General features: G+C 37.9%; 1 protein-coding gene across 1 annotated transcript; it reads left to right on the top strand.

Annotated features, from left to right (window-relative positions):
- Nucleotides 1-27525: 27525 nt before the first annotated feature.
- Nucleotides 27526-59386, top strand: GNAI1 (G protein subunit alpha i1). The gene is made up of 8 exons (XM_050323756.1): nucleotides 27526-27927; nucleotides 45748-45790; nucleotides 45870-46011; nucleotides 50491-50648; nucleotides 52168-52296; nucleotides 54993-55122; nucleotides 56135-56288; nucleotides 57240-59386. The coding sequence occupies exons 1-8, from the start codon at nucleotides 27810-27812 to the stop codon at nucleotides 57428-57430; spliced, it is 1065 nt and encodes a 354-aa protein (XP_050179713.1). The 5' UTR covers nucleotides 27526-27809; the 3' UTR covers nucleotides 57431-59386.
- The last annotated feature ends 12703 nt before the right edge of the window (nucleotides 59387-72089 follow it).

Below are 72089 nucleotides of genomic sequence, written 5' to 3'. Positions count from 1 at the left end.
TGTCTGAGATCTGATATTATTAAAGTCAGGTGTGACTTGCATTTTATTTATAAAAGCAATTCTTTAATTTCTGGAAGAGATGAGAGAGAAGAAAAGCTTAACAATAAATATTTACAAGGTTCATGTTTGTCAGCATGAGTTAAAAGAGTTTTCTGAGGATTTTTTAATCTTTCATTTCTAACTTATTGAAGAAGTCTCTAAAATTAGGTGTAGCTTGTGCCAACTCACAGTCCAGTTCCGAATTATGTCTTCTTGCCCTCTGAATTTTGTCCTATCCCTTTGGAGAAAGCTTTGCCACTTCAGCTGGATTTTATGGGAATTGATGATCAGTCATTTGCTTTCACTTTGAAACCGTAGTCAATCTGTCTGTAAAGAAATACACACAATGATGCCATGACGTGAATGAAAAGCCACGCAATCAAATATGTGGACTGAATACTTGTGTGCAGTTAGATGGTCCTTGCTCACCAGATGGCTCTGACACACCCAAGTTCCCCTTTGCTAAGAGTGCCTTCAACCCCTCCCCAGCTGCACATAGGCTGAGACTGTCACTGCTACAACCTTTACACAGTATTTTCTGATTTCTCATCAGTTCATACAGTGGTGCCACTGACTGAAAAAAACTAGAAACAGGCCATTTTTTGAGAAGAAGTGTACATAATTTCCTAAACATTTTAGATCCTGAAGGGTTTTCCTTTCTACATGACTCTTCTTTTTTATTTTTTTTTCAGCCAACACCATACTGTTCTGGTGAAAGTGTATTTCACCAGCAATACTGAGCTGGCCCTCTCCAGTAAGACAAGAGCCACTACAGTAAAAGAAAAGGTCACTGGAGTTTTGGCATATAGTTCAGAGGTTTAAATGAAAAAAATATTTGGCAAAACACTCAGGAAGCGTAATCTTTCCCTACAACCCCACAAGCAGAAAACATCAAAATCAAACCACATGGACTAAAATAATGCACCATAATACACCTTCAGTTTATTTCTCTTTTTCGTTCTGTGGCTTATGAACAAACACAGCTGCTTCTGAGATGCTAAACAAAAGACAGCTTTGTTATAACTAAATATATCCCAGATGGGAGTGTCTCCTTGCAGTAAATCACACACTTAGTGCATGGTTTGGAAAGACTTCTTTTAGAGATTCTATTATTTCAGAAGGGTTTATCACTGGGTTGTACAGCATCAACCTGCCTCCTTCAAAATACCAGTGCACCCACAGCCTTGTTCCTGCAGCTCAACAAGTCTCAGAATGTTGTGTGTGGTAAGGAATGCTGCTCAGCTGTATTACAGAGTGAAGCCCTCTATTTACTCCAAAAATCTTAGCAGAGGAAAACTTTGGAAGTTTCCATTTAATAAAAACCCTCAACAGAATTAAAATAATAATTATTTTGATCTTCACAATACAAATCTGGAACATTAAGATAATTCACAAACCAGGTAATGCTTAAAATAAAGGAGCTGGCTAGTTCCCCCAAACAAACTTTCGTGTTCCCCAGAACATGTAGCTTCTTTTCCGGAAAATTACTGTGTGCCTTCTCGGAAGAATTGTCTGCCTGAACAACATACATCCCACACGCACAGTAAGAAGATGCAAAGTGGGAAGCAAAAACATATCTAAAACATAAAGGGAGAAACCACCACTAGGTGGCAAAATGGTGTTTTCAGTGTAAGAACACTGGGATCCAGGTTCACTGAAGCTGTTTTTAGAAACCTTGTTTGCCCAGACAGAGGTGGTTAGATATAAATAGTGCACTGCAATCTTGCAGTGTGTTTCAGTTTGCAGGAAAACAACGGTAGGTTTGTAGCCTGATTTCACACTGCTGCTGCTAGGATTTCTCTCACTAAGTAGCTAGTCCTTGGCAGAAGCCAGTAGCCAATATGTGCTCATTTGCAAGCATCTTATTTCCATCTGACATACCAGTTTTGATGAGACAGCTAATCACTCACAGCATAGCCTTGCACACTTCAGAACTTTCCTACATTTTGTCTTGTCATGCACAGTATAAAGTAGGAGCCACTCTGACCTTGTTAGAATTACACAAGTATGAAATAGGTGAGATGGAGAGAAGAGTCTGGTTATGTTCAGCATAGATAGCATTTTAAGGGTGCTGTGAAACAAAATATAAAAAGTTTTGGTACTACCAGACAGATAACACAGATTTCCTCTGCAAACTGGGGTGGGATGTGGTGCTGTGAGCTGCTGACATCACCTCCACATGCTCCAAGCATCCATCACTCCATAGAAACAGCCCTGTAACTTGCAAACAGTGCAAACATAGCACTGCAGGAAAGGGATAAAGCAACCGCAGTTAATATCTAATCCAAAATGCAAGTGAAAATAGGCATTGTGGGATGTCCTTGAATACACATCCCTGTGTAAGGCCACAGGACTTACCATTGCTTCTTCCTCTTTTCTCTTGGCTTTTAGTTGCTGTGGTGATGGAATAACTCTTTTTCTGCAGCCTGTTGTCCAGCCAACACTAAATCTGTTCCCACCTCATCCTTTACAGAGTGCCCTGTTCACTTCACACTTGTCTGTTTTATTCTTCTCATTCTCTATTTGTCTTGAATCACTCCTTTTTCTGTTCTGAAAACTAAATTTGCCCTTATACCTCTTGTTCTGGGCACCTGGCTTCCCAAAGAAGTTCAGGATTTAACAAACCCACAGACTGCAGAATAACTGCAAAGGAAAAAGTGTACTACAACTGTTGCAAATCAAACAGAGGCCAACACAGCTTGTTTTGCCTCTGAACCGTTTTTCATTCCTCAAGAAGTTAATATTTAAAGCAAACAGCATGATTTGAGTGTGTTCCAGTATGGGATGTTCCCTGGCTGTTGGTAAGCCAGCAGCAAGAAGGAGCTGAGACCAACCTGGCCCAGTCTCAAAGGCAACTTCAGTCTCAGACAGTAAAAACTCTTCAACATCTTGACTGAATGATTTCCATCCTGCTGTACCCTGTCAAATCAACACAGTGTGCTCAAAGAAGGAAATAAAATTAAGAGTATGTTTTAAATATGCTGTGGTCCCAATGGGCATGCCATAAAAACACCCTCAGCTCTTCACTGCAACCTTCCCAGGGACTGCTGGTCAGCCCTGTGTACACACATCTGGGGTCACATCACACCCAGGGTCACATCCCATGTGTACTTCATGAAGTCATAAAATTAGGTTATTAATGGATGGACACACGTAAATGCTAAAAATCAGAAATATTAAATTTACATGAACTGGCTGGAAAATGGGAAAAAATCAAACCTGTAAATACTTCTTGTATGCCTACACATTCAAACTTGCTATTGGAAGATCATAATTTTTGAAATTGTCACCAAGATATCATAATTATATGTTGCCTGACATCTTAGCCTTTGATTTATACTATGAATCCCTTACAACACACTTTTCAATTAATATTTGATGCTAGTCTTCAGGGAAAAATTCACTTTCTATTTACAATAGAAAGCAGTTACTGTTTGGGAGTAGGGACTATGTTGGGCTGAGGCTGTATGTTGTGTTACTGATCAGCAGGTATGATACACTGTCCCTATTTTAATCTGAGGTAAAAATCATAGACCATTTTCATAGAATTATAGAATCATAGAATGTTTGGACTGGAAGGGAACTTAAAAATCATCTAGTTCCAAGCCTGCTGCCATTGGGAGGGACACCTTCCACTACAACAAGCTGCTCAAAGCCCCATCCAATCTGGCCTTGAATACTTCCAGGGATGGGCCATCCACAGCTTTTCTGGGCAAAACATTTTCAACAAAATATTAATTAATCGAAAGGTAACACTCAACAAGTTTTTTTCCTCGTTTTTTTCTTCTTCTTTTTCCTTATATTTTCATATTTAAATCCAAATCTTAAATATACACTTATACAGAGAGAAACAAGACCTATGTTTGGTCTTTTCATGAAGAAAAGTCACAGGACCGGACACAGATGAGTAACACTCAGTTTCTGGTTTGACAAATGCACATCATTTCAGCAGAAATACAATCAATGTTATAGAGGTAAGGGTTCAGCTTCAATATACATCCAAAACCCTTTCCAAGAAGATGAAAGTAGTTTACATAACTGTGTCATGGTGGGTAAATTATTTTCAGTAGATCGACCATACTTGCCAGCATGTTTTGACCACTGTGTTTCTGAGAAACAAACTGGAAAACAACCCAAATATTGTTAAACTTAAACAGCCCCAAGCAGGCTGTGTTCCAGGAATAGAGGGGGAGTATTCATATTAAAGAAGTATTCACATTAAAGATTATTCACATTAAAGAAACTCAAAGGAATGAGAGTACAGTAAAGACTGCACTGGCAGATGCAGAGCTAAATCAGTCAATATTATTGCACATAATTCAGCTAAAAAGTCACATTTGTCATCTAGTAGAAAACCTTTCTAATTAGGACATGCTAATGGTGAGTTTGCTCTCCCTTGAGTGGGCATGCTGAATAAAAACTGTTTTCTAAAAATGTCTGGAATATAAATATTTGAATGAAATAAAACATTAACCTTCCTAAAAATAATACTCTCTACCTTACAACTCTGCCTGATATTTTTCTAATTCTTGTAGTACCAATCAGGCCATATCTTTACAAAGGCTGAAAATGCAGGTTTCATTCATCTGGCCTGACATCAGCTGAACTCTCGGCACCCACAGAACACACATGCATTACGCTGAAATTATGTTAAAAACAAAATACAGTGGCTGTGATGCACTCTGGGCACTTCACTGACATAATGCACCTTGATTATCACTAGGTGATTTTAAAATCAGTTCTCTGAGTTTTAGCCCTCAGTCAGAGCAGGTCTACAAGACTCAGGTCTGCTTTATCTGTTACTGATCACCAGACCTTTGGAGGTGACAAGGTTCCAAGTCTTGCTGCCAAAACTGGAACTGTCAGGCTGACAGCAACCAGAGGCAGATTTGAGCAAAACCAATTAGTACAAAGCTGGTCAAAGAGTAAGAAAGAATCCTGAAGTCACAAATCCAGTACGCGGTGGAGCTGAGACCAGGAACAACTGGTTAATAGCAGCTTAAAAGCTTCCCCTTAGGCTGTGCTGCATTTTGTTTGTGCCACAGCCTGTCACACTTCTGCACAGTAGTGGGCAACTTGGGTGCCCTTCAAATACCATATCAGCCAGTACAGACTTCCAATGCATCTGAAAGTGACTCATAGTCTGAATTATCACAACAAATCATTTTAATAGATATACTCGTGTTTATAACTAAATGCATATAGCTAATGTAACATCGCATGTGATGAAAAATATTACTCCTCAGTGTTTTATTAAACAGTTGAATGCTTTCAAAAATTGAAATGTCAGACTGTGTGATATTGCACAATTTCATAGCTATTTTGGAGTGAGCACTCCAAGAGGAGTTAGTATTTTTTCATTTAAAATAGGTCTAATTTATACTTAGGCGTATCATAGGGTCAGCATTTCTTACAAAACTGATGGAAAACACAAGCTCTGGCAGCTGTTGATTTTTCCAGAACACCAAGATCTGTTGCTGATCCCGTCAGTTTACTGTAAATCCAACACACCTTGTCCACATGGTTTTGTGATGGTGTTTGGGCTGCAGCCTATTACAACGTGACGTTTCAATTCCTGCTCCCTGTTGCTGAAGAGGACCATTACCAAAAGAGTACATGTTAATTCAGACACTCGAGATGAAAACTATCAGAATAATTTGGTCTATTCACATACTTCTGTACTAATTAGAATTGCTTTGAGTAATTTTTTTTTTTTAAATAAAGCTTGACAAACGTGACAAATTTGACCAAAACATTTTACTTTTATAGACAAAGTCAGTGACCTATAAGTATAATGCACAAGAAAGGAAAGTCTAGGAGTCCCCATTTTCCCATTCTACTGTCAGTAGCATTTCAGATTAGGTGCCTCAAATTTTTGGTACAAACATACAAATAGGATACAAATTTTAAAGCACCCACAGCCTGATACATCAGGCATCTTGAATTTATTCAATTTCCATAGTTTCATTGTGGAGTTGATGCTCCCTGAACTCACAGGCCTATGTGGTTCACATGCATTCACTCAAAACCCCTGATCCCTACTCTCCCTGCAGCTGCAGTCTGTACATTTCCAGAGCTCTGCTGCAGACCTAGATGGCTCACACAGCCTTGTCTGGGAAGTCTCAGGATTCGGGTCATTCCTACTGCTTTCAGCCCTGGCAGCTAATGCCATTCTTAGAGATGAAAATGTGGGACTGAGTCAGCCACTCCAGCTGTATTAGCTAGTTTTCATGCTATTTCAGATGAGCAGTGAGGTTCAACCATTCTCATTTTTCTGAGAACTCCTTGTCCTTCCTGTAGTGCCACAAGCTTGAACAATGCACCCACAATGAAATGAATAATTCCTAATTTAAAAAAACTTATCTATATAAGTTAGTGCACTTAGTTCACAGAAGAAACTCAATATTTTCTAGACTGTAAAGATGAAACATTTCTTTGGGCATGCTGTCAAGATCATCTGTTTGAACTAGTGTCAGCCACTATTCAAAGCTACACAATATGCCAGTTGTTTACTGAGTGCTATAAATAAGAATGCACAGAAGAAGAAAAGATGCAACTGTGTTTCATCTTGGACAGTTAAATGGAGTGATTATTTCTGTTTTAAGAATTCTCTTTGCACTTTTTAAATTATGAAATTTTTTTTCCAAAGCTTTCAGTCAAAATACATAGTTTCAAAATCACAGTTGGCATAAATCAATACTGCTGTACTTAGTGGGATTTTGTTTATTTGTAAAGTTGACAATTTGCTCACAGAGTTATTGTGCCTAGACATTGACATCCATAGCTCAACGTCATTAAAATATTGTAGAACATTACCAGTTCATATAAAAAAATACAAAATACTGTACTTTGAGGATTTTTTTCCAGTGGAAACACAAGAATTTTAACATACCAGGTAATGTCTCCACTTTGGGGGTGTAGTATGGCATTTTGTAACAAAGTTCATTGCCCTATAAACTCATTTACAGTACTTTTCTACAATGGTAGGTGGATCTATTGTTTGAATACTTATACTGTTTTTCTTGTTATCTTCTATGCAGCCCTATATTTCATCTTCCTTCACTGAAGTACTTTTTCAACCAATTTCCCTGTCACTCATGTTAGGTGGGATTCCTGTGTCCAAGCTTCTATCTGAAAAGTGGCGTAATCCAGGCTAACCATGGAGGTTTCCTTTCAAATCACTGTAAAGGGACTGATAAATCTTAGGGGTGACTCATCTAATCCCCAAATGCTTGAACATAATAGGAGACAAATTGTCTTTCAGAAGTGTCTCTTTCACATCGTTTATATGGGGGTAACACTAACTAGATAAATTGCTCAGAATAGATACCTGATTTCTAGACAGCTAAAATGAGAAGGAAAAAATATTTGTGAAGGGAGCACAGTTTGGTGAGACCTTTAACCACTATGGCAGCACAGATGCCAGCATGCATTGTAAACCCACTATAGATAAAGACAGGGTTAACACAGTGCTCTCCCTGGACTCCTACAGGTACCAAGAACAGGTCAAGTAAAAAGCCCTGTGCTGCTGCAGTATCTAGAGTGCCACCCAAGCAATAGAGATGAAAGAGATGAAAAGTGGGGGCTGAGATAAACAGCTGGTAGTCAGAGAACAGTGGTAGTGCTACTGCACACCAGGGTTCAGTGAACTGTGCACATCTAGCTTTTATTGTCCTGGAAAAATGTGAGGATTCTTTATATTTCTCTATATACAGAATTGTACAATGCATGTTCACATCTGCCACAAGCCAATACACTGTAAAAGAAACTTTAAGTAATTCAGCTTTTCTTGATACTTTTTGTGTTAAAATGAAGATGCATTAGCAGTATGAGTCCCGACTCCCTCCTGTTTCCTGCCAATAACCTCGCACACCCAGTTCCTCACTTCCACCAATTATGACTGCAATTAAAGTGGATAGTTCACTAGTTTCCCTGGTAAGTAGTATTTATTGGATCTATTCATGTCACTGCCCTCAGAAGTCACTATACTTTCTTTCCAGTAGGTTATTGCATCTGCAATAGGAGAAGCAAAAGTCATTGTATATTGGTTTCTCCACTGCTACAGTTCACTGCCACTCCATACCTGGAGTGTTGTGTCTAGTTCTGGGCCCCTCAGCTCAGGAAGGATATTGAGGTGCTGGAGCAGGTCCAGAGAAGAGCAACCAGACTGGGGAAGGGACTTGAGCACAAGTCCTGTGAGGAGAGGCTGAGGGAGCCGGGGTTGTTTAGCCTGGAGAAGAGGAGGCTCAGGGGTGACCTCATCACTCTCTACAACTACCTGAGAGGAGGTTGTAGCCAGGTGGGGGTTGGTCTCTTCTCCCAGGCAGCTTTCAGTAAGACAAGAGGGCATGGTCTTAAGCTCTGTCAGGGGAGGTTTAGGTTGGATATTAGGAAGAAATTCTTTACAGAGAGGATAATCAGCCATTGGAATGGGCTGCCCAGGGAGGTGGTGGATTCTCTGTCCCTGCAGGTGTTTAAGAAGAAACTGGGTGTGGCACTGAGTGCCATGGTCTAGTAACTGTGGTGGTAGAGGATCGAAGGTTGGACTTGATGATCTCAGAGGTCCTTTCCAACCCATCTGATTCTATGATTCTGTGATTCTGTGGTCATTAGAAGGATACTGGGTGACACCAGGAAGAAAAACGAGCTGAATAGCATTTTCTAAACATAGTTCTGTCAGCTGTATTTGCAAATTATGAAAAGATTTGCATTATTTTACCACAGAATAATGAAGAACTCAAATGAACTTGTAGAACTCAGGGCTTTGTGCTAATAAAAAGGACAAAGCTAATCTCTTGCAAATCACACCAAAAATTAAGAAGGTTGACGTGCTGATTAGTTACAGTTTAGGCAAATAACTGGGACAGAAGAGATGTGAAAAATTTGAGGCTCTAATAAAAAAACTCAACAACCTTCAGCCCTTCCATCCTCCTCTCCACCCATACCAAAAAGACCGTTCTCCTTTCCTGGGACATGAGATTTGGACAGTGAAAGAACCAGAATCAGGTCGTGAATTTGAGGAAAGGCAATAAAAACTGCACAAGTTAATGATTAAAAAACATCTTAAAGGGGGAAAGTCACTGAAGGAAAACTATTTATGATCTGGCTCTTCCATGAAAGTTGTAAAGCCAGGCCAGGTGTCCCAGAAAGTCAACTGCAAGGTAACAATTGTAGTCAGTTTTCCTTTCCTACCATTAAAATATTTCTGTTGATCAGCAGTAAATAATATACTGTGGGCAGGAGCTCTATACAAAGCAGAGATAGAGAAACAAAAAGCAGATTACACTTTTGTTATATTTAATTCTAATTGACAGAAGAACAATTACAGGCATTTCTCCAGCATTTCATGAATTGTTGAGAAGCACAACTAATGAGGTTGGCTGGAATCAATAGTGGCAGTCAACAGCATCCGCTTTTGGGCATGTTTTTCACACTAACCATGGTAACAGCATTAAGTGTTTCCATTAACGTAATTCCATGTCACCTGCAATACTATGCATTATTTAATGGCCTTTCTCAGACATACAATTGCTTTATAAAATCAGCAGGTGGTTTGTAAGATTCTTTGATTGTATTCGTTGGAGTCAGCTCGTCATACCAGACCAGATTTTTGCTGGGTTTAAGAGCACAGGAATAAATGAACTGGCTAAATAGAGAGGTAAAGTGTTCAGACAATGCCCAGACTGAAAACCCAGAGGGATTTCATAGCAATCTTATGCTCAGAAAATGTAATGATATAAAATACCTGTTCAAAGCCATGGGAGCACCTGTAGAGTTTAGCAAAAGATCCTATGATTCTCTGTTAGCTTCTCATTTTGAATACTAGATCATTCCCTGGTGTTTTTCCCTCATTGATTCAATGACTTTGTCAGTTTTTAGTGACAATATTTGATTTCGACCTCCTTTTCAAAGTTTCAGTATAAAATCAGAAGCTTTTTGTCAGACTTGATTGCCATCCTTAGTTCCTTCTTTTCTGCTGTGACTGTTTATTTATTGAATTTATTCCACCTACCCTCCAGCTATTAGCTATATATTGTCTCCATAGCAATCCCTCTTTTCTCCTCAGCACAGAAGCAAAAGAAGAGGCTTAGTAATTGTGATTTGAGATGCAAGGTGTTATTTGAATGCTTTCAGCAGTGCAAACAGCAGGGGATATGGCACTTCTGACACTTTTGGACAGCACTCACTGTGTGCATTATTTTTTCCATATTCATGTTTCATCAACCATTTGCAAATTTTCATTTGACTTGACTGATTTTAACACTGGCTTTGCTCACATTTTAAAATAAATATGAGTTTAATGACATCATGTTCTTCTCATCAAACTGCTTCCTTCATTCAATTTTATATTTGCACTTAAGAGGCCTTTAAAAATTTTCCTTTACCTAATGTGGGGGAAACCACTTAGCTAAACTCTCAAGTTAACAGGTCAATAGGATTCTTTCTCTGACAAACCTTTGCCATAACTTTTCTATTCTTTTGGTGCTTTTTACAACAAACAAGTATTGTTAATATCAAGAAATTTTGCTTTCTCTCCACAGCTGAAAACAGTTAGTATACATCTATTTCCTTGAATCGTTCACAACTAATCCCATATTTATGAGAAAGAATTCGTTTTCATGCATGTACGTTAAGAACATCATCAAAGGGATCGGATGTTCTGCTCCTGCTTCCTTAGCAAAGGTCTGCTTCCATGTTCAGTCTTTGTTACTAATAACAATGGCACCTTATATTTAGAGTTTAGTACAAAGAACGAAGCTGAATAATGTACACATTTGTAAGGGATTGCACTGTTGCTAGATAGCAGCTGGAGCATAGGCATTATATCTCTGTCACTATGAAGAGTTTTGTATCTTGCATTACTATAAATAAGTGTGGATGGTTCTTTAGAACACAGTGGGCTCTAGGCTCTGCCTTAGTTTGCTGTCTACCATGAGCCTTCAGTAAACTTTATGTAGCAACACGACAGTAGGGGTGGGCAGGTTTATATGTAATAATAAAATGGGGCAACTAACTCAAAGACAGTCGACAGACAGAAAATTGGTAGAAAAAAGAACTTACATTTAATATGGAAAAAGCAAGCTGTGTCCCCGAAAAGGTTAGTGAAGTATAACATTTTCAATGTGAAGAACCACAGGGGAGATTTAGATGGAGGCTAATGGTCCACAGTGAGTTCAGCCAGTCTGCTTTTGGAAAACACAGAAAAGGGTACTGTGTTATTAAACACTATACATATTTATCAATGTCTATATAGGTTCATTCACCCAAACTAAATGAAAAAGATTAAATACTTGTAAGCCTGCACTTTTGCTTTTACTTGAAGTAGAAAAAGGCCATTATCAAATACTCTGCGCAGCAAGAACATTATCAGAAGTTCACTGCAATTCTCTAAATATTAATTATAAATTCAGTGGGATCAAGATAGGGGTCTAAATAAGATCTTCATATCCTTTCTGTTGTAAAATACTACAATTCCCTTAATCTTGTTTCCACATCCTCTGTAAAAAGTGCCTTTTCAGCTTTCTTGTAGCCCCTTTAGGTACTGAAAGACCTTCTCTTCTCCAACCTGTACAGCCCCAATTCTCTCAGCCTGTTTCCATAAGAGAGGTGCTCCAGTCCTCTGATGATCTTTGTGACCTCCTCCGGACTCACTCCAGCAGGTCCATGTCCTTTTGCCTTTGGAGACCCCAGAGCTGGATGCACAGCAGCCAAAGGTGTTGAGTCTTTGTGTCATGTTGAGCATGTCATGACCTCACCAACACCCTCCTGTCCTTCTCGTCAGAGCTGCTCTCAATTTATTCTCCACTCAGCCTGAATTTGTGCTGGGGACTGCCCCCATTACACAGCTCCACAGTGACATGCAGAGATGATGCACTGCTTCAGTTAAGCACAAGGGTTCTGCAAAAAGATGTATCTCTTCTTACCTTATTTCCCTATCAGCCCAAGGAGCCCATGAGGAGGAAATGAACTTGAGAGAGCAAAAAGAGGGTTTGGAAACAAGCCACTTTCAACAAGAAGATCAAATTATATTATTTCTCATTGCTGTTATTTAATAGTAAGGAAGGCTCCATGAAAGAGTTAAAATTTAAATCTCTGCATGTTTACTGTGTTGAGAGACAGAAGCATTTTGGGATAATTCCCTACCTTATTTTGAAAAAAATAGTTCTGACAAAAACAGCCTCAAGTCTTTAATTAGTATCACATTCAGGACAATAATGTTGGTAAGAGGCACTGATTGACAACTCAAGTTTTATTAAAACATTTTGTATTAAATGAAACTTTTCCACTGTTCAGTATTGTTTTGAATTAAGTTTAATTTTCACCCTCCTTACATTCAGTCTTTTGAATACTTGTTCCAAACTGACAGCACACATCTTGCCAAAAAGAAGTAGCAACCCAAACTAGCTAGCCTTGAAGCAGAAGACTGCATGACAAGTAATAGAGGGCTCTTTTATGATTTAACAGAAAAAAACCCTCTTCTTGATAAAATTCTCCACTTTAATTCAGTTTATGTATATTAAAAGCAGGAACCTAAGGGCAGATATGGAAATCTTGTTTTTAATGAAACTTATAATTCACTTCTTCACTACTATAAAGTATTTTTGTGCCTATAAGAAGGTTTAAGGAGGAAAAAATACATCAGAGTGAATAATAAAATATTGTCTTTAGTCACACAAAATCGATATACTAATATTTGCAGCACCAGTTTGTATAAACAAACCATTTAGTAGTCTCAGATATAAGAAGTTGTGTTGATGTGTTCTTACCTGGTTGTCCATTACAATATTTTGGAATATCTACTGGAAAACAATAGGGGCCAGTTATGCTTAAAAAAGGGAAGCCACAAAAGGATAATTAATTTGAGATGATATTACAATTCCTCTATGTCAGTAATGAACATTCTTGCTACCATCCTGGAAGGGAAAGAAAGAATGCAAAGGAAGACCATAAATTTTCCTTCAATATCAATAGATTTCTCTTCAGGCAAGAGTGAAAAAATAATAGCAGAAATATCAAAGAAGCTTGTGCTATTACTCCCCTGTAGAAAATTTATATACGTACAAAGAAGGCTTTTTAGTGTAATTTGGCTTTATTTTTAGATATATACAAATACATATACTTATCTGTTTGTAAAGCCTTTGGCTTTCACGCTACAAATTACATACACTGAAACAATTCTATGTAGTCTAAGACCTTATCACCACTGGGAGAAAAGTCACACTGCTGCAATGTGGTGTTTACTGAGGCAAGTGTATTTTTTCAGATATATTGTAGGAATTTTTCTGTGAAATTACTGTTTTGGCATAAGAAAGAGCAAATAAGCATTAACACAAAGTCCCAAGCAGCATTTTTGCAATGGAAAAAGGTGGAAGAAAAGCAGAGGTGGCAGGACGCTGGCAGTGAGCTAAATTATTTGGATTTCTGAATTCTGTAATTCAGTTCTGTAACTAAATTAGTCTATGGCTATTATAGAGTCAAATATCTCTAAATCAAAACACAAATATTTCATCTAGATCAATAGTAGACATGGTCACTCATCTGTAGCTTCACAAAACATTTACAATATATTGCAGATGTTTTCACAAGTAGGTGTGCCAAAGGTTGAAGACCTTCCAGATTTCACACTTAGGCCTTTTCCAATCTTTCTATCAGTATTTAGATTTCAAACTACAAATGATTAAAATTTCAAAGGATGGAACTGATGGTCTTGGTGGTCTTTTCCAATCTTAATGATTGCATGATTCTGAATATTTCCAGATTTGAATATTGTTAATTAGAAAACTGATCAGCATACTGAAAAGGAAAGCGTTTTGTTCTTTTTTTTCGGTTGCAACTTCGCCAAATGTGATTCTCATTTTGCACAATGCCAGACATTTCTGTGTTGGCTGCTCATGACCCATCTGCATTATGTAACTGTAAAAAGCCTGTCTTGGCCTTGGATAATGTTGAAAGCAACTATTGTACAGAGGGTCACTCACCATTTTTATGTAATTGTCCAGAGAATGTCCTAGTTCACATTTAAATGACTCTATGATACAAAATTTCTTCCAGCATTCAATCAGGCTTTTGTCTTGCTCTGAATAGATCCTATTAAAAAGCAGAAATGTATGAATAGAGATACCCCACTGCCTGCTTCAACCCACTGGATGCTGTAACATGCTTGTGAATAAACAATGTATATGTGTGAATAACACATATATAAAGAGGAAGTTAAAATTAAAAAGTTTGGTGTGAAAAGTAACACTTATGTTAGTATAGGCTGGCCTGGTGTGGCAGAGGCAGTACTGCAATGCTTATTCCTGAGAAGAAGGCCATGGTTCTCTGATACCTTTAATAGTTCCTCGTCCCTGAAATCCTGATTGTTTGCTCTCTTATTGTGGCCTTAAATAGGGCATAGCAAGCCATGAACATTCATTCCTGTTTTGTACTGAGGACACTATTAGAGGGTGTCTGGGCCACACAGACACTTTCAAACTGTGCTGGGTGGCCAGAGGGGCCAGGGAGCCAGTTCTGCAGTGTAGGCAAGGTAGGTAGTATGTCTGACCTTACAAGCCCTCCCTGGAGCACGATAATGCAAAGCATTTCCCTTGCATGTCCCCCCTTAGCTCAGAACTTGCCCTGCTCCTGCACTGCACAGTGTGGGAACTCCCGTGCAAAACCAACTCACTATCAGTGCTGGTCGCGGTCTCTGAAATCTCCAGGCCAAGTCACAGAGCTGCATCACATGCTCACACGTTCACCCATGACGCCACCACCAGAAAGCACCATCTGTTCTCTCTCCACTTCTCATTGTCACATTTATCAGAAACATACACTTTCCTGTTCAGATATCAGATGAGAGACTGAGGAGCTGGACTACTCTGCACAATAATGTAACTACATAAGTGGGTTTTTAGTGCCAACACAAGCTTCTCTTTTCTGCCATCACCAAGATCTGAAACTTTAATACATAAGAATCAAAACTCAGCAGCCAGATCCAGTAAAAGGTTTGGTAAAGCTGGTGGATAGACCCATATGGCATACTTACATGCCCATACTTCTCTTTTCCAGTGGCTTTTAGATGATTTTTAATCAGTAACATAAATCGGGCTTTGAACTACATCTGCAAGGCCCAGCAGCCATTCGGCTAGCAATGAGCTAAAAGGGAGTTCAAAGGAACATCAAAGTTACCAGGTATCTCCACCACATTTCAGAAAAGGTTCCTTTTATTCAAATTACAGAATTCTGTATCACAGCTATCCATGGCAAGTCATACAGCTTTAGTTTAACTAAGAGGCAATCATGCTGCTTTGAGAATCAGCTTCACTTGGGGAATCTTTTGCAAGATCATATTGAGGCAGTTTGTAACCTCTAATTAGAAGAGATTCGCTCCACTTAATTCCTAATTTATTTTATCATAGGCATACTGACATTAAGGAATTATAAAAACCAGATTATCTGGTTTAATTTCCATGTATCACTGACCCATAAACTATGCACTTGCCATTTGAGAAAGTTTCAGTGGTCTCCTCAGCTTTGCCTGGTGGGAGGTGGCTGCTCCACAGGTGCCCTGCCTGCTCCCTGGTACCACACAGCTGTGTGAAACCTTCTGCAGGGCCTGTCCAAGCCAGCGTGAGTTGTGGGACAGACAGTTCCTTCTCCTGCTGCTCACATTCCTCATCCTTTTCATCAGAGAATTCTCCCTGGGTATTTTAATGATGATTTATACTTTGACTGTAGACTTTCAACTTCCTATTTTCTGGTGCATCTAATTAGTTCTGTAAGTAGTATTTCAATGTTGGCCTCACTGAAACTTCAAGAAGATATAAAATTGCCTCTTCATATACTTCCTCTTTGTTTAGGTATATAAACATCTTTTACCTCCCCTCCCAGGGCCCTACAGTACAATCATTCTAGGATCTGGTGTATGACTGTGTTATCCTCATCATTACTCAGTGTTTTGTTGGCCTGTGTGTCATATGCAAGTTTTATCAGATATGGTATGGTAATTAATTCTAAGTTAGCAAGCACAGAGTTGAACAGAACAGAACAGAAACGAGTCCTGCTTTCTGCAGAACCCTTCGACGAATCCCATCCATCCATGAAAATCTGGACAAAATGTTTACATAAATGTCACAAATGACAAGATTACATATCTATATAAAGACATAAAATTTTATATATGTTTTAAAAATCTGCCACCTCACTTCTCTGAAATCCCTCTAAGGTCTGAATCATGGATAAAGCATATTGCTGCATTTTCAGTCTGAATGTCATAGAATACTTAGTCAAAAGCCTTACAGATTTTCATCACAAAAGTAAAAAGATTTATTTTTGGAAAATAAAATTCAGTAAAATGTTGTTTGGAATTTATTTTATTCCTACCTTTTACTTCATAAAGAAGTTGATTGTGTATCCACGCTCTGTTTGGTTTTGGTCAAGCTTGACCAGCCTACTGCAGCAGGGAATAACTTGGCAGCACTATTTCAATTTTAATATCATAATTTTTAAAAAAGTAATATTTCTATATGTATCATCTCATCACTGCTTTTTAATAGATAATAAAATAACATCAGATCTGGTTTTGTAGGAACAGATACTTGTAGAAACCTACTATTTATAAATTAATTGAAAACACTTCAGAATTGGAAGATCACAATATTGCCCAAACTCATGCCAACTTTGCCTAGCAAAAAATAAAGAGTTGTGCTGGGACTTACTCTTACTTTGCTCCAATAGGCAAAGGATGCAGAGGTCAGTAAGTGAGAAGGCTTATTCAATATAGATGGTCAGTTTAGAACTTATGAGAATGTTATGAGGGTTGGGGCAGGGGAAGGGGTGAGTGTGAGGTAAGGGATGGGGGTTGTTTGTCATTTGAATTTTTTAGTTACTTGTTTTCATTTTTTGTAAAAACACAGTTTGGGGATTCCAAACTCTTTTGCTCTCTCCCTACACTACTGATATGGTTTTATTCTAAGGCAGTTCTGGGGAAAAATGCCCATGGCTTGCAGGCATGTTGGGAAACCAGAGCTCTGCCCCAGCCTTGAGCCTTGTGAGGGACTGCTGTGAATGCCAGGAAGTGAAACTTGTGAACTGCAGCTGTTTATTGACATATCCACCCCTGTCCATCAGCAAGGGAGCCACTAAGACCTGTATTGCTATCTCAACTGGCCAGTTTCAGTGAGCAGTGGCCCTGCAGGCTGGGGATAAGCAGCACTGTGAGCCCCTGGCCCAACACTGCCTTCCTGCGTGCCGCAGCCCTGGGCAGCACAGCTCTGGACTCCCACCATAGAGCACGTCTCACAGTGGCATTGAAACCATTGCCACATGTTCCCTTTTTCTCCCCCAAGGCTTTCTGTTGTGCAGATAACAGCCCATTCTGTGTGCCAGCACTGTACCTGCTCACTCCCCATTTGTGACCAGCTCTGGATTACTGTCTCCGTACTTCGTTAGGCAGCTCCAGCTGGACCTCACTACACGTTTGGTTCCCACAGCTTGCCCAGGATTTCCCTGACTCCAGCTGTAATAGTGCACTCTTCTAACGTGTCCAAGTTCTTTTTTCTGGTCATGATTCTTGTTTGCAAATTGGTCCTACTAATTTTGGGGATAGTTGGAGGCCTGACTTTCATTCAATTTTCAGCTTTTAACCAGTAAAGTACCTTGTGGACCATTTAGCATTGCTGAGCTGGACTGCCTAACCCTGGACAGAGTTTCTGTCAAGGCTCTAACAGTCAGAGCAATGGTCATTCTGCACACAGTATTAGCATTCTGCAGTAACAAACAGTACTCAGCCTTTCCTGTTTAAATTCCTGATAGCTCTTTCTCATCTAAAAGCATTTCCTGTTTTTGTTCCCTCAGCCAGTTTTATCAATACACAGTTTTCTTAATCTTGGTTCCCCAAATGCTTGCAGCAAGGGCTCACAATTTAGTTTCATAGTTCTGCTCCGTTATGGAAATATCTGGATCTTCCAAATACCCCTTAAGAGAGAAGCTGAAAACTGCATCTGTTTTCTTGGGAATAAAGCCTAGATATACTAGCAAAAGCTCAACATGACGGAGTAAACTGTGCAGAGTAGTTTGCCAGATAATTCAATCAGGTGATCTTCTGACACACAAGGAATAATTATTTTTGCATACTGGAGAGGAGAAGAAATTAGTTTGCAACTCAAGTTTTTTATTTTAAATTCTTTTACCACTTTCTTCAACACTGTGCAATGTATAGTTAATCAAGTCTTACGGATATTGATGACAGCAATTTGCTTTTCTTACAGTGGTTCTAGGATTTGGTATTAATAATGTAAACAGTATTTAGCTAATATATTTTATTTCTATTTTTAACCATAACATTTTTAAGACAAAACATTTCCAAGAATATTTTCATGTTATTTTACAAATAGATGTAATGCCTGTTTCAACATTGCATTTTTATGAAAAAACAAAACAAAACATTGCTTGTGTTGTTCTATTTTATTTTATTAACACATTTAATACTACAAACTTTATTCAAGAAAAGAAAATCTTCTATCAGAATCCTCCTCTGGTACATGTAGGTGGTTTTTTTTGGGGGGTAAGATTTAAACAGACTAATCCAAGGAAAAACTATTTAGCTTTCAAAGAGAAGATGATATAAAAAATGTAATTTATAATACCAGGCACCACTAGACATAATATATTATTCAGCTGAACATCATAATAGTATTCAATTCACAATGTAAATTAAAAATTAATAACTTTGAAACCATTAATTTTCTGTATTCTGTGTAGATATGAGAAAAGTGAACTAGTCTACTAGAAAAAAAAAAGTAGCAGCCCATTTTTACTACAAGCTTTAAAAATGTTGAACATGTAAACAAACAACAGAATGAAAAACATTACCCAGGCAACTCGTACTAATTTATATAAAAGCAAAGCAAATGCCAAAACAAACAGAGGCACTGAAATATAACCAACTATGTGATGGGTTTACTTGTTCCTGTTTCGAAGATGAAGGAAGTAGCATTAGAAACCGCTATTTCCTGTAATAAGGAAAGTGTCTGTTTTGCTCTGAGTAATTATTAAATCAGCAAAATACAACCATTCTTGCCACTGCATTAGAGAAGATCCTGCATATTTATCCAGGTCTTTGTGATGACGTGATGTGTTCTGCTTTTTTTTGGCCACTGAAGGAAAATTAAATGAGAAAATTACTCGGTCCACAAAAACACAAATTTTCAATGGAAATAAACTTCAGTGTTATTCTTCAAGGATTGTATCTTTCCTCCTAAATCATTTAGGACCAGATTTTAGTCAAAAAGTATAATTTTCTTCACTTACCCAGTAAAAACAATAGTTTTGCAACACAGTGAGTGTCAGCATACAAAACTGTTTTGAAAGATGCTGAGTAGCCTGGCTGTAGATCAGGAATGCACTTAAACACATGTGTAACTTGAAGCACTTGAGCAGTTCCAAAAGAGAAATTCTGGCTGTACTTATGAATAGTAATTCTAGAGTAATAGTAATTGTCACATTTCCATTGACTCCAGTGTATCTAGGATTTGAACCATGAACTTAATTGCTTCTAATAAAATGCTTAAAACCATGGTTTGTTGGTTTCTTTAGAGTGACTGGAGTAGCTAAGGAAAAAAAGACAAGCTTTAAGGCACACAAGCCCTTCTTCAGAAGCTTCAGAATTCAGAGCTAATTACTAGCTAAGAGTAAAAGCAAGCATAGATATAACTCTGGATAGAAGCTGGGGCCTGGTATTACTGAGAACGAACAGGAACATTTTGAAGATTCTGCAAACACATAAACATAAAACCACAGCAAAGGCCTTCGTTCAGATCTGCATCACATTGCTGCTCCATGGCAATCCCTTGAAGGAGGACGCAGTTTTACGCCTTTGTTTCATCCTCACCTTTTGTAATCACAAGATTCTTTTACACTACTACAGTTCCAAGGTCTATAGCATTAGAGTCTATGTCATCACGCATAGATCCACTTTGGTAAATCTTTCATGGGAATGGTCCTGTGCAGGGCCAGGAGTTGGTCTCGGTGATCCTTGTGAGTCCCTTCCAACTTGGCATATTCTGTGATTCAAAGTTATTTTTCTTGGTATTTATTGATCACTACTCAACTAGAGTTGTTCAGCATTCTAAAACAGAAAGAATACTGCCACAACCCACACATAAATGTTTGCAAAAATAAAAGGACCACTTAATAGAAAATACTTTTAATTTACACGTAAATATCATGCAACATTCATTTGAAAGAAAACAACATTTATTGCATAACATGGTCACAATCTACTTCATTCAATCAACAGATTTTACCTGCAATTTATTTTAAAATCGCAACTATTGAAAAAAAGCTCTGAATCTCAGTAAGTAATCAGTCCTATTCTTTGGTTTGTTGATATGCTTTGTGAGTAAAATCATTTGCTGGATTTGTACTATATTTATAACTAGGAATTAAAACCTTGTATTAATATATTATAGAATTAATTTATCACAATAAGTAATGTTCATAAATTTTCAAATGCAGTAAAAGCAAACTGGCTGTTCAAGGTACGTACTCACAGGAGCTGCCTTTCAGAGCACATGTGAAAACACTTGGATATGACAGTCAAAAAGTTTTTGCATTATCTTATAGTGATGCTGTGGGAAAAATGGAACATTCCTGCAGCAATTTTCCTTAATATCTCATTTAGTGTAACATATTATGTAGTTGTTTCATGCACTATACCTTTATGAATCTTGAATAAATATGTTTACCTGAAAGTCATTTATAAAATCACCAACCTATGAAGACCTAGCATCATAACAGTAAACATCATACTGTTGGATATTTTTGCATATACATTCATCTTTACCTCCTACAATTCAAAATTGAAATAGTCACTACAAAAGAGAGTTACTGAAGCTTTACACAAACAGAATGATATCCACTTTAAAATTTTTGCTGATGTGATAGTTGCATACAAACATACATATTTATGTACCTAATTTTTACTCACATGCAGTAACATTTACAAATGCTACACTTAGTGGTTCAGTGCTGTTGCACACTTACTGGGAAATAATTTCAATTTACCCATACGTACAAAGGAACAAAACATAATGTAACTGCCTGGACCACATCCCAAAGAGCCATGTATTTCATAATATTACAGGTTTAGCTGATTTTTTGTGGTTTCTTTTATGTACAATCCATTTCTGGTATGGGTATACTAAAGACACTATGTCCTAAAGTTCTACAGGATTTTGTGTATGTATCTTACCAATATGGAAACAAATGTGTATCCGTGCATGTGTGTCTCTTTCTCCTATAAATTAATATAATATTTATTAACAAAGTGCTCTATTTTTCAATGAGTTTTTGTTTTGTTTATTTATACTATGAAGTGTGTATTACGGGTAGTTCATTTGCAGCTCAGGGTTAGAACAGACAGCAGATTATGTAGTTTCTTCTGCTGTAACTATTCAGAATTAAATCTAACAGGGTAATATTTCAAAAACATGCAGACTGCACAAAAGGGAATCTGCTTTGCTGAACATTTGCTCTTGGCTCTATCATATTCTAGTAGACAACTTATTTACAGTGTTTTGAATACTGAAATCATCAACTTAGATACTCATACAACTCACTGGAAACCTGGTCTTTTGGAGAGGTTAACATAACATGAATGAAATGTCAAATTCCCCTCTGGCCCATTGCTGAGCCTCCTCCTAACAAAATACATGCAGTCCATCTCCAAGGACCTCTGGATTACACTGTGTGCATACACAAAGCTGATTTTCCTCCCACATTAGTGTAATTAGTACTGCCTTCATTAAAATTAACAGAATTCTCACTGTGTGTTTTAGGGCAGCAGTGAGTACTAGGATGTGCAGAGCACTCACTGGCACACATGGTACACATCTCCTCCTCTCCCAACAGCACCATGCTTGCACAATATACACCTTGGAATCTCCCAAGGCACTGACAATAATTACTTGCATCCATATTAACAAGCAGTATAGGTGTTAGTGTTCTACTAAGCTGCAGCTTCATCAATTCAGCATTGCTCAGCTACAGCGCTGGCAAATTTTAAAGCTGAACTTGTTTTGCGGTTCCAAGAAAAAATTTCATTTTGAATTAACCATACAAAATCTTAGTCAGAAAGGCCTTTCACAGAGGTGCTGCATGAGCTCTGCCCTGTCATTAGTGACATGGCTGAACACATTATCATAGATAATTAACATCTAAAGTATCCACTATCCATTAATTAATCACAGTAACATGAGAGCAGAATCAGCTTTGTGTAGGCACAGAATGTAATCCAGAGGTTCTTGGAGGTGGAATGAAAGTATTTTGCAATGGGGCAGAGGGGCATTTGACATTTAATTCATATGGTGGGCTTGTTTCACTGTTTTTTCATCTGTTTAAATTTCAAATGTTCGATACAGCTTCTTACTGTCGGTAATGTTTTAGATACAGAAAGCCGATTGTATCCTGAGATGCATGAAAAGCAGCATGGGCAGCAGGTCAAGGTAGATGATTCTGCCCTTTGCTCTGCTCTGGTGAGACTCCACCTGGAGTGTGGGATCCAGCTTTGGGGTCCTCAGTACAGGAAGGACATGGACCTGTTGGGTTGCCTTCCAAGAGGAGGACAATAAAGTTGATTAGAGGGATGGAACATCTCTCCAATGAGGAAATTGGAATTGCTTAGCCTGGAAAAGAGAAGGTTTTGGGGTGACCTAATTGTGGCCTTCCAGTACTGAAAGGGAACCTACAAGAAAGACAGAGACTTTTTACAGAAGCATAACAGGACAAGGGGGAATGGGTTCAAATAGAAAGAGAGTAGGTTTAGACTAGATATTAGCAAGAAATTCTTTATTGTGAAGATGGTGAGGCACTGAACAAGCTGCCCAGAGAAGCTGTGGATGCCCCATCCCTAGAAGTGTTCAGGTCATGATGGATGGGGCTTTAAGCAATCTGGTCTACTGGAAGGTGTCCCTGCCCATGACAGGAGGATTGGAATGACACGGTCTTTAAGGTCCCTTCCAACCCAAGCCATTCTACGATTCTACGAGATATGGTCCCACATGGAACCATAGCATCACGAGAGGCCTCTCATTTAATCACAATTAAAACCTCCCAAAAATGGGGGCTACTAAAGCTCTAAAAAAGTCAAGCAGCTGGTTAAAGATCATGATGCAACACACACATTTCAAAACTGAAGCAGTAGTATGAAAGAAGATACCTTGCACCATCCCTTGGGAACATTTGGCTTTCTTAGCACAAAAAGAAATGAAATAAATGAGATAAAAATTTATTTTATTTTAGGTATGGAGATATAATTATGCATATAGTTACATGCTTTATTCAGAAAGTATTTTACCTTGCTCTATTCACTTTTCCAAAGGCAGAAATTCAAGTTGCCCATGTTCCTCTATTTCTTCCATAACAATTTTATTCAGTTTCTCATATATGATTTTATGTACTGTGTGTTGCTAAAGATGAGAGCAAATAAGATTATTAAATCAGATAATTTAAATTAAAATTTGAAAAACAGCAAAATAGAAGGCCAAAGGCTGATTATTATCCCTATAAAACACTGTATTTCATTCCAAACACAAGAAATTTATCTATGAAGCCCATGCAGCAGCAACTAAAGATAATCTTACAGAAAAATGAGCTCAAGAGCTGATGATGGGAACTCAAAAGGAGGTCATATCAAACAACAGTTTGTTGTTGTTAAACCAAGCAAAACAACAAAATCTCTTGAAGTAATCCCCGCTCAGGAATGAGGCCACAAAACACACAAAGAGCTCCTAAGCAATTTCCCAACTTGTCAGATGAAAGTAAAAGCTGTACAGTTCTAACTGCAGGGATGTCTCGTATAACCATATGGCAATATAACTATTAGAGTTGCTGTGAAACAACTCTAACCAATGAATTAGAGCAAACACATTTCTGACCCTTTGGAATAAAACTGATTGATGGGGTACTGCCCAAATACAGACTATATTTAACTATTTAATTGTAGTTTCTTTCACTACCCAGTAGAATATTTTAGATTATAAAAACATACTTTAAGACATCAGAGACAGATGTAGCTCCAGATGTAGTTTCAGGCCTACACTGCTCTACAACATCACTAAGACATTATTTGTTGTACATCACTGCACTGACAAACTTTGTTCTGAATATCTGGAGTTTCCTGTCCTTAACAGAGGACTGGAATCACTCTTAATGCCTTCTTGGGCACTGTAAAAGGAGTTTCTGTTATTCCATGATTCTGAGAGCTGCTATGTATGTAAAGTAACTCTAGAATATAATAATTTATCACCTGGGCTATTATTCCCTAAGTAGAACTAAACAACTGACATTGGTGAACACTGATGAAACATTGTCTTACCATTTCAAAAGAGACTGCATAAGGAAATAGTATTGGTGAATCATGTGTAACCTGCATGTCAGAGAAAACAAAGGTAAGCAGACCTTCAGGAGTAGTCCTGGATTTTATAATGTTGTCCGTGTACAAAAAGTTACATCTTATCCACAGGATTTTAACAGGAAAAAGGTAGTAGAAAAGTCCCCAATTATGAAATCAAGTCTTTTTAAGTTAAAAAGAACTAAAAAGAAAAAAGACTTTTCTTGTATTTAAGATTAGTTATATGTGTAAAAGGGCAGATACTATACAGTTCTGTTTTCCAGCTACAGGGTGATAAAAATAAAAGCAACTTGGGCCTATTTCACCCTTTTTGAGTGTAGTGACAGCGTTAAAAGGGAAGGAGGACAGAGACAGAACCCTAGCAAACCCTCCTAGTCAAAAATATAAAAACATGTGCTCTATGCACACAATTAAATGGCACAAAATCCTCTCAAAGTTAGGGTGTCCTACTTGTAGTATCTCCATCTTTGTAACATCTGCTGCTCTCATTATCACATTATTTCTACCTACCATAATCTCTGTTTACTACTTTCTTATCTCTTAATCTGTACTTTCACTTGCCAATATCCTAACCACGTGTTGTTTATCTCAGAAATCATTCTTTGTCCTTGATTTCCAAACCGGAAAACTATCCCTAAGCTTAATAATTTTCCTCTCCTCTGACTCTATTCTTTCCTGAGCAGCATTTGACATTGCTATCTCTACTACAGGAGATGCCAAGAACCCCAAATAAAGACTAGTTCCCCCTATGTGAGCTGAGCTTTTATCCCATATGGTGCCAGTGTGGAAGTCTGCACAAGGGAACAGGGAAGTGTGCCAGTGTGGAAGTCTGTTTAAATTTTAGTGTGGAAGTCTGCACAAGGGAACAAAATGAACTATGTGCCTGAACAACTCAGGAGGGCAGAGAAGCAAGTCACACCTCGCAGGTGCCCTGCCATTCTCCACAGCAGTAGCACAACAAAGATGGCCAAAAAAATGTCTGAAAGGTCTTATGAAGTCCCAAGAATTAAAGTTGTTCAGGACTTCTTGAAGAAAGGATTTTATACTATGCTTTGCTAGGGCTGAGTGCATGCCTACAAGCCAGAAAATGTAAAAATATGTAAATTACAGTTTGAGCATTATCTGCTTCAGTTTTACACCATTACTTATGGTTTATTCAGTGTCAGCATCTGAAGACCCCTGCAAAGAAGAAAATCCAACACATCCAATAAAAATGGAATCTTTGATATACTTTTCCTTTAAGTATTACAGGGAAAAAACCCTTTTAATTTACTGAGTATAGTAATAGCTGAGTCTGACTTAAAGGCTTTATAGTCGAATACTAAAACACCTTCTGTGCTGTAAAATGATGCTCTTTTTAAACTCATTCTGGGGGCAGAAATTCTTGAGATCCTACAAAAATAAAAAATTCTAAAGACTCACTGGGACAATGAACCTTAATTCAACAGACTTGCCTTGTAGGCTCTGGTGTCTTATGTTTTGACTAAGGGTTTTCCTGAAATTCACTAAGGTTTACCCCAGGTGCATAGTGCTTTATCTAAGAACTTCAGCCAAATCAGTGTTTGGCCTTGCTGGTGCACACCCGCTGGGGTGGTGGGTCCCAGTCGTGGAGCAGCTCAGCTGCCCCAGGATAGATCATCCCCCAAGGCCCCTTCAATCCGATTTGTTTCGTGATCCTATTATCAGGTAATGATATCTTTCCTTTCTAATCCAAACAGTGCATCATTTGCATGGTTGGGAAAGGCTTGGGAACACTGGATAGTTTCCTTAGGGGTTTTATATTAAAGAACAAAAGAAATCACAGGACAACCTGAGAGGCCATGGATCTGCAGAGCCCCACGGCTGGGCTCCGGGATGGGGCACGGAATCACAGGATGAGTCAGGTTGGAAGGGACCACAGTGAGTCATTGGGCCCAACCTCCCTCCTGAAGCAGGGCCATACTGGAACACACGGAACAGGACTGCAACCAGGTGGTTCACGATTATCTCTAGCAAGGGAGATTCCATGACCTCCCTACGCAATCTGTTCCAGAGCGTGGTCACCTGCACAGCGAAGAACTTTTACCACGTGTTCAGGAGGAACTTCCTGTGCATGCTTCTGCCTGTTGACTCTTCTCTTACTGCTCGGCACCACTGAGCAGAGCCTGGCTCCATCCTCTTGGCACCCACCTTTACATACTGAGAGCCACTGATGAGATAAGGTTCCCAGACCAAGCGAGTGGGATGCGCATCTCCGAGCCCTGCGGTGGGATGGTTCCTTCGACTTTGTACTCAGGGTGTAAAACGGGGCTGACTGACGGACGACTCCAGAGAGGAGAGAGCTCACTACCAGCACCCAGCGGCAGCGGGGTTGGACCCCTCCATGGCTCCCGGCAGCGGGAAGCAGTGGGAAGCAGCAGGAACCCGGGCGCTCAGAGGCGAGGACCTCACCCCTGGAGGCGTTGGTACCGCCCCGCCCGGCGCTCCCCCCGCCCCGCCGGGCAATGGAACCGCCCGCGCGCGGCGCCGTTTGAATCGGAGCCCCCAACGGCTGCCGGCCAGGTGCGCGGGGCGCGCGCGCCGTGACGTCACGCGGCAGCGGCGCCCCCAGCCCCGCGCAAGGTCCGGTCCCGCTGTGCCGTCGTTTCCAGCCGCATTCCCGCTCTGGTTCCGTTGTTCCCCCGCTTCCAGCCCCATTCGCGCTCTGCTCCCGTTGTTCCCCCATTTCCAGCCCCGTTCACGTCCCGATCCCGGTCCGCTCCCCTCGCGCCGCCGCCGCCCTGCGCACGCGCACCAACCGCGCCCGCCGCCCTTTCCCGCCGTGCACGCGCATCTTCCCTCTCTCCCCACTCACCCCCCCCCTTCCCCGGCGTGGGCGGCGCGCGCGCGCCCGCGCTCCTCCGGCGGGCGGGGGCGGTGCCGGTGCCGCGCGCGCAGCAGCCCCAGGGCCAGCGGCGGGCCCGGTGCGAGGCCTCGGAGCGCCCGTCCCTCCTGCCGCTGTGCCCGCTCCCTCCTGCCGCTGTGCCCGCTCCCTCCTGCCGCTGTGCCCGCTCCCTCCTGCCGCTGTGCCCGTCCCTCCTGCCGCTGTGCCCGTCCCTCCTGCCGCTGTGCCCGTCCCTCCTGCCGCTGTGCCCGCTCCCTCGGCACTGCCTTCCCCGCGCTCCCTCGGCACAGCCTCCCCCGCGCCCCTCCCCGCTCTCCCGGGAGACGAACCCGGCGCGCGGTGCCCGCGCCGCCGCCGCCGCCGCCGCGCCCCAGGTGAGGGAGCGGGGGAAGGAGAAGAGCGAGCGGGGAGCAGCCGCTCCCCCGCCCTCCTCAGCGCCTCCCCGCCGCCCAGCCCCGCCGCTCCCCTGCTTCCCTTCTTCTGCCGCCGGAGCCGAGCAGCCCCTTTCCCAAGATGGGGTGCACGCTGAGCGCCGAGGACAAGGCGGCGGTGGAGAGGAGCAAGATGATCGACAGGAACCTGCGGGAGGATGGCGAGAAGGCGGCCAGGGAGGTGAAGCTGCTGCTCTTGGGTAAGGGCTGCCGTGTGGGGAGGGTCCGCCCGGGGCAGTTCCCGGCCCCCCCCGCGGAGGGGCAGGTGCCCGCCGGGCTGGGCGGGGGGCGACGGAGCCCCCGGAGCGAGGGGTCCGTGCTCGGGTTCCCTCGGGAGTTCTGGGGGTGGCGGGGGGCACAGCAGCCCCTGGGGGCGGGTGGGCGCCGCGATTCCTCCGGGATCAGAGCCAGCTGCTCGGCTGGTCTGTCCCGGGCCCTGCCTTCCGTGGGAACGGGAGAACGCCCGAAACTCCTGACCTGGATTCTCTCTCTGTTCATCTGCTGAGGGAAAGGAAATGTTACGTCGGAGGATATTTACTCTTAAATGTTTCTTGTAGACCCCTCGTTAAGCTGTTCCTACGAGAATAAAGTGCAGAAAGCGGTAAAAGAACAAAAGGCAAAGAACCGTTTAACTTTTTGCATTGCTTTTTATTTTTTTTTTCCCCTCTTTGTGGATCTTGCTTATGTTTCTGAGATCTTACCACCTTGATCGGGGTTCTACATCTATAATATAGTGACTCATATCGTGCCATCTCGGGTTCTTGAGTTTGGCTCACAAGCACTTGAAGCTCGCCTTTTTGTGTGTTTTAAGTGATATGCTTGTGTGTAAAAGATAAGTAAGATAAGATTACTTTTAAAATTACAAGAAAAAAAGGAAGTGAAGGTTTTAATTAGAATACATTTGTGCCGGAACTAGAACTGGTATACAGGTTGAGAACAGCTGAATGCTGCAAGATTTGCACTGAATCGATGTTGTAGGGAATTTTGCAGTGTGTTCCATATAGCTAAACCAGACTGAATCTTTCTAATCGGGAGTTAAAGTAGCTGTTGGGTTGCAGTTTCACCCTCAGATCTGAAGTTTCAGGCAAACTTTTTAAATGATTCCTCAATTTCTCACTCCCCTCGACACTGATTTTGCTGCATTGCTCGCCTCCTGTTTGTTCACTACAAACATTGCAGTAGACCTCTTAAGTAACTTTCTGTTGCTAAATTCTAAAATGGCTCTAGAGAGGTACAAGAAACTGAGCAACTTTTATCTGTAGACGAAACAAACCTAGTATGGGAAAAACAAACGGCCTAAAATGTGTTCATAGGTTTAAAATTTTGCTGGTGAGAGAATCAAAGCTTTTCTTTCTGGTTTGTTTTCCAGGAAGTCTTAGGTTTTTGGTTGGTACAGTGCCTATTCCTGAATACCTTTGGCATCAGTGATTGTTGCATGGAAAGGTTCTCCTGTATGGGACCCATAACAATACTGCAGAAGATAGGTGTTTGGTTTTTTTTTTTAATAAAGGTGGCAAAGTAATGCTTTATGTGACTTCTGGCAAGGCATTTGAAATGATTTTTCAGTGTTTTACTGTTCCATATGGAACCTGTAGTGCCTGTAGTTGAGTGCTTGTAGTGTTTTTCATCATATTCCTTGGATACGGATAAAGTCCATTTAAAGATGCTTTAAACTTGAGGATGGATTTTGTCGCTATTTTCAGTTGTTTAATGCTCTTATATACAAAGCCCTATGTTATGAGCTTAAATTTTATAAATTCTCTGTTTCTAATACTGAAAAGATTTTCTGCTGGAATCTCATGAAATCTTAGAATATGGAACAAGTGGTCAAATACATGTGATTCGCACATTATTGTGAGCAGCAGCTTGGTTGGTTTAGTATTTCCCCATACCTTATTAAAAAGAGGTATCAAGGAAAGCAGGCTGGCTTCTCCTAGAACCAGTGTTTGGAAGATTGTTTAAACAAAGATTACCTACGTGTTTAGTGAACTCTGAATGAGGTTTTGTGCAAACAACCATGGATGCATTTGTGTATTTCACGTGGTTTGGAATGGAAGTTTTTCTGTTACTGTTCCTTGCAACTCTATCAGATGTCTTAAATGTGATGTGATTGCTTTATGTGATGGCAAAACTATTTAGAGTTACTTCCACTAGAGTCACTTTCTTCTCACCACTCACTTTCCCAATTGCTTGTTCAGCCCACATGTCATAGTTTATCATCTACTTGGTTGTACTCCTACATCTATTTATGGACTTGTTCTGCTAAAAAGACTCTGAAATAAAAGGAAAAGTACAAATTGTGGTCTGCTGCCAGGAAAATGCAGTGTGTGAGGAGCATCTAAAACACCTTGCTTATGTAGAAAAAGGTCACGTCGCTCTATTGACCCAATAAATCAGATTTACTCCAGCATCGATAAAACCTGTATTTTTATTTGGTGATTAGAGAATTCTACTGGAAGCTTGAGCTAGATTGCTCAAATGAAGGAAGATATGTTCATAAGATCAGTCTATTTCTAGACCTGAAATTTAATTTATTCCATTATATGCTTTTCCAAAGGTTTTTTCTAAAACAGGAAATTATGGGGATTTAATTACAAGAGAGATGTGAGTGACATTGCTGTACCTGAAACATGACTTTTTTTACAGTATCACTGATCCTTGTTAGATTTATATTCTGTTGTCCTGTCTCTAAGCAGATATATCTAATCTATGCAAAATATTGTTGAACTGGATTATCTAAATTCTTTTGTTATATCTGTCATTTGGTTCATCCCTTTATACAATTTTGACTGCAGGTCATTTGGAATAAAAATACTGGATTCTAAGCATTATCCATGTATAACTATTTTAACCTTGTAATTCTATGCACTTCACTCTGCTATCCCAACAGCAGGAGAGCCTGTCCTTGAACATTTCTGAGAGCCATCCTCATTCTTAGGAGTAAATTGAATTCGAGCATATAGTTTGTAAGCCAGATGAAAAATGCTTGTTTATTCATGGGATTTTGATGATTATATATTTTAAAACCATTAAATAAACAAGCTTATTTAATTTAATGTTATTTTCAGTCAATGTGTTACAAAGAAATTCTTGAGTTGCATGAAAACTCTACATAAAATGTATTATATTGACCAACACTGAAAATTTAACATTAAAAAGTATGTGCTTTTCCTTAAGCACTCTAATGTGTCAAGTTGACAATTCCTAAAATTCTGTGTCCTAACTGAAGTAATTTTTTGTTTTATTGTATTTTTTCATTGTTGCTTCTTATAGATAAGCTCATATACTCAGTGTGAGATTTTTGAAAAGTAGTTTGTATTTTGGCTGTTTTCCAACTAGAGAAAGCAGTGGAACCAAGTTGGTTTTCTCCTCCATGGTTCCTCATCTCAACTTTTAGTATTCAACAAATAAAAGTTCAAGTGATGTTTGCAGAATGAATGTAATTCTACTTGTGCTGGGAGGTGGCAGTTCTGTGTGACTGGTCCATGTGCTGTGTTAATACACATGTGATCCAGATCAGGTGTGGATTTGCAAGTGCATTTCTCCTGAATTGGCTAAAGCACATAACACTGAATTTATGCCAACTGCGAGAGAACAGGCAGCACCTCATTTAGCAGAAAGCCTTCTGGTATGAGGTTAGCTCATCAGGTTTTATGACTATTTTCAAATTGGCAGCATAAGTTTATAGGATTAGCGCTTTATCTTGTTTATTATCACATTCTTCACCTAATATAGCAAATTTCGGTGTTAAGGTTCTTACGTCTTGAATGAAAAAGGCAACAGATCGGCCTTAAACATTCTTTGGAAGTGGATCCTGGATCCAGGAGGTCACAGGCCATGTATTTGACAACTGTAATTATGTGTCTTCTTTCTGGATAATCACAGTTATAGATTTAAGTTACCTTTATACTAATGACCAAGAGAGCCACTTTTCTGTTCCTGAATAGATCCTTGTGATTCATATTGGAACATTGGCATGTCATGTTCTTAAAGATAAGTGGCTTTTAACTTAAGACAGAGTACTGCTTTTAATCTTTTCCACTGCAGTTCTTCCTGTTCCTCAAGACAGTAACTTCTAAATTCTACTTAGTTCTTGTTTTAAATCTTCACATCTTGGGCATCTTTTTCTGTCTACTTTTCTTTTGTTGCAGACCTGTGTCTTTCTGTCTACTCAGTCAAAGTGACTCCTGCTGCATACTCATCTTTTCAACAGCATGATCCTCACAGTGCTTGGCAATACCTACCTCCCTCCAGACTGATTGCACATTGGACTGAAAAAATACATTTATGCTGTTCGTGCCATTACTGCTCTTGCCTTTCCTCCAGAGTATTCTCTTTCTCCACACTTGCAGACAAGAAAGACTTTAGAAGTCTGAACTTATGGGAGCTCTCAAAAAAGCCTTATCCTCACAAACAAGTATTGCACATTTCAGAGATGTTGACCTCATCTTTATAAATTATGCCAGCCTAGTCTAAAACATTTCTAACAAAACATTTCCTGTCATGCCTTCAGAGACAGATATCTGCAGATATTTACAAAGTTCACCTCTTATTGAAAAGCTGTTTTGTGGTGCCTAAAAGAAGTGTTTGATGCTTGGATTTGATTTTTTGCTTGTTGGTCTTGTCTACGTTAGCCCCCCTGCCCCCATTTCTGCCTATCTGCTTGGATTTAGCAGGAATTCTGAACTAAGAGCCCTCTTGCATTTTAATATGGTACAATTGGACTCTGCAAATCAGGATTTTATTTATGTGGAGTTCTGTGTCTGACTTTGTAGTTAAGTCAGGGAAATTCTCCAGCCTTTGTGCTAAATATAACAATAATTTCAAAGAACAAAAGTCAAAATTACTAGATTCTCATAGTGTGATAATCTCCCTTGCTTTTGTGAAAGGAAGCTCATGGATGTGCAGAAAGCACAGCCATTCAGTTGTGGTTATGTTTGTACAATTGCAGTTTGGGTTCTTTTGTGCTTGTTTCTTTCTGTTTGAATGTTGGTGTAAAAGACCATAATATTGGTCTTTATTGTGTGTACAGATTTCACTACAAATTATCTTTAGTGATTTCAGGTCTTCTGTTGCATTATTATTTTATTTCTTCTTTTTGGAAGTTACTTTATAAGATCACTATTTATGATTGTATCATGATTTTAGTTCTTTAATATTAAGACAAAATATTAAGACAACATGTACCTTCAGTGCATGTTGATTTAGAAAGGGTTTAGAGGAACTGTGCATTTTGTGAGATGTTGTAATATCCGTAATGATGAGTTTGCTTTTTAAAATCTTGATTGAAAAGTGTAGTTACGGATATATAAAAATTATTTTAACTTATCTTTTGCACTAAATATTAAGGCTTTTTTTTGTATTTTAGAAGTTAGAAAACATTTGAAGCTTAAGAAATGGTTTTCCTCCAAGTTTTCTTTAAAACAATGTAATGATTCTTTCTATTCCCCACCCCCCCCTCCTGAAGTGGAGGCTCTGGTAAGGTACTTTTGGGTAGTCTGTCCACTCCCAGCATCAGTGGGGCTTCAAGACCACACATAAATTCTGTGATACACTATGACGTAATTACTGTCTTCCTACTTTTTTCTGGCAGTACAGTTTATTGTATCATTGTTGTGCTGATTTGACAGTTTATTGTGCTGTAGATAATATTACAAAATTCACCTAACTTCCTTTTATGGAGTTATTTTTAACTCACATCAAAAGTAGAGTTTACAGTATAGCTCCCTGCATAGTTGTGTTGGCACAACTTGAACTCGGGGCTTTGTGCTGTGGTTGGGTTGTAATGATTTATATAATCATATTGTCAGAGTGGATTGTTCTTTTGCTGCCACGTTTTACCCTTGAGTTGTTTCAGTCCTCTGAGAAGGAGAATCGAGCAGTTGGCACATCCTAAAGTCTGGCTAAATAATTTGAAACCAAACCATGTGTCTAGAGGGCATGAAATTCTGAACTCAGTTTTGTTGTCTGGCTTGATGGATATCTGCAGTGTTTCCTCCAACATGTTATCTGGCAGATGTTGTGGTACAAAACTGAAAGTAGAAAAGAGGTAAAATTTAAGATGTTCTGTTAAATGTGAAGGGTTTTTTTGTTGTTGGTTGTTTTTTGGGGTTTCTTCGTTTGTTTGTTTGTTTTCCGTGGAAACACTGCAATAAAGATCTGAACTGACTTGATAATTAACTATTAAAAGGGTTTTTTCGAAGACATGTATAGGAGAACCTGTATTACTGAAAACTTGCTATTCTAAAGTTGAGTCTTGGTCGTTGTCCAGTTTTACTGAGGTCTCCTGTTCTGTTTATTCCCCTTGTTTGCTCAGTGCTCTATTGTTACTGCAGCCTTTGTGTAAAGTACACAATAATTCACTTGGCTTCACCTGAGAGATTTTGTATCCAAAAAGTATTAAAGTTGGTAAGGTATATAGACATTAGTTGAAAAAATCAGAACTTTGAACTTCTGGGAGAAAGAAGTTTTGAGTGCACTGTTGAGAAAAATGCAGTTTTTGAAGTGGCTCAAGTTAGTGACATTTCTGAGTGGAAGAATAACTAGAATTTGACATTAGATTGTTTAGACAAAAATAAACTGTTTTTACTGAGACACTTTTGTGTACCGGGAATGTATTCTTCTGCAGTAAGAGATCTGAACTTTTTTTTTAATGCTAAACATATTTTGTTCTCCTTCTCCATTAAGTAGGAGCAGAAAAGACAAATAAGATTTCTTAATCGGGATGGGAAGTGGAGGAGTGACTTTGTAGGCTAATTACCCATGTTTGTGACTGCTCATAATCCTTTCACTGTATAGCTCTGAGAAGTATAAGAGTTGGTGACTTGGAAGATGTTTCACATAATCATGGCTTTGCCCTTGGATTTCTCAAAGCTGTGCAGCCAACTTCAGTCTCTGGAATTATCTATAGCTTGAATATGTAACAGAAGGTGAAGTATGCCATCGCAGCAAAATGGCCTAAAAATCTCCTAGTGTCACAGATACTCATATGCACCAAACCTTGATTTGAAAGTATGTTATCTCTTCAAGTCAAATTTTGCATTTCTCTTTCCTTTTGGTTTAATTGCTGGCTAGCCCTTTCCTTGAAACATTTTTTGGTGTTATTTTTAAAAATTTCTCTTGGTATAATTCTTTCAGGATCTCAACTGATGGGGTTAATTGACATAGAGCATTTAAGAACCAACTCTTTAAATAAGAGGCTTGTTAAATATGTGATAAGCAACTAAATTGCTTTCCTGGCTTTGGTAATTGAAGGGTCATTGAAGCTTTGAATAAGACCATTCCTGGTATGTTTTGGTAATAACTTGATTTATCAACTTGCTGTGTTGACTTATAGATGTATGCTTATTTGAGTGTTCTGTATTTATATTTAGAGATACATGTAAACTTCAATATTATTTGTACCTATATAAATTGGTATTGAAATTAGAAAATTTCACTTCTTGTGAAGATAGAATCAACACCATTTGAATATCCTGTGCTTCAACTTATGAAATTAACTCTACCTCATTACTTTTTCATACATGCTTTTTAGAAATGTAGTGTTGAATTTGAAGTGAGTAATATACTTAACAAAGGTACCTGATTAAATCTTCATTGAAATATAACAGTATCTAGGCAACCAGAATGGACAGGAAGTCTTTACAATCATTGCTTTAAGCAGTTTGCTTTTACAGAAGAAAACAATGTACTGGAATGAAAATTCCTGTTGAAAATGTGAAACAGGTTTATAATTCTTAATATTGTCTAGAATTTAATATGGTCTGTTTCTTGAAATAAAATACTGTTGGAATCAAATGGCTTCCTGTAATCCCATCTTTCTTTTGCAAAGTTGATAACATATTTTTATGCATTCAATTGTATGTTGTTTTGTGCATGGATGAAGCTGTTGTAGTTGTTAGGCTTGTAATACAAGTTGTCATCAATCATGGGTGTAAGGATGTTCTGAATCTCTGGGTCTTTTTTAATAGTTTCCAGTAAAACTCAAGAGGTCCTTGCCTACTTTCTAAATCTGGATTGAAATGCTGGAAATATGCAGTGGAAGTTGTCTAATAACCAGTAGGGCTATTCTAGAAGCTCTAGGTTGCTGAAAAGGAGAGTGCTCATGCAGCATCCAGCTGAATGGTTTTGCCATCTCCTTGTCACTTTTAAATGCTTAATTCTTTTTTTTACTGGTTCAGTAGTCAAACTGGCTGTCCTGTGTGGACTTTGTTTGCTGCCAGTGGTCAATTCAGCTGGTATTTCATACTGGTCTGATGAGGACCTGACTAAAATCGTGATGAGGAGTGGAGATACCATATGCAATTGGAGTACTGGAAATACATAGGTGGAAGGAAAAGTGGGTGCAGAATAGGATGCTTTCAATTTCTGCATTTGTGTGTCATGGTTCACTGTAGAATTGGATTAGGAATAACGTGACGTGTTCCCCTGCAAGGTCCAGTTGATAGAAATCTTAAACTCTCTTCAAACCCCGCTTTTTTACAACTTCTTTGCTACCATAGGAGATAGTGCCAATCTGCCTTAAGGAGTGTACTGACTGGAAGTTAGAGGTAGGAGTTTGTTTTCATTCCAAAACCAGATAGTGTTGGACCTGTGCTTCCTCATGCTCTTCTATTTTACAGGTTGTAGGCTTGACTAGGAAGAATCCTCTTCTGCTTAGCATTTGGTGAATAATGAAAGATGGTAATGGGCAAGAAGTACAACTGCCAGCTCAGTGTGCAAACAGTAGAGAGGAGAATGGAGACAACAGTAAAGATGTACTAACATTATAAATAGAATACAGTATAAACATTGTATCAGAACGCAGTTTTAAAACTTGCTGTGACTGGAGTTATGGGTCTTACCATAGAAATTGGGAGTAAATCAGACAGTTGTCTTGAGTATTTGTAGATTTTATTTTTTAAATGTTATTTTGAATACTTGTTGATTTCACACTTACCACTGATGTTCTATACAAAGGTGGAATGAAAATAAATTGCTAAATCTCAGTGAAGTGCTCTCTGTATTCCTCATTCATTAAATATTTCTTGAAGCATTTTGAAAGTCGATTTCTCAGTTGTATGCAGATTAAGTTACTGATCCTTAATAAATCGGGTAAACTCTTAGAAAAACTATTTTATACTTTCTAAAGCATATAATGCTTAAGCATAAAACCCTTGAAGACACTGACAGGGATTCCTTCTGATATGCTTTAGTGCTTCAGTGTTTGGTAGCAAAGGCTGTCATCTAATTCCTGGATGAGAGACTATTTAGGTTATTTTCTCTATCTACTGCTCTGGAACATGTTTGGGGTTAGGTTGTATCAGGCTTTGACTACATACTTGTTTGAGGCCAACAGACTGCTGTTTATGTATATATGTATTTATGTCTTATTTCTTGCTTCTGGGATTATTGTGTGCAACTGCCTGTTTGAAGGGGTTGGAATTTTTGCATGCTTCAGTTTTCTCAGTTTGAGGCTGGTTAAATACAAATTTAACTACAACAACCAAAAAAAACCAGTTTGTTGTTTTTTGTGTTTATTTGTTGGTTTTGTTTTGTTTTTTATTTTTTTAAGTATTGTTAACCACCAGTAATATTCTGCTTGAGGATAGTTTTGTGTGCAAAATGAATGTGCATGTAACAAAAGAATATGGTTGACTATACACATGAATTTTCTTTCTTGCTTCAAATGCAGATAGTTCTGAAAGTGTTTGCATTTGAAAAAGGTTGTTCTAGGTATCTAAGGTCTTTTTACATTTTAATCCCTGTCACTTTAAATACATACAATTTTTTGGTGGAGTTGGAGACATGGGAGAGAATTTAGGTCAACTATCAGTGTGCTTATTCTTCTGATTTTTGTGGATCTTAGTCCTTGAGCTACAAAGTGAAAAAACTGTTAAGTGTGGATGAATACTGAAAATTTATGTGAACTGAAGTTTATTTCTCTGTTTCTACAATAATGGGACAATTTTTAGTGTAATTGCACTTGTCCTGGTATAAACTTTGACAGTACCCATTTATTGCATTTGCAAAGAATGCGTTGGTGTTACGTGACAAGTAGAGCTTTGAATAAAATCAGCGGAGATTTACATGAGAGATCATTTTCCTGTTTTGATAGAAATGCACGCTCTACTTTCTGATTGTTCCAGCTCTTTGTACAGTTACATAGTAATATGAGGTAGCAGGACAGTAAGTTCTCTCACAATTGTAGATAACACAACAGTAGTGTTGTTCTGAATTGCAGGCGGAGACTGCAATGAAAATATGCTGTTAATTCCGAGTTCCTTTGTTGTATCTCTCCACCAGAAAAACCTGCATAAAGTATGCCTCTGTTGCGGTGGGGAATTTTTTATAAAGCATTTTCGATTGCAATGAAAGATAGCCTGCTTAGTAAGTTCTCTCTGGTATCTCAGTTGCTGAACCTGCGTTCTTTGCACATCTTGGTTATAGCTCACTGAACAGTAAAAGGCCATGAGGGCCAACCACACTGTCAAGAGCAATGTCAGGGCACTCTGAATTTCTAGAGGTTTATTGGCTATATACTTGGAGGTCTGGATGAGGCATGCTGTACCCTGTTGGCAGAAATCAACAGTAACTGTTGATAAACATTGTAAGACTAAAGGAGGTACTTCTTTCTGTTGGAGCACTCAGCGTTTGTCTCCTGGAGTGAAGTCATACAATATCCACTCAAACTGTTCTAGAAGGTCTTTAATTATGTTCTTTCATAGCATGATCTCAAATTATGCACTGATTATTTCTGAGCATACCAGTATGTGTGGAAGAAGGGAACTGCTTTAATTTTTTTTTTAAGTAACAAATTTAAATCTTAGCTTTGTAGAGGAAATAATTTATTTACTATATTGAAGTTCCATTTGAAACACTAATAAGGTTTTGGGCTTTGAATTTTGAGGAGATTCCCAAGTCTTTTAGAGTACAGTAGTGTGGATGCTGGCCTTTGATACGTTTAAGTAGTCAACTGCTAATCTTATCAAGCTGTTGTCAACATTGACATGTTAGATAAACCTGGACCCACAAATGTTTAGCTGCTGGTGGTGTGACACAGTTGTCAGGCAGCAAGCATGATTGCTAACTAGTTTTCATCTCTAAATGTGCGTTAGTTCCCATACTTAATTTCTGGCATAAGTAAGAGGTTTATTTCCAAACCTTCGAGTCTCAGCTTGTCACAGCCCTGCTGGGTTTGGCACTTCACACAAAGGAAGCTACGCCTATATCTTAATTGAAATAAAAAGTACAATGGCACTGTCCCTGGGAAAGTCAGTGACACTGGTGTTTAAGAGATCTCTGGTACATTCTGAACAGATTATCTTTTTAAAGTAGCTTCAATTCCAAGGTACCACATTTCCTTTTGAATGTTTTGCAGAGTTTCTGAAATATGACACTTGGTATTGTACTGTTGCTCTCCTTTAGAGTGAGACAAGTGCACAACAGGGTTATGGTATAAGTGATGCGCATAATGATAAAAGGGCTCCTGTGTAGCAGGAGCAGCAACTAGTAATTTGAAACAGCTGAGGAGTATAGGAACAGTTTTGAAGAGCTAGATAGAATTTGTGTTCAAAAGCTGCATGCATTTAATTTTGTGTGCTACATGAAATTGCACATAACAAGTTATGCTAAGGTGTCTGCATTTCACATGATTGAATCCTAAACAAAGAGAACATTTCATAAACCTTTCGTCCTCAAAAGCACTAATTGAAAATTTCAAGTAGCACAAAACTCAGTTCATACTTTTAAAGATAAAAAGGTGAATAGCAGTTACCTTAAGGTTTGCAAAATGCAGTCTCTCATTTCATCATAATGAAATTTTATTTTTTTAGAATTCCTTGAACTCCAGAGGTTATACTGAATATAAACCCATAATTTCTCCTTGTTGTTTAAATGCTGAACTAATCGATACTGTCTTTATCACTTGCTTATGTGTTTGCTATAGTAACAGCCTAGATAATTAATAAACTCAGAGCAGTCTATTAGATGTGTAGACCTCAATAAACACATAGGATGCTACCATGAGATAGTGCATAATTACTTCTTGAGATAGCATTTTATTTTAACAGTTTTGTTAAATGATGTCTTATATTTAATATTTACTATTTTATTGTGTACTATTTGGTTAAAACATCTACTAGGAGAGACACTGAAGACCTAAGAATGAAATAATTAGTTGTAATCAGTTATTGATTTGTTAGGGAATTTACAAAAGTGATAGTGTCTTATTGGTGTAAATGGTGCTGCTTCTGTAGGACTAAGACAGCATGCAACTATTGAAACCTTGAGAATTATCTCAGATCTTTTATCTGAGTCAGTCTGTAATTTTAGAATATGTCACTTCCCTGGTTTGAACCAGTGATGTAATCTGGGATTCACACTCTATTACTCCATGGCTACGTTACTGAAACATTTTCTTCCACATACTATTCATACAGATTCTTAATTTGCTCAAAGTTTCCTGGCGCATTCAAATTCCAGTAGCTATGGAAATTCCAAGACTAATGCCACCCTAGAAGTAACGAGTACTATCCAATTTTGGTTGACTATATGAAAACAGCAGGGAAGGGGAAAAGGAACATAAAGTACCAGGGTCAGCAGCTGCCCCAGAATTAAAAGAATGCAGGATGGTGGTAGATAAGAAGGGTTACTGCTGGATGGCTTCAAAAAGGGGGAGTGGGAACACAGGGCAAAATAAAAAAATTCGGGGAGATAGAGCAATGTGGGTGCTGGTATCAGACAACGTTTTGTTTAGTGCTCTGTCTGATGTATGTTGTATCAACAAGTTTCCACTGTGGTTTCCTGTCCCAGCATTGATATGTTTTGGGTATAGTAACACTGATTAACAACTTGCATTCTAATTTATATCTCGTGTCTGCTAATGTGTCATGAGGTGATACATTTAGGAGATTATACTTCCAAGTGATCTTCCAAGCTACAAAGCTGTATGCTTTTGTAAGAGATTACTAACCCCACAGCAGAAAGAGTAGAAATCAGTGGACATTTTGCTTTTCTGTGACCAGTGACAACTGAGGAACAGGCACCATTCAGCTTGTGCCTACTACTATGAAACTCCAGTATCTGACAGAATTGGATAGGAGAGTTGTGGGGCGAGAACTTTACAGGAGGTGAATCCAAAAATTTACGAGTCAATGTGTTTTATTTTAAATTCCGCATGTGTCTGTGCAAAGTTAGTTTGGTCTAAGTGTCCTGTTCTACAAGCTGAAAAGTTGGCAAGCATCTTTAGAAGGTTTTGTATTAATTACTCTTGTCCATACTTGATCTCTCTTCTGACAACATACAGGGCTGTTCTACTTGTTTGTGGGTTCTGTTCCTTTGTCTGACTTAGTTGGTATTTCAAAGCCAACCCATTCTTTCTCTAACTCTAATCTTTTTTTCCTCAAGAAAAATTGTATCTATAGGGTTTTTCCTGTGTTAGTGTTACAAGGAGTATATTTATGCTAATAGAAACTGTTGTACTTGAGGGTTGCTTTCCTCCAAAGAGGGATACTGTGAACTTGAAAGTTTCCTTTGTTTTTACTTCGGTACTTGATTGTTTCCTTCAGTAACCAATTAGCGAATGTGTCACACGTTAGAAATGTAACTATTAAGATCTCACCATTTACAAGCAGCAGTTTCTGTGCCTGAGTGCATAAAACATTTGTTCCAGAAATTTGTAGTTCTGGAATGCTTGCTATGTAGGCAGTGTGTGGGATAATAAATCATGAGACACTCTGAGTGGTTTAAAGTGACATTTTTGCTGATCTGTTAATTTTAATCAAATTATTTAACAATTCTTTTTAAACACAGGTTTGCTCCATTTGAAAAGTAAAAGAATATTCAATCTATCTAAGATGGTGTTTGCTACGATTTCGTAGTAATGAGTCATAGGGTGATAAAATCATTTACGTTGGAAAAGAACCTTCAGATCGAGTCCAACTCTTTTTAAGGTTTTTTCTGTAACTGGCCGAATCACAGCCTGTAGAACCAAATACTGCTTTAGCTTTTCCTTAAATTTATTTGAACTTTACTAGTCTTACTTGGTTCCTTCAGAGGGCTATGTGCGAGGCTGATCTGTTAAATAGTTTTCTGATTGGTTTCTTTGAACATGAAGATGCTTTGATTTTTCTATTTCCAAAGCTGAAAATTGGCTTTGAAAGAAAAAATCTAATACCAGCTTAACCCCTCCTTATTCAGATTCCCTTAGCTGTGGATGGTACGGTTGGGTCAGTCACAGGCCTGGGTTTATTTGCTGGCTCTGAATTCACCAAGGGCTGTTGGAACTCAGGCTGGATCCAAGTAAAAGACTGCTTTGAATAGCCCAATACTAACTGTGAAATACTGACATGTGAAGGTACTAAACTTTAATGCAGAAGACCCTTCAGATTATAGCAGGATCTATGGGGAAAACATGAAATTATGCTGATTAACTTGGATGTGCCTTGCTTCCACACTTTGTCAGTTTCCATAATGAAGCATAAGGATCTACCTGCTTTCTGGCAAGCAGGTGTAGTAAGAGTATTAAGTTTAGTTCAAGTTATATTCTTATGAACTATGTGAACAAAAGTTTTAAAATTCTTCACTTTAAATTAGATTTTCATAGGATGTGTTGCCTTTTTTTTTTTTGAGAAGCACATGAAGCACATAGTGTGCAAGAGAAAGGAAAATATTTGTCAGCTATTAAAACTTTTTTTAATGTGTAGACCTAACAGTTAATTTAGACCATCATTTAAAACTAAACAAACAAAAAAATAACTCACTATTCTTTTAAATTCAGAACTGATGTGCTGCCCTTCTTCTAGTCTGAGCAGAACTGTCATGTCTTTTTATTAATATTTTTGTTATACATAAATAGTAACAGAACCTGTAAGACTGTTCATATTATTGACAGTAGTGATACTGAAATCAAGTATCACACATAACTAGCAAGCAATAAATAACATCCCTTACTAGATGATTGAGGAATATACACTCAAGTCAGTCTAAATTTGGGTAGGGTTTGGTTGTGACAATACAGCCAGCTCTGACATTTTATATGCAGCTGTCACATGTAATATTTAATACTGCTTGCTCCTGTCTAAAGCTTTCTAAAACAGAGTTAGTTCTCATTTGGCTGTATAGACAATTTATTTATGCTGAGATAAAGGAGGAAGTGTTAGAAGTACATCTGTTAGAAAATCTGGCAAAACTCTGCATTCAGGAGTGCAAAAATAATGAATTGCCTTTCAGTATGGGATACTTACACTTCAGTAAGGTGTAATTTTCCTATATACTTTGCAAAGATGATTAGGAAAGCTGCAGGCATTTCAGTGTGCAAGTAAAGGAAAAACCCAAACCAAACACAATTGTTTCTGTTTTCCATTAAATAATGTAGGGGAATGCACCTTCCAGAAACTCACTGTTGATGATGGGTGCTCTATAAAAAATGACTTAATAGTCCTTCATATGTATTATGAGTGTTTGTGGCTATGTTACTGACAGGGCTTTTATGATAATTCTAGGTATTTGGTACGTGTGAACGCTGACACTCATATCTGACTCAGAAAAAATTAACTAGAAAGTGTATGACAAAAAGGATTTCATTTTTATACTGTAACTAGCCCTGACACTGGCCTGCTTGGTTAGTCAAACGTGACAAATTTTTAACAGAAAGAGCACTTTACAAGGTTATATAAATTAAATGCTGTAGTATATTTTTTAATATCCCCAAAACTGCTGCTGAATGCAGAGGAATATACTGTATTCAAATTATTTGAATAAAAATATTAATGCAAAGCAAATTATAGTAATTTCGTTAACAAAGCTAATCTTTGAACTTTTGTCACTTATTTGTGCTTAAGTGCATGATTAGCTATTTTGAGACTGAGTGTTAATTTGGTTTATAAATACTTCAGGTGTCTGAATAACGAATGACTTTTGTATTGATGTCTCTGATTTCTGTTTATATCAATGTATTTCTGTGGCAGCTCAGCATCTGAGAACTATTGCTACTCTACAAAGAAACTTGCAGATTTACAAAAAAAAATAAGTTTTTTGCTTGGGCATTAGCTAATGATGGCATTAGGCAATCTTAGATGGATGTGACAGGCCTTCCCTATTCCTTAGCTATTCAGCTCTGAGCTCACCAGCTCCTCGTGATGGCAGTGCTCATTGTGCAATGTTGGAGGAAGTGAAGCCACATCAGTGGCAGTGCTGGGGAGGAGGTGGGACATCTTTTGGCAGTCAGTCTTAAATTGGCTTGAGTCTGTCCTGAATTACATATTTGGTTCAGTAGGAGGAACATCCCAAAAGCATCACTGTACAGTAGATACAAGTACAGAATACTGATATACTGGCATGAAATAATGTATGTTAGAAGAAACCCTACAAGTCATCTCGTTAAGCCCTTGGCTCAAAGCCAAGCTAATGTTGAAATAGATAAGGTTGCTCAGAGCCTTGGCCAGTTGAATCTTGTAGGTCTCCAAGGCTGAATTTCTACTTCCTCCATGTGCAGGACAATCTCTTCCATGGGAATAGGTCCCCTGCACGTCTCCTCCTTCCCCCCTTATATCCCTGTGAAACTGTGAGTGCTGCAGGTTCTTGATTGCCTCACATCTCTTTGTTATGTGTGTGTAATGTGTAACAAATTCACTTCTGCTTTAAGCTGTCGTAAGCAAGTTTTATGGAGTGGATAGCAGCTGTGCACACATCCAACCTTCTTCCCAGTCTTTCTAGGATTAAAAAACTCCTTTCCTTGTAGCTTTTCCTGGAATGCCATGTGCATCAACCTTCTAAACAACTAAGTGACCTTCTACTGGTTTTTGTCTAGTTTATCAGTATCTCATTTACTGGCTGCTGAGGGGGAGAACTAGATACAGTACTCGATGCAGCATAATAAATGCTGACTGCTGGGGAAGAACAGCTTCTTTTGACCTGTCTGCAGTTTTGCCAGTGCAGCCGTGAAAGCAAGGGTCAACCCAAACACCCACACAGCTGTGTGATAACCCTCCTCTCCCTTGGGATAAATTCAAAATAGAAGGAAGGCAAGAAGACTGATGGATCAAGATAATGATGTTTTAATAGGAAAAGCCAGAGCTTGCACACACTAGCAGAGCAAAAAGAAGAATTAATTCCCTTCTTCCCACTGGGAGGCAGGTATTGGGCCACTTCCTGGAAAGCAGGGCCTTGGCATGCATAATGATTGTGTGGACAGAATTGTACAAGTGTTTACGTTGGAAAAGGCCAACTCTTAACTCAACCCTGCCAATTTTCTACTTAACCCCAAGTGCCACATCTACAGAGTTTTTAAATACCTCTGGGGATGATGACTCCACCACAGCTGTAAGAGTTTCATACATCTTTAGAGAGAGAAACAAGACCAAAGATACATTGTTGAGACAGCAAAAACTACATTTCCCCCCCCACCCCCGTCTGTAGACAGAGAGACTAATTGTATTTGTAAACTTTGTACTTTAACATAGCATGCTCTTTTTTTTTTTTTTTTTTTTTTAATTTCTTAAGCACTAAGAATGGTATCAGGAGGACTGACAAACCTTATGCCATCTGTTCTAACAAGAAGTAGGTTGGCTGTGTTGGTTTATTCATGCAAGGGTCAAAAGAGGGTTATAAGGACTAGAGCCCTGAAGAGTTTTAAGATGTTCATTTGCAACACTGAAGACTGTTAATATGTGAAGAACTTATAAAGGAGGACTTTGTTTAGGTTTTGATTAAAAAGGCAGCTAGAGGAACTGAGCTTCAGACCCCTTTGAAGTGGAGTGACTGATCATCTGTTTACATTAGAAACAGCAGCAGACTGCATAAAGATTATGTTCACTTCTATAAGAAGAAAAGACATTTTAGAACTGAATGATTTGATCTTAAAATGGCTTGATTTTGGAACTTCCACCTTAAGATGGATTTTTATATTAAAAATCAATTTGTAATGTGTCCTTTTACCTATTGAAAGTTTTTATATTGGTTAGACATTTGAAGTGTAGAAACTAAATATGTTTTCAAAGATTACTAAAAGTCTAATGAATTTTCACGCATTTATTTTTCAGGAGCTGGTGAATCAGGAAAAAGCACAATTGTCAAACAGATGAAGTAAGTATGGTAAAATACTATGACAGAGAAATATTTCTCTTTGTCTGAACAGAGAATTTATTATTTTCTTCTTCCGTAGGATTATCCATGAGGCTGGTTATTCAGAAGAAGAATGTAAACAGTACAAAGCTGTTGTCTACAGTAACACCATTCAGTCCATTATTGCTATCATTAGAGCCATGGGGAGGTTGAAGATAGACTTTGGTGATCCAATCAGGGCTGTGAGTATTGAAGTACAGACACCTGAAATATCCATGCTGTCTCCTGAAAAAATCTTTTGATATCCAGAAGTCTCCTTTGTACGATACAAAATCTGATTGAAAACTTTACATGGCAAAGTGACCTGTGGAGCAATCAGCATTGGATTGATTCACAACAGCTGTTTGTTTTAGATACAATTTTCCAAATTCTGTCCAAATTTGGAGAACTAAACATCCGAGTCTTAGGGAACTTTTCAAAAACATTTAACTGTGCAGTTTGTATGGATTTGTGGGCTGCTGCATTCTGCAGGCCATTGCAGTTAGACATGTTCACATTCCTTAAAAAACACAGCTGAAATATGGAGGCATGTACCTACTGTCTGAACATCTCTATTAGTTATAGGCACAGCAATGCCTGAAACTTTTCCAACCTCTGAACTGAATCCTGTCATACGGATTTCCAGTGTTGAGGACTTCATTTTACTCAAAGCAGAGACATGGGCACAGACCTGATGTTGTATCCCATGTTTTTCATTATACCAATCTTGGGATTTTTCCCTGGAAATGAGACCTTTTTCTAAACTTTTCTTCACCTTTTCCAACTTATTTCATCTTATGTCTCACATACAAACCTCTGATAGGTTTATTTGCCATTCCACCTATTTGAAGCTGGTCTGTAGAATTGATATCTCCAGTCCTACCCCTGTGCTCTTACCTGTGGTGACCTTGATTATACCCACATCTGGTCAGGTGGTGAGATGCTCAGAATATTTCTGTGAAATGCTCAGCTTAGGTGTTTTTACTTGTTCTCTTGTTGCAGGACTGAGTACAGTCTGTGCTGCAGTGCTGAAATTGATCCTCAAAGCTGTTAGTTTAAATAGTTAAACTTAGTTCAGGATGTGTGCTTTTATCTCCTTTCCACAGAAATCAATGTTAGAACATGGAATGCTCACCCATAAAGGTTTTGATGCAGGAACTTGTCATGTTGTGACTGTCCTCCAGGAAAAAATGGAGGAAGGGTTTTGCTGTTCATGTATTGAAATAAGTATGTAAGGTAGTCAGAAGGATATTTTGACTTAAGTTCTTTCTGTCACATTAAGGTGGAATTACAGTTTGGAAGGAGAGGAGGGCCTTTAAGAAACAGTGTGCAAATTCTTCATTCACAACAGTCTTGTGTTCATTTTATTGATTGCTTGAAAAGCAAAATTTATAAACGTTCAAGAGTATTCCTTCAGTAATCTTGTGAAATGCAGTATGTATGGTTGTCATAAGGAAGACAAACATTCAGGAGATTACGTATAGTGAGTCATAAAGGCGTATCTGAAGTCTAAATCTGATTGGCAGTTAGCCAATTATAGCCATTTTTGTTATGTACATGTGTTGATCGTGTCTCTTCAGTTGTAAACATAACTAGGAAAAGCTTCATTTTCATTGGTTATTCCTCTCTGCATTTGCTCTCATGTTTGCTGTAGTCTGCCCTTAAGACCCAAGTTTTCCAGGGCAGCAAGAATATCTCAGTGCTTGTTAGTTTGGTATTTGTGCAGTGGAGTTCTCTCTGGAGTCTGGCAGTTAATGTTGCAAAGAGGCAGATGGTAGACTTATGTTGCTAAATACATAGTAAGAGAAAACGGAGGAGGAGTAAATTTAGGTGTTAGCAGATAAAATGACTAACAAGAAGATTTTGAGGGCTATGTTATATATGATGTCAGTTTGAAGTCATCTGAGTTTCTCGACTTCAGAGAGCTATATAAATGATGAGGCAAACTTCTGTCAGGAATAATCTTAAAATAACCATCCATCCCTTTGCACTTAGTCAAGTCATGGTGGTCCAAATTCTTTTTTTTTTTTTCAGAACTTCACTACTGTGGAACGTTAGAACTAGATTCCTGCCATTTGTTAAGCCAGAAATGGAAAAAGTAATACAGAGATTCTGTTGTATGTCAGTCTCACTTAAAAAAAAAAAAAAAAAAAAAAAAAGTATATTTATACCTCAGTTATTCTATTTTGTTTTGGAAAAAAAAAGCTTGAAATTGTAACTCCTGGGGCAAAGTATTACAGATTATTTTGGTTGAATTTCTGAGGGATTTCCTCTAAATGCAATAAGTCTGTTTGGAAAATAATATACTCTTATTTTTGTCGTAGGACTAATGGTAAAGCAGTGAGTTGAACGTTTTCTTTTTTCAAGTTATTGAGTCAAGGGAACACAGGTTACACCAGCAGCTTCAGTAAGGGTCAGTCTGGAGTCTGGTGTATCTTTGTGTCACAGGACAGTACTTAAGTTAAAACTGTGTTTTTAGAGACATTTAGTGAATGTGCTTCAAAGGGATTGTGGAGCACTTTCTGAATGTGAGATTTACTGTAATTCGAGAGATGATTAAATTAGGTTTTTTACATTACCTCATTTATGAAATCTGGTATAAAATGAGTGATACCTAGAGAGGAAGCTGCCCCATTCAAGTTAAAGATATTAAAGAAAAAATATCTAGCATTGGTTAATAATGAAAGTAGGACTTGATCCTTGCATACTACCTCTCTTGTGATGTCTGTGGTAGTTGCCATCTTTAGCAAAAGGAGTACAAGCATAACAGAGACCATTTCTTAATGTTTGGGCTTTTTAAGAGCTAGAATCATCTCTCTTGTTTCACCTTCCCTTTCCCATCTTGCCTCTTTGAGAGCATTTAGAGATGAAAGCTATATGAAACAGTAAATTTTGTATGTTTGAAAGTCAGACCATGATAGGCATAAAATGACATCATCTTTTGTGACAAAATTGGCTGTCAGTTTCTAAGCTGTTTCCATCATATGTTTTATATATTGTTTCTTCAAGGTCTGCTGCTTCTGTGAGTTGTAGGTTCTTGCCTTTGCATCCAGAACATGCAAGACCAAAATTATCATTCAGGTTTCTTTTATGCAGGCATATTGCTCAGATTACAGTCCCTGAGATCTGACTTCTGACAACCCTTTGATCTTTAGGGCTCTGGCTTTTGTACGTAATTATTATTGCAATCCATTGAGTTTTTATTATTTGTCCACAATTTGTCCTGTCTATGTACAGTAATTAGTATTTTTGCTTAACAAATATTCTTTTAGATTTCCACCTACTCTAGCTTCGAAAAGACACTTTCAACTATACATCAGATACCTGTTCTTCATATATGTACTTGCACATATATATGTTTAAATCTCTTCAAGTTTGCCTTGAGTTGACTGAACTGTAAGCTTTGTGTTTTCAGCCTGTGAAATTCAGTATTGCTCAATGTATCTGTAAACAATTTTTCTGTTAGCTTGCATAAGCTTTGATTATTTAAGTCTGCAGTGGACAATATCTTTAGAACAATCACTGCTTAATGTGCTTATCCTGAAATTTTTTTTCCCACAGCTTAGTGTTTAAACAGCAAAGCAATAGATTTTTCTACAGATTTGCACCTGTGTCTTCACTTACTGTTTTGTGGGAATAACCTTATGTGTTGCTTTTTTAAATCCTCCTCTTTCTTGAAATACTTTCAGTTCCCAGCTGATGTGTCCAAGTCTCTCCCTTTCTCCTTTCCAAGTTCATTGTTCTCTTTCTTTTAATTACTGAGCAAAGAGTACACGCTGTGGGTAGTAGTGACAAGCCTTGAGTGTGATGATTTTTCTACCTGATGTACCTTGGCATTAGATCACATACTGCTAATAAACAAGGTCAAGCAGCTCCCCACAGCAGGGTATTAATGTAGATCTTCCCTCTACCCAGCTGCTGTCTTTTTCCCAGTGCCTTACAATTCTAACATTAAGTTTCTTTGCTCAGTCAAAATTGGATGAAGGTTCTAAACTGGTCAAATTCTGTTAAAGGGGAATGGTGGATTTACGTCCTGTATTCCCGAGCCTCACTCTCAAAGCCCGTCATTATAAATAGTTTTAAAATCCAGCATTTGCTCTTAAAAATCTTGATGTTTGTTTGATATTGTTTTAACAAGAAAATTTGGTCTCTGTAGAATAATTAGAGGTGATGAATATTTGTATCTTCCTGATGCACAATTTGGGAAGTGATTTTGTCACTTTCAAAGCTGTTTTTTTGAAGCTTAAGTGTTTAATATGTTATCTTTAGTTAATCAATATGCATCTGCACTTCTGAAGGGTCTAGTCTGCAATGTAAGCATTTTGTCCAGTATGTGGTATTTGATGAGCAAATATGGTTAACTTTAGGCTTGAGCAGGAGCGCAAAATATGTTCCTACTCCTGTTTATGAAAACCTATTCAACTTATAAACTGATCAGAAGAAACTTCATCAGCAATGACAAATTTTTAGCATTGAAACACTTTGCTTTGTTGAAAAATGAGGGAATTGATATCCTGTGGAGAACACTAAAACCAATTGTTTATTTTCCTTTTTTTTTTTGTTTGGTTACATTCACATTTACTAGGTTAAGTAACTCATTTACTGAATATAGTTCTAAGGTGATAATACATGTGTTGTATTTCTCAATATCTGTCTCTGCACTCTCTGTTTACATCCTAAAGGATGATGCTCGTCAACTCTTTGTGTTGGCTGGAGCAGCAGAAGAAGGGTTTATGACTGCAGAGCTTGCTGGAGTTATCAAGAGACTGTGGAAAGACAGTGGAGTTCAAGCTTGTTTCAACAGATCTCGAGAGTATCAGCTTAATGACTCTGCTGCCTAGTAAGTACTGTGTGACAGACAAGATTTTCTTGGCCTTCTAAGTAGTAGTTAAAGAAGTGTGTCATCTTTTGACAAATTCCACTACCATGCAGATGGAAACCACAGAAGTATCTGGATAGAGATACTGTCTGCTTGGGTCAAAATGCTACAACTGGGCTTCAAGGTTGGAAAGGAAGAGGTGTGGTATAATGATGAACTTGTCATGTTCTGACCAGGTGTTTCACCCTCTTAAAGAAGACAAAAATTGCTTTAAGGTGCTTAAGTAGCATTTTTAATACAAAAGCATGACTCAAATACCTTTTCAGTATCTGAACGTGTCCAGAAAACTTGATCTGAATTTGTATTACCAAGGATACTACTTTCATGTTCATAATAGAGTTTCTCCTATAATTCAACATTCCTGCATTTTCTTTGTTGATTAATGGTCTCTATTAGAAATGTGTTGAGCAAAGGTAACAATCAGGATGCATCTTTTATGCTAAGGCACTTCAGTAAAAAAAGAAAATAATAAGGAACTAAGGGTGGCAGAAATAAGACTGTGTGGCAGCAAGTAATGGTAAGTCAGTCAAGGGAAGAGTCCACCAAGGGAGAGGTAAGATGGTAAAGAATGGCATAGCTGTGTCACTGCTTATAGTGCAATTTTTTTAAAACTTTATAATTCTGAAGTAACTTGTAGTGTTTGAAGTTATTTCTCACTTTCTTGTATGAAGTTTATTCAATATGGAGCACTTTGTTTGGAGATGAAATTACTCTCCTCTGGTTCCCTCCTGTGTTCTGTTTTGTTGCTTTAGATATCTCTACCTCGAGTTTCATAAGAAAACTGTTCTTTCAGCCATACAGTTGTATCCTTAAAATTGCTAACTTATTACACAGAAAATAGAATGTAATGCCTTCCCTAGTTACTATGGGAACATCAAAGTAAGCACAAGTAAGATTTGTGTGGTTTTTAGAAGCACTGGTCTTGGCCTACATTGCTAGAATTTTGGCAATGAAAGCATACTATTGTAAAAAATATGTGTAATTAGAAATTCTCAATAGAAAGTTAATTGTTATGTATAAGGCATTTTCCTAAACACATTAATTCTGGCCAAAACACTGAGTTGTTCTTTTCATACCTCTTATCAAATCCAGAGTAATTTGGGACTTCGTTTACAGTTCAAAGTAACTGGTAGTTCATTAGGTTACAAAGATGAAGGTGTTCTTCTAATTAGTGCGAACAACAGTGATGTACGTGGAACCGTGTCTGCATTTTGGGATTTCCAGTTTGTAGTGCAATAAATTGCATAAATTTTCTTTCATCTGGAATGAAATGTCTTTGTGTTTCTAAAGCTTATTTTGAAAAAAACTTGGAAATTTTAGTGAATAACGTGTCTAGATTTTTTTGTCTTATGTCAGAGAAATTAATTTTATAAAATTCAAGCACAACATAATGAATGGACCTAGGACTTCTCTAATTCTTTGTAATTATTTTGTTACTATTTTATGAATAACTGAAAGCAGTATTTATTTTTATCTTTAGTTATTTGAACGACTTGGACAGGATAGCACAAACCAGCTACATTCCAACTCAACAGGACGTTCTCAGGACTAGAGTGAAAACCACAGGAATAGTGGAAACTCACTTTACTTTCAAAGATCTTCATTTTAAGTATGTAAATCTTGCAGCATGATTATCTGTCTGTTACAGTTTCTGTAGTTCCTCTAGAATATAGCTTTCAATGGTGTAATTTAACAAATTTGTCTAACCACAGGTTTGATTATTTTCCCCTCCATTTCTTTAAAAATAAAAAAAATTTCCTCATGCTGGACTCAATTTTCTGAGGGGATATAATAGTTCTTGGAATTTCAGTAAATGTTTTGGTTTATTGGAAGCATTTTGTAAAGATGTTTTTTATGTAAATTAAATCTATTCATCCCCCAGCCTGTACTGACATCAGAGTTTTCCCCAGTCCAGGTGCACCATCCATGGTGAAAGCATCAGAATAGTCTACCTCCTACTGGTGAGGAAGAATGAGAAGAATACTCAGTAAAACACACATTATATTACATGAAATCACATTTAGACTATGCAGAAATTGTTGTCAGCATGTCTATATAATATATATTTTTAGTATCTTTACAGAAAATATTTCTTTTTCATGGAAATGTGTATCAAATACTGTAATAGGGATGCTTTAGAACCATCAATGCTGTGGAAGTATGTTGTTTCCTTGTTTTAGGGTTTAAGTGTACAAAATCTGTATTAATCCATAAAACAATAGCTGATGAATGGGAATGTATCTCTTGAAAACTTGAGGAGAGTAGCCTCAGCCAAGCCTGAAGAGAGGTCTTTGGTATTCTGAGGAGCATCTTCGTCTTCTCACTCACTTTCTAATGCTTCTTGTTCAGCTCCCTATTGTAGATGGGTCCCGACTGTACTGATTATCAGGGCTGTTACAGGGACCATGGGATTATGCTTCTGTAAAATGTGTAACTTTGAGACAGGCCTGTGGAAGTATTTAGCTGTAATGTTGTACATTTAAACACCTGTACCTGTGCTGTAGGAGACAGGCTTAATGAGTTATTGGAAGGGCTGGAAATGTACTCTGACATAACATTGAAAAGAACTTCTGGGATGAACCAAAGGCATGAAAGGCTTGATTATTGTAAGGCAAGGGTACATAAACACGACTAGCTGTGCAATATCAATTTCTTTCATTATCTTTTCTTTCCCGTTCTTCTGTGTGCATATAGATTCTTTGAGGCTGAGCCTCAATTCAGCCTTCTCTATAAAGTGCTTAGCATAACTTTGGTTATTGATTCAATCCAAAAAGCAAATAGCTTGTCTTCATCCTGTTTCTATAGACTATTCCAGAAGTTGAGTCTGATGATTTACTAGTTTTGTCTTCAAAGAACACCTTTTTTTTTTTTTTTTTTAAAGAAATGTTAATTCTTATGGAAATTTAGCTCTTAGTATAAAGTTAAAAACATAACATTAGAATGACACAAGTAAGAAGTAAAATTTAAGGTATTAATTATTAAGGTATACAGGTACAAAATATCTTCCTAGGGTTACAGCCATCACTGATTATTTGAGAAGTATGAGTAAGTGGCTGCCTTGCATTTTTATAGGGCAATATCCAAAGGCTTCCTCTCAAAGATATCTCTGAAGGCAAGGAACACTTCTAAGGAATCTTTTTTCCATTTTTAAATTCTAACATGAATAATCTTTCAAGGCTTTTTTAACACAGCATTATCCCAATGTAGAACATTAAATGGGCAATGAGCATCGTCACACCGTAGTGTACCCACATAGAAGACCTTATTATAGGTTACGAAGTTTCTGACAGTTTTTGATGAAAAAGGGGCTTTGTTTTACTTCTAATCTGTTTCCCTCTCTACTTATTTTCACTGTGTTTTTTCAAATTAAAATGTAGCAACTTGGAACACTTGATTTCTAAAAATAACTAATTAAAACCCTTCAATTGCAATTTACCTACTTGTGTAGTACACTAACATTAAATTGGTAAGGTTTTGTCCATGTGCTCCACCCTTGCAGTCTTACAGCTCAGGGAAAAACAGGAAAGGGGGATAATAAAAAATACAAGTCAGTTTTAGTATACCTGTCATATGTGAGACTTAATTACATTTCAAAAAAATGCGTTTATTAGAGGGAAAATGAGGGTTGTTTTTACTCTGTACCCCTTTTTTTGTCTTTTAAAATAATTTTGAAAATAAATGAAACATCTCTTAAAAAAATCCCATTTAAACATGGCCAATCGAAGAATGGATTTAAGTTGTAATTTGATTTAGAAGAGAGGTGCTGAATGTCACCAGAATTTAGAGTTGAGATCTAATATTTATTTTCTACACATTTAACTTTGTTTTAATATTCAGAATACGAAAACATCAATAATGAAGTCAGTGTTGCCTGTATTCAACTTCCTTAGTTCTGCATTATTTCCAAGTACTGAAAGACACCACTCTTTTCTTAAAGAATCTTACATTGTTGATCAGTATCTTTTATTAATTTAGACCTTTTAGTAAAGCTAACTCTTTATATTTTTATTTTTATAGATTACATTTAACTTTATTATTAAATATAATATTGTAAATAATTAGTCTTGTTTAGCTTTCATCTCATACCTCATCATGTTCTCTAAAATGTATAGGAAGGCTTTTAAGGCTTTATTAAAATTGGTGTTTTTACTGAGAAAAATAGTAATAAATGTTGCAGAGTTTTATGTCCTTTTTAAAATGTTGTGCTAAGACTTACACGTCTGATGCTTTCAGATACTATTGGTTAATATTCAGAAAGCTAGAAATTCCAAAGTTCATTCCCTTCTTTGTGCTTCTGTTTTGCAGAATGTTTGATGTTGGAGGCCAAAGATCAGAGCGGAAGAAGTGGATTCATTGTTTTGAGGGTGTTACAGCAATTATTTTTTGTGTGGCACTAAGTGATTATGACTTGGTCTTGGCTGAAGATGAGGAAATGGCAAGTACTGCAATGTAGAAGAAGGGAACAGTTGTTGGATAGAAGCTAAATAAGTTTGGAAGGAAAGCTATAAATATGTCTTTTGCAGCATTACTGCTTTATAAGATGTATGGTTTGTGCAAGAGGTCTCAGAAATGGTGATAGAATTCATGCCTTCAGGTTTCAAAGTACTTTCTCATATTCTCAGAAGGAATACTAAGAGACAAGTATTCTTTGCAGCTGTGCTTTCATGTTTTAAAGGATGCATAAATTAATGAGGATGCATTGTCAGTAATAGACATTTGAGTCTCTTTAGGGATGCTAGAAGTACATAGTACTTCTTTCTTGACTTATCTGTATCTATACCGTGTTTTGTTTTTCCTTCCTTCCTCAGTCTTCAGTTTTTGTTTCTTTCGAAATGTGTTTCTCTGATCTCAGTTGCAGACATTTTTCTCTTCCTTCTCCCTTCCACCCCCCTCTACTCCTTTCTCTTCTTTCAAGGGTTTAGTCCTTCCATGTCACTGCGCACAGCATGCATTTTACTGTCTGAGTGGTCTGAAGTGATGCTTGTGTATTGTGTGTGAATCATTAACAGACTTTTGTGCTCTTCCTCGTGTTCTGCAACTTCCTATAAAATATAATTTGGGGAGGAAAGAGAAATAAGAAAACCTTCCAAGTCAAATGTAGTTCAAGAAGTCATAGCTAGTATCCTGCTACTTAAATGACTGAAACTTGACCAAAGTACTTACATGTTGGATAATTTGTCTACAGAGTTAAGAATTATGGTAAGAGGTAAAAAACATGCTAAATTTGGAAATGAGATAAAGTAGTTACTTAAACCCTGCTGGTAGAAGTGGTCTTTGCAGTGATCTTGGTCACTCTGTATTTCCCTGTGGAAAAGTGTGATTTTGTTTGCTAAAAACTTAGTTTTGTAAATTACATAGTTGATTTGTAACCAATCAAAAATACAGATCCTGATTTTACTACTGAACTCTGATGAAATACAAACAGATGTGTTTTTTTCCAATTACAGAATCGGATGCACGAAAGCATGAAATTGTTTGACAGTATCTGCAACAATAAATGGTTCACAGACACTTCTATTATTCTATTCCTGAACAAGAAGGATCTTTTTGAAGAAAAAATCAAAAGAAGTCCTCTCACTATTTGCTACCCTGAATATGCAGGTATTAGAGGGCGGTGCAGGTGTCAAGTTGGTTTGGGTTTTTTGGTGGGTTTGTTTTGTTTTGTTTTGTTTTATTTTGTTTTTTGGTTTTAGTTAAATTACCTAGTTTTTGATGGACAAATCCTGAGCTGAATAACTCCATCTAAAATATTTATGTGAAATGAAGTTTAGGATGGGGGATTGTTTTTATGAATCACAAGTAAGATAGGGCTAGGTCTTTTTAACCATGTGAAATAATGCTGGTCCACTGATAACATGTACATGTTACTGCTTCAACTCTTCAGCCTAATTTATATAACCCATTCTTATTTCTGATGTTCTTTTGTTTTTGTACTTAGATATAAGTAGGAAACCCTGAGGACACATGAGAGTTTTAGTTGAACAGGGAGTGTACATACATTTTGAAGTAGGTGGCTTATTCAGGAAATACAAAGCAAAAGAGGATGAATTAATTTGAACAAGTCATAGCCTTTTTATGTATTGTTTTCATTGTAACATCAAACTCTGGTACAGAAAATAGAATATAGAAAATGTTGGAGGTAAGAAGCTTGGGAGAACTGTGTATACTAAATATCTCTAATTGTGTCTGGGAAAAACCCAAACCTTTTAAAAACAAAAAAATTGAAATCAATTAATGTGAATTAAGGAAACAAAATATCCTAATCTAGGGAACACTGATGGGTCAGTAATGACTTCTGCCATGTCCTCTGCCAGTGAAGTAAATGGAAAGACTTCCTGCAGCTGGAATTGAATACTTAGTTTTTATTCTTACAGATGTATCCAAAAGGTTTCCTTCAAGGTTTTTTAATGGATGTTTAAGCAATGGCTGTGAAATTACTCCCCTTCAGTGTTAGGTTAATAGTTTCCAAGAACCACTCCCTTCAAAGATACAATATGCATGTTGCTCTTTTTCAGTTTAAAATCTGCTTACTGAGCAATTTTTTTCTTCTAGGGTCAAACACTTACGAAGAAGCAGCTGCATACATTCAGTGTCAGTTTGAGGATCTGAACAAGAGAAAAGACACAAAGGAAATCTACACTCACTTCACGTGTGCCACAGACACAAAAAATGTGCAGTTTGTTTTTGATGCTGTAACTGATGTCATTATTAAAAATAACCTTAAAGACTGTGGCCTCTTCTGAGAACAGACAAGAGGTGGTTAAATGGTAAATGACATGTCTGAAAACAGGACTTAGGCATTTGGAATATGCCCATGCTGTGTAAAACCTGCATAGATATACTTAATTCTCTTTTTATTTTTAGGTTTGGAGATCAACTTCGCACAATTCTAATCTGATTCTTTTCAAGGTGAAAGAAGTACAAAATACATTGTGCTGAATGATAGATCAGTACTGTACTTGCCTGTTTTAACAGCTTTATTTATGTTTGTCTTGTAAATTTAAGTAATTAGTTAACACTGAGATGTCAGTTGGTTGTATGTAAACTTACAATTGTAGTAATGTATTTGTATAAACGTTGAATGGAATATTTTAGTAAGTTGATGTCCTTTGAAACATTCCTCTAAAATTTCCATGTTTTCTGAAGATAGTCTTAGAGGAAGGAGACAGACACTTTTTGCCTTGAAATTATTTAAACATCTTGTAAAATTAAATTTTCTTTTCGTCTTAAGGGTGCATGCTGCCTTATTCTTTAGTTTTGTTAGTAATACTGTATATGGCGTTTGCTTTTTTGATATTTAAACAACCTCATACATCGGCTCAGACTTAAAGAAACATAAATAAAACTTGTTTTTTGCCTTAAGTTTTGAAAAAAATCTTTTTATAAATTCAAGATAAATGCAAAGATTATTTTAAAATTTAAATGAAATTCACATTTTATGAAATCTGGGCTTGCAGTCTTTGCAGTGGAAATGTGGCAACATTGGGAAATTGAAGTTTAAGGTTCAGCTATCAAAAAAGGTGATGGAAATGCAAAAAGGAAGTTGTTAAAGCTAGTCATATCAATAAAACATTTTTTTGAAGTTGTGGTCTTTACTCAGTGGAGTTAATGGAAAAATTACCTTTGGTGTTTTTTAAATAGATGGTTAGCAAAGGCTGGACTTCAGAGTAATGTTTTTTTCTCCTTACTTAAGAATTAAATTCATGTTCTTCTTAAACATTTTGCTATTTTCTGATAATAAAACTAGTTTGATAATTTAATAACTATAGAAATACTGGGTTCTCCCACAAAACATGGCAAAGTGGCTTCACAGATTTCAATGATTTCCTGTTGCATATAATAAGATTCCTCAGTATTTTGAATAGGGTGTTTAAGTAACTTAGAAGTGCTGATCCTTTAATTTCCTCTTTAATTATAATTAAAGTCTCACAGTTTCTTATAGTAATAGGTTAAAGAATATGATTTTCTTCTGGTTATGCTTTCAGTATGTGATTTGCTACCTTAGTTATGTATCATCCATTGCCTTATGGATAGTGCCAAAACTGATTTTTTTTTTTAATACAGATTTAAAAAGGAGTAAGCTTCTAATTGTAAATAAGTTGATGGTTGTCTTAAATGTCTGTCATCTAGAAAATACAAACCTACCAAACTTGGAAATACAATTTTCTATAATTGTTAAAATATTTCAGGCAGCTACAGTACACCATAAGTTCTTTGAGAAGTAAATAAGTCTTGGAACCTGTGGCTATTTTTCTATATCATATTAGCATTTATGTTCTTAGAAGTGTTCAAAATATTTAAGTCTGTGTTCTGTTGTTTAATTTTTGATTGTGTCTGTGTTTTAGTTAGGCTTCAGCTTGAGTAAAACTTACCTGCACTTCTCATTCTTTAATGTTTCCTTTTTTAGGTACAGATTTGCTAAAATGTGTTTCAAATGTAAGATTAGAAAGGAGGTAGCTTAATGCTGGAGGTTGTTAAATATATTGATATATTATGAGCTCTTTCAGCAGTTATGGTAAGCAATCTGTATATCCTGGGCTGCTTTTAATTGTGCTTTACAGTTCTGGATATGATTTTAAATCTCACTGAACTACTTTGTGGAATTGTATTTTCACCTACGTTCAAGTTGGTTTTTGTACTTAATGTAAAACAAAAATTGGGATTAATCAAATTAAATAAATTAAATTTTGTGCCTTGCTTGAAAGAAATGTTTTTCATTAAATGTGCTGATGGAAATCTTTTTGCATCCATCCTGTGGAGGTAGCTAGGGAGTAAACATGAGAAGATAGGAAGTCCAAAAGTAAATTCAAAAACTTTATGCTAGAAACAAGAAAATAAAAATGAGAATAAATCATGTTTATTTATTACTTAATATATTTCCCCTACTATTGTCCCAACACCTTCAGTTGAAGAATTTTTGGAATTTCATAACTAGTGCTTTCTGAAGTATTTGCATCTTAATACAGAACAAAATTGTGCAATAATATTGCTTGCTAGTCCAGACAGAAAATCTTGGTTTTTCTGACCTGATGGGTGGCCAGCAGGTGTTTCCTTGTAGATGTGCTGCACTGGTTGATCAATCTTTGTCCAGAGATGAAAGCTGTCAGCCAAGGCCACTGCTCTAGGAAAAGCTACAAGAGGATTTGCATTCTGTTGTGGGGGGAGCCACACACTTAGTTTTCACTGCAGCTTCAATAAGGCTCCACTCCATCTCTGTTCCATCAGGAGCATCCTTCTCTGTCAGAGCCCTGCAGAAAACTGGGGAAATGCTGCAGGTGCACCGCTGGCTGAGAAGGACAGTCTTGTCCCTGAGCCACCATTCTCTTCCCGTTCCCTATTCCTCTCATTTCTTCATGCAGGGTTCAGGCAAGCTGCTTTTTCTTGCCTTACACAAGAAAGCTCCCTCTTCTAGCTCAGATATTCCCTCAGGCTATCATAAATATTGTAAATTTAGTATATGTAAAAAATCAGAGCTTTATGGAGGCTTCTCCAGCTCCTGTGATCTTGTGCACATCTGTGGTTGAAGTCTCTCAGTAAAATGCAGCTGTCTTAAAAAAAAAAGTTATTTTTAAGGAGCTTAACATTGTGGAAGGATGGTTTGAAAAATTTGCTATTTGACTTCATGATGCTACCTACTGAATTAGAAGGAAACTTGAGGTTAAATGTTTAATTACCTCTTACTAACTAAAACAGAGTCCAAGATCAGAGCATGGAAACAATGTTGCATTTGTTGGATTACAGTTTCTGTTTCCATGTATGCAATTAGCAGCTTCATGATTTAAATTCTACATAAAACCTTAGGGAGCAAGAAAGATCCATCTGCAGCATGAACAGCATGGGGGCTAGTGTGCTAGAATTGAGGAAAATTAAAGTATAAGTGTCTGTTCCAAATCAAGCAAAAAGGAAACCCTACCAAGATGCTGACGGTCCTACTGTGTGAATGTCTCTTGAAGTGATTATAGTTCATATTAATAACTAAGATCCTGTGGGTCAAAGAGTAATGCCAAGGTTGTAAACTTCAAATCCTTGACCATTGTAAAAAACCAGAAGTGTAGAAGGTGCAACAAGAGGCTGAAAGTAGCTCATCCTTGAATAATTTATGGCTTGTGAGAGTGCACTCACATATGAATGAGGAAGATGAGACTGGTGAAAGAGGAACTTAATTATCAGTCATTGACTACACTAGTGCTTGTAGTTTTTGCAAAACTAGGGTTTTTGATGAACAGGAGTATTAAATTTCAGTTGCATAGATGCAAGACAACTAGTTCTGTGTCTGGAGTTCTTGCAAAGAAGCTGGCTCGACATAGAGGAAACCAGGAGCAGAATTTCACTCAGTCACACTTCCAGGTCATTTAAATATGCTGTATTTAAAAATGGCTGAGTTATAATGCATTTATCAAACTCTGTCCATAGTGTATTTAGAAGCAGTGCTTTTCAAAGTTGGTCATGGTTCCATACAAGGTGTTTCTGGCTGCTTTGCTCTACACGTGATTTCTTTCTTGTGGTAGTGAGAAGACTTTGACTGTTAACTGACACGACAGAGATCAGAGTTACTGAGCAGTTTTATTGTAGGAATAATTTACTCAAACTAAGGCATAATTAGGCTTATTTTTAAAGGTGTAATCAGTGGTTTGAGATCTATATGGGGTAGTGTATTGTACCATTTTTGGTTATATTCCCTTGTGGTTTTAGGACCGGAAATAGTTGAGCCCAGAGTGTAGAAATACACTTCTGCAGTTGATTTGTATTTCTGTAATGCTGTGTCTCAATTCTGAAAGGAATTGCAGAGCATCTGTTACAAAAGAAAAATTTATGTGTGCAAGGATGTACCGATCAGAATGTGCTATCTGAAATTTTAATCTTTTTAATTGCAACAGTACAAAAGACATTTAAGACCGAATATGTCGTCACTGGAAGTTACTACAGTTTCACAGAACAAGCTGTTCCCACCTACCTTAGTCTTCAGTCTCCCTCCTTTTCTGCCCTTCCACTAACAGAGAAGTTTGGGGGGAGGTGCTGTCACTGTGCTTTCCCTCACAGGTTGTGCTGTTGCGCAGGTGTCAAAGGAATGGGTACCTTGCAGAATAGGCTAATCTGTACTTTCTGTTGCAGATAAAGAACATGCAGATGTCTGATGTAAGATTGTTATTAATATGGTAATGTAAGAATATACAGATTAATTAGAGAATAAGTGTACTTAGAACTGCATTTGTTTATATTGAAAAGCATGAAGAAAAGTCTAGGAAACCAGGAACCTGAGCAGGTGAAACTTTTCAGTTCTGTAGCTTAGAGTTCCACAGTGATCCACAGTCTGATCAGAAATCCTGACAGCGTAACACAAACATACTTCCAGAAGGGTTTGCCCATTTGTCAAAATAAAGTAGCAGTTGTTGGAACTAAACCAAAAGAATAAACTGTTAGTTTTGTGCATAATTTCGTAACATTTTTTTCAGTACCCGTAACATCTTTTGCTGAGGTATGGTCACAAATTCTCACTCCTCCTCTGTTCCACTGTAGTGGTTCTCTTGAAATGTGATTAAAAGCACACAAAATCTAAAAAGTAAAAAAAAAAAAAACAAAAAACCAAACCACACAATCTGTTCTAAAAATCCTATGCAACTGTCATCCTGAGAATGTTACATAGTTTTGATTAAAAAAGGCTAATACTTGTCCTGTATGCCAGGATTATTTTTTTTTGTTTTATTTTTGGTAGATTAAAACAAAAATGCTATTCCCATTTTGATTCCATAAATCACAAAGTTATAATACCTTGTCTAACTTTGATCAAGACCTTTGGTATTAAAACACAGAATTTTTCCATGAGAATAATATTAACTTTTGCTTGGTGTGAATTGCCAAAACTTATATTTCTATTCTTATTAATAAGAATTAATGGTGAAGTTATTAAAAAAACCCCTAAAAATCTGAAGTTGTCAACTGCATAATTTAGAATATAAAACTGAACACCAACAACCAGAAAACATCTAAATTGCATTCAGTGACTTTATTGTAGCCAACATTAGAACATGCAATTAAGATGGGAATTAGACCTGTGTGTTTTCTTAAGTTACCTGTAAATCAACAAGGATAGTTCATTACATCCAGTTTCTAATGATGACCTTTCTACTATTTTTGATCTCTAAAAAAATATGGGTTTAATCCTTCATAATTTTAGAAAGATTATTGAAAAAAAAGTTCAACTTCTTAGCGACTGCACATGGAGATGAGTACATTTGATCAAGTTCTGAAGTTGATGCTTAGAGATTCTGCCAGTATCGTTCATAGTTGAGTTATGTTGGTTTGACTGAAATTATGTTAGATTGCCTTGTTTTTCTGCTTATAACTTAATTCTTTGTAAAGTTCTCAGCCTTTGGCCCTCTGACTCTTTCAGAAATTGAAGAAAGTCATAAACTGTATCGTCTACTGAGACAAAAAAAAAAAAGATGTTTGTAGTCAGTCAGGTGTATGAGATTAATGTTCTGGGAAAGCTTTAAAAGAAAATATTCGGTGATGAACTTCGCAGTTCTGTCCAACATTTGAAGAAAGGAGCTTTGGAAGAGTGTTGTGGCATAAGGTTGTTTTTTGGTATGTTCTTGCATGTTTTTGGTGTCTGGAGCTCTAATGGGGAGGAGGTAACAGAGGTATGTGCAGTTGCTGATCAACTCACCCTTTTCCCAGGTGAGGCTGTTTGATGTCTGTGTTAAAGGCCCAAGCAGCCTAATCTTATATATGTTGAGGAAAAGGGTTGTAAGCTACTCAGCAAAAAAAAAAAAAAAAAAAACACAAAACAAACAGGAGGCAAAAAGAAACTGGAGAGGAGAGGAGAGGGGTAACACTCTCCCACTGGAGTGAATAGAGGCGGGGGAGGAGGGAGACAGCTGCTCTTCTGATGCCTGCTTAGTTTGTTCTTGAACGCTCTCAGGGTTTAATACAATTTTACAAAAAGAGATGATGTATTTGGGTGCTGCTAGGAGGCAGTTTTTGGTATGTTGTACATTTAATCTTGAAGTGTGTTGTCCTATCTAGATTCTTATTCCTTCAAGCTCTATCTTCCCCTAGTTAAAAGCCATTCCAGAAAGAATAAAATGCTGATATAGCTGCAGAGTAATAGTTTGCTAGTTTTGAATGAGTTTTTTTCTTCAACATGAGAAATTTTAGTATTGTAGCATTTCAGAGACGATCTGAAAGATAAATTGTGACTGTCAAATGAGGTTTTTGGTGGTTTAGATATTAAAATGACAAGCTACTTTATTTCACTTCATTCTTTCCCCAGTAAATGTGCGAAATAAAGATGAGTAGAGCACTCCAAGTGCTCTGTATGAGCCTTCCCAAGACTAGTGCTGAAATACAACGCTTCCTTAGACTGTAAGAGAGACAGAATGAAGTGTTTGTGTCTCCAGTGGAATTGTAGCAAAGAACTGACAGCGCTTCCTCAAGACTGGTGTTTTAGTCCAATGTACTGACAGTTGACATCTTTGGCAAAGAGGAAAGAAATACTGGGATGGTATCAGAGATACAGGACCCTAAACTGCTGAAGTATAAGTGTTCAGTTTTTTTGAGGCCAAACTGTGACAGGTGCTGTAGAATGCTTGTGCACAAACTGACCTTCAGAGAAAGCTTTGAAAGGAGTTAGCTGTGCTATTACTTTCAAAAGGACTGTAGAAAGCAATGAGCAGTTCTGCTAGAAATGCATAATTTGCTTCACTTAAATGTTCAGCATCTTAAGTGAGTTGAAAGAATTTGTCAAGTGATCACTGTCATCTGGCATGTAGGAATGTTTTCTTAGCCTTTGACAAGGTCAGTGTAGCTCAGTTTATTTAAAACAAAAAACTTGTACATCTAAGAAGTACAGATAGTACAATCCAGAGGAAATAATTAGCAAAATTAAAATTGTATATTAGGTAACGAAAACTTGCATTCTTTTAATAATACTTATATACATTGTCCTGTTATGCCACCATTTCAGAAACTCATTTATGAGGTAGATCTCTGCCAGGTAGCGCTTCTCATTGCCATACTATACACAGAAGTGAGGGGATGATGGCACTAATAGTATTTTATGTAGTTCAATTGCAAGGATGTTCAACTGGCAACTGGGACACTAAGGTTCAAAGTCAGTATGATTTTTGAAATACTGAAATCTGAGAAAAGTCCCCTGGCAAATGGACTAGTAAATACTCTGTTGTTTTTACCTTGTCATGTTAATTTAATTTCTCTTTATATAATACTGACTTCTCTCACCTACAAGGGATAAAATATGTATCACAGTTACCAATCCTATTCCATCAAATTTCTGTATCTTGTACTAAGTAAAGTAAGTTCAATATAAGGTCTCAGAGCAGGACCCTTACTCAGGTCCTTGTTCTGAACTGAAGCAGATGCTGAACTTGTTTGTCTGTATCCTGAAGGATCCGAGCCAGCGGGACTGGTGTGTGAGAATGCAGCTCTCCCTTTTCTTCACCTCTGCATGGTAACAAAATCAGCCTTTCAGACCTGACCTTTTCCCTAGATACCATCTTCTTTATAATAGTTGTCTAATGCAATTTGAAATTAATGTATTGATTATTTTTTTAAATACCAGCAAACAGGAAAAACTTGGACAGCTCACTTAACACCGATCATCCTTTATCTGTCTCTTGGAATGGAAGAATAGACTTAGCCTGAGGAGACTTTCTGTACAATGCATGTGTTTTTAGTCCATTTATTACTGTAGTTCTTTTGCCGCAGTTTCCATTTCTCCTTGTGTATCCTGAATTGCAAAGCTATTTTTAAGTGAAAAGGGTTTAAAAGTGGAAAGCTTTTTTTTTTGTTTTAATTTTTCTTTTGCTGTGATGGATGGGGATGGAATACAAAATGTGTGTTTTACTAAGAAATGCCATTTTGAATCATCTCAACAAGCTTCAAAATTTTCCATTGCCAAAGCTTAAATATTACTTTAGCAGTCTGTAGATTAATGGACAATTTAATACACTGTTTTTACCAAAAAAAAAAAAAAAAAAAAGCAGATTGAAAGACAGAAATATACATTATCATAGGCTCAAATACCAAAACTCTCTTCTGCCTCTGTGCCATTTCTGGTCAGACTAGAATGGTTAAGTGATGACTTCCACTGACTCATGATGTTATTAGACTAGAGAGAGACAGACAAAAATCAGAATACTCTGTTCATTCTGGAATAATTAGGTAACACACTGAGGAAAGGCTGAATGATGAAACAGGACTGCAGTTTAACTGGAGAGTGTAACACTTAAATTCCTGAATGAAGGTATGCAGCTTCCTTGCAAGGTAATTGTCCCTTGCCTGAATTGATTTTAACTAAAGGCTGCTGTGAAAGTATTTCTTTGCCTCATGGTCAACCAGTATTCTGCTTTAAAGCCATCTTTGCTGCTTTCAGAAAGAGATTCGTAGGAATTCAGTTTTCCAGTGGCCCAGAAGGTGTAAGTTGGACTTCTGAGGTGGAACTTTCTTAAGAGCTTTATTCTGGAAGGCAAAATAGTAGAGTTAATGTGTCTATGCAGGCTTCTGTGCCTTAAACACAGCAAACTGATGTTTTTAGCATTTCATTTTTCCAAAATAAGGTACTTTGTTAACCATTGTATCAGCACACCTCTTCACACTATTCTGAGTTAGGTGCCCAGTGCTGCTGAATTCTGTGTATGTTCTGATGAAAAAGAGACGACATGAGAAGTGTGGTGAGAAGGTACGGTCATTTATCTTCCTATATATATTTATTAATCTTTAAAATCTGATTGATTTTTTCTTTATTTCTGTAAAACACCATGGAGGGCATGCCACAGAGCATGGTAATCATGAAACAGCATAATCATAATATATTTTGAGTCACAATGATGAATTTGCTTCTGATGCCAAAGACTCTAGATACTGGAGAAGAAAGAGCCAAGTGAGAGAACTCAATACTTCTGTGGGATATTTGAATAGTTTTGCTCAGTGGGCCTTTGCTTTAGATCTGAGCCGGCTGCTGCTCACTGGAGGCTTGAGAAGCAGGTGGGTAGTTTTGTGGCCTTGGTAGTTTGTAATGCTTTAAAAGAAATTCTTAGTGTCTTTGTTGCAAAGCGTTCCATCACAACTCTGCCTTTCAGCTCCAGTCTTATGCAATATATGGAAAATGCCTTAAATAACCATCTTACAGCTTTTTCATTGCCCTGCTATGGTTTTAAGTATTTCATGGGTCTACTTTAGAGGAGGTCTTTTTTTCCTTCTGTGTTTTTTTTTTTAATTCTCAGCTGTTGTTGCAGTCTTCCATGTTCTGTAGCACTGCAGCTGTGCTAAAGATACTGATAAAAAAACCACAAGTACTCATAGTCTTGCTGATACAATGATTATTACACATTGTAGTAATTACTTCTTCTACAGTTTAGAAGTGTCATGCGTGTTTTCTTTTTTTCCATTTTGGGACTGTGCTTGAAGCCCTGAGTGCATTTCAAAATCACTTCTTAGTGAGGCTTCCTGAAATCTCTCTGTAGCCTAATCTGGGCCATTAGCTCATGAAACACACTTTGGTGAAAGCTGGGTAGTTCCATGAAGCTGTGACAAGTTCACCTTTCTACTTTTTTACAGGGGATTTTCCCCCTTACTTATTTATCTAGAGCTACATTAACTGCACTTGCCAAGTAATGCATTGATTTAGGGGGATTTTCATTAGCAGAGGAAGGTAACAGGAACTGCAGTAAGTGGATCTTGGGGAAGAGGAAGCAGCTGGGGATGCCAGTGCCTGTAGGATTTGTTATAGCTGAGAAAATAAGATTTTAATATCCCTGTTGTGAATGCTATTTTTAATGTTCTGGAGAGGATGCAGATGGAAAGAGGCTATCAGATCTGCACACCATGGAAAGATAAAAGAATAAGCCCTTTTAAAGCAATAAATAATCCTTATGGGTAGGTGTCTCTTTTGTAGCAGTCTCCATATGATGATCATATGGACATACATGCAGCCTTTGGCTGTTTTCCATGCAACTCCTGAACTCCTTGTGTGCGTGATCGAAGGAGGGTTTGGCATCTGTTTCTGAGCACTTGCTGTGTTGTGTTTTTAAGTGCTTTATGCCCAACTATAAACTAATGATGTCTTTATTGGGGTTGGTACTTTTCAGTCACTTTTACCCTGCTGATTGAAGGAGAACTGGCTGGCTGCTGTTTTAATGATGGAAGTTGGTCAGTCTGACCCAAGGTGCTGGAGTGCCAAGTGTGAAACCATGCTGAATGGGACATGAAGCAATGATGATCAAGGAGGATTTAGAGGACTGCCAAAGCCAGACTTTCTAAATCTTTCCCATTTAAAGTGAATAAACTCATTCTGAATTGGTAGTTGTCTCATTTCCTAGACGAGTACCTGCTCTGACCACGAATGCAAAATCCTTTTGACTTTGTTTCCAGACATGGTCATGTGAGGTGAATTATCTGAAATAGCATTTAATGGGAATAAGACATGGGTAATATTCAATTCCCCGCAGTTATTTGGGACACATAAGAATTCATTCCACAAAGAGAATCACAGCTGAAGGAGTCTGCAGCCTGTGCAGCGGCACATCATGATTTACTGGTGGGGTAGGATTTTACTGCAGGAAATAAGCTTGAGAGGTGAGCCTGATCTGGAGAGGGATATGAATCCTTCTCAGGAAAAAGGCTCACAAACATCAGAACACATCCCTCAAAACCAGTATCAGAGGTAGGGAATTTCTCTAGCAGAACATGCTGGTACTAGATTACAACAGTGAAATGTCCCTGACAGTGCTGCTCACTGCTTTCCTGACAACATGGACTGGAGTTTTTTTGTGTTCAACTTCTTGTCCCACTCAACCGAATTCTGCTTCCACTAAGGTTAGAGGATGAGCAGCTGACTTGCCTGTGATGACCACAGAGCGTTGTGCAGGCTGGTAGGTCAGGTGGGCAACCACCTTTTTACATGGCAGAACTTCTAAAGGACTTTGACTGATGCGTAATGGTTTAGGTGACATAACTTTTTAGCATGGCATTTGATCCAGTGGGCATTTGAGGTGGTCTCTGTTTAGTGAGATGCAATTAGATCCAAATGCTGTCATAAACAATCACATTGTGTAATACTATCAAAAAAGGTGGTTCTACTATATATTTTAAAATACCCCTTTTATTCTGAAATAAATTGGTTTTTATTTACTATGTATGAGTATATAAACAATAGTATGTACAGTACAAGTGAGAATGGTTCCTCTACCTGTAAGACACACCCTTTGCCTGATGTAATGTGTTGTCTAGTGTTTAAGATACTTTTTGTAAGAACAACCTGGAACTTCTTTTCCACTGATGGAAATGACATGGGGTATTAAGCTATTACTGAAAATAGAGGCCAAAACTGACTTCTTAGGATTTCTCAAAGACCATTTCCTGACATACTTCATTCATTATAATAAATTCCGTACTCAAAGTTGCACTTTAAGGCAGAACAAGTGAATATGAGATGATCATATTGAGCCTTACTCTTTAGGATGTCTCTAAAACTGCACTGTTATCCCTCAGCCATTTCTGAGATCTGGTTCTCTGGTCTGCAGTAATATAATATAATAAAGACCATTTATTTACTAGTTAGTTATCCTTATGACCTGGAAAAGTACTGAGCCTTTCTTTAAAGGCATAGGTTAAAAAATCAGTCTAAACTTTGTAAAGAGAGAGTAGAACACTACGTTAGAAACTAGATCTACAACCTTTTTCTTGGAAAATGTATGTTTATGTCCTTTTAGAAAGCATGTTTATCTGAACCTTATCTTAAATTAGTCTGTTTTATCATGTTTTCTCTGCAATAAAAAATAGCTGACCTCAGAGGAGTATTAACTTCTCTACAGAGAATATATTTCATACCTTCTCTTCAGATATAGTGTGCTTTTCAAATCCAGGTTTAAGATAGTAAATGTTATGTATTAACACTTTACAATATGATTTGTCAGCAATCCTGTTAAAGTAAAATTGAAACTCTTTTCAAGTGTTCATAAAAACTGATAATAAAACCAGCTTGCAGCTGAAACTGAAATTGCAGACCTGTTCCAGCCTGACATGCCTTTTATATCCATTAGAGAAAAACATACCTTGAGTATAGAAAGGATCTGTGGAAAGTTATGTCTATGGTAACTAATAGGCATTACCAGGGAGTATATTTCAATCCTTTTTCCAAGTGTGACTGGCTTGTCACTACACTGTTCTTGCTTGTCCTATCCAGTGGCTTGCCTGGGCTGTACCATGGTTCAGCTGCAACACAAACTTTGGATTTTTCTGGAGTGTGTCTCTGGTGTTGCCCGTGCTCATGGATCACTTGTCTCACACTCACCTTGGCTATACCTGTTAGCAAGCAGGACAGACCATGAGAAGTAGATTTGTGCAAGTAAAATGCCTGTTGCTAAGGGTGCAGGGCCCAAGGTCTCTGTGTTTCACAGGATGTGCAGTGCCCCTTGGCAGCTGTAAGCACACTCCTGGTTCAGGTTTGCAGAACTTGTCCGTCCTGGGATGCACTTCCTTTGAAAGCAAATCTTGATGAAAACTAAACTAAAAAAGTGTAGACACAGCTTATGTTACTCACTCTGAGAAGAGTCTATGCACAGCCACTATGTATCACTGATACAGAAGCAGGCAGCAACCTGTCTACAAGTTACCATTTCTGCTGAAGGGGCAGTCTCCTGAGAACTCATACCTTTGGAAGAGAGCCTTGCCACTGCCTTCTGGATCTTGGAAATCCTTCCCTTTCACTAGTCAGTGATGAATCAATGCAAAGTAAGATGACCATCTGCTGGTGGCCTAAGCTTGGGATGCCATATTTCACTTTCAGTGTAGTTTGATCTATAACAGGTGTGTACTCAAGGTTAATCAGTACTGGTGGTGTTATCAGGGATCTCTCAACTGAAAAGGAATACACATCCCTGTAAGCAGCTTTCATAACTCTGTGATTGTGTTAACTATTAATTATCATCCTGTCATTTTACAGGCCCTGCAAGCCATCGTTGAAGATCAGTCATTTTTCTGAGTCTCTGCAATAATAGCTTACGTCACAAATTGGCTTTTATACATCAGCGTTTTTCCAGCAAAGAGGCATTTCTTCTCATGAAAGAAAACCTCATTCTCCAGGGTACCAGTATATCAATCCATGCTCTTCACTACCATTCAGCCCTCCCAGAACGCCAAGAGGCTCATGCACTTGCTTTGAGAGGCTCCTAACCATTCACTGTTGAAATGCAGGGTGTTTTCTGTCATCTCCCTAAGGAGAAGGATGCTGTGGGACAGCCTTTCTGCCAGCATCGTAAAGTGCTTGAAATCATTCTTCAGGGATCAGAGAGCTGTGAGCTGTCATACCACACCAGTGAATTGTTCAGCGGGTTCAGCCTTGTCCCAGGCCGCCTTTCTCCAAACATCCCTGCCCCCCTTCTTGCACAACTAGACATTGCACTCTTCTGTATTGTTTCTGTTTCCCTGCCTAGAGCACTGATCTTTTCTCCACAGTGAAAGCTTGCTGTGTGCACAGAATGTCCCGTAACATAAAAGAGCACTTTATAAAAACACTTATATAATACAAGGCATAAACAGTATGTTGCTTTTATTGACAATTTAATCCCCATAAAAGTCATCCTTGTTCTACAAGGGTAGGAAAAATTTTGTGAAAGCTCTTAGGCATGCATGCTGAAAGGCTGCTCTTAGCTATGACCAAATCTCTGCAGGTTCTGGGTGTTCCTCCCTACCACTGGCAGCCTTTTATCTAAGGAGACAAAGTGTTCCTCCATCATATCTCTCCTGTCCAGCAGCATGGATTTCTGTATCAACCTTTCTACGTGGGCTGCACTTTTGGCAAAAAACTGTTTGGAAGAGGTGTGGGAGCAGATAAGGCTCCTAACAAAACATTGAAACAGATAACTTTTTAAGATTTACTTTTACAATTTTGATGAGGGTCCAGCCAGCCTTTTTGAGGAGGAGACTGGGAAGAGATTGGAGCTGTCTTGGTGGCAGCCTACTTGACCTCTGCCTGGACACCTGCTACTCCTGTGGAGCCAGGGAAGTGTCCTGTCATAGGGTCTTCTGGGACTGGAGACTCAGATTAGAAAACATGACTGAGGAACTGTGCTTTTCTTCATATCCATGACTTTCCTTCAAATGCAGCCCATCAAACTGTCTCTTTTTCTGTTGATCCTTCTTCTCTGCTTCGCTTGCTGTTGGATAACCCACACTGAATTGTTGTGCCGGCCTAGGGACAGGTTTGGCTAAATTCCCAGATGTTTTTGTGGTCAGGAACTGTTTTAGTCTGAAGATGCCCATTCTTGCCCATATCTGATATCTGTGCTTAGCTTACTGGGATCTCAAAACCAGAGTTGTTGGTAAGAATCTTTGGTTTGATGACAATACCAAAAAATGACTTATTGGAGAAGAGCCTTTACT

The sequence above is a fragment of the Myiozetetes cayanensis genome, unplaced genomic scaffold (assembly GCF_022539395.1).
Source record: "Myiozetetes cayanensis isolate MyiCay16 unplaced genomic scaffold, myiCay2020 scf3, whole genome shotgun sequence".
In the NCBI taxonomy this organism is placed as follows: Eukaryota; Metazoa; Chordata; class Aves; order Passeriformes; family Tyrannidae; genus Myiozetetes; species Myiozetetes cayanensis.
The sequence above is the reverse complement of the archived record's forward strand: the minus strand, read 5'-3'. Positions and strand labels throughout refer to the sequence as shown.

Excerpts from the sequence above, each read along its gene's own strand:
- GNAI1 (XM_050323756.1), top strand. The coding sequence starts at position 27,810 with ATGGGGTGCACGCTGAGCGCCGAGGACAAGGCGGCGGTGGAGAGGAGC. Across the intron at positions 46,012-50,490 it reads TTGGTGATCCAATCAGGGCT|GATGATGCTCGTCAACTCTT; the intron begins GTGAGTATTGAA and ends TACATCCTAAAG. Across the intron at positions 50,649-52,167 it reads CTTAATGACTCTGCTGCCTA|TTATTTGAACGACTTGGACA; the intron begins GTAAGTACTGTG and ends TTTTATCTTTAG.